General features: G+C 44.9%; 10 non-coding genes and 3 pseudogenes across 10 annotated transcripts; 12 read left to right on the top strand and 1 right to left on the bottom strand.

The window, feature by feature from the left end:
• Nucleotides 1-33,993: 33,993 nt before the first annotated feature.
• LOC142370191 (U2 spliceosomal RNA) lies at nucleotides 33,994-34,184 on the top strand. Its single transcript, XR_012767816.1, has one exon. It is a non-coding gene; the product is annotated as a U2 spliceosomal RNA (small nuclear RNA).
• A 364-nt stretch (nucleotides 34,185-34,548) lies between these two features.
• On the top strand, nucleotides 34,549-34,667 carry LOC142401184 (5S ribosomal RNA). Its single transcript, XR_012773091.1, has one exon. It is a non-coding gene; the product is annotated as a 5S ribosomal RNA (ribosomal RNA).
• A 604-nt stretch (nucleotides 34,668-35,271) lies between these two features.
• Nucleotides 35,272-35,384, top strand: LOC142374171 (U5 spliceosomal RNA). Its single transcript, XR_012768657.1, has one exon. It is a non-coding gene; the product is annotated as a U5 spliceosomal RNA (small nuclear RNA).
• Nucleotides 35,385-35,685: 301 nt separating this feature from the next.
• On the top strand, nucleotides 35,686-35,876 carry LOC142368085 (U2 spliceosomal RNA). Its single transcript, XR_012767250.1, has one exon. It is a non-coding gene; the product is annotated as a U2 spliceosomal RNA (small nuclear RNA).
• Nucleotides 35,877-36,240: 364 nt separating this feature from the next.
• Nucleotides 36,241-36,359, top strand: LOC142375610 (5S ribosomal RNA). Its single transcript, XR_012769007.1, has one exon. It is a non-coding gene; the product is annotated as a 5S ribosomal RNA (ribosomal RNA).
• Nucleotides 36,360-48,982: 12,623 nt separating this feature from the next.
• On the bottom strand, nucleotides 48,983-49,091 carry LOC142401314 (5S ribosomal RNA; annotated as a pseudogene).
• Nucleotides 49,092-49,523: 432 nt separating this feature from the next.
• On the top strand, nucleotides 49,524-49,633 carry LOC142374318 (U5 spliceosomal RNA; annotated as a pseudogene).
• A 7,101-nt stretch (nucleotides 49,634-56,734) lies between these two features.
• On the top strand, nucleotides 56,735-56,898 carry LOC142366010 (U1 spliceosomal RNA). The gene has a single exon (XR_012766695.1). It is a non-coding gene; the product is annotated as a U1 spliceosomal RNA (small nuclear RNA).
• A 9,819-nt stretch (nucleotides 56,899-66,717) lies between these two features.
• Nucleotides 66,718-66,881, top strand: LOC142366095 (U1 spliceosomal RNA). Its single transcript, XR_012766717.1, has one exon. It is a non-coding gene; the product is annotated as a U1 spliceosomal RNA (small nuclear RNA).
• A 548-nt stretch (nucleotides 66,882-67,429) lies between these two features.
• On the top strand, nucleotides 67,430-67,593 carry LOC142402479 (U1 spliceosomal RNA). Its single transcript, XR_012773371.1, has one exon. It is a non-coding gene; the product is annotated as a U1 spliceosomal RNA (small nuclear RNA).
• Nucleotides 67,594-68,141: 548 nt separating this feature from the next.
• LOC142366320 (U1 spliceosomal RNA) lies at nucleotides 68,142-68,305 on the top strand. The gene has a single exon (XR_012766783.1). It is a non-coding gene; the product is annotated as a U1 spliceosomal RNA (small nuclear RNA).
• A 548-nt stretch (nucleotides 68,306-68,853) lies between these two features.
• LOC142366083 (U1 spliceosomal RNA) lies at nucleotides 68,854-69,017 on the top strand. Its single transcript, XR_012766712.1, has one exon. It is a non-coding gene; the product is annotated as a U1 spliceosomal RNA (small nuclear RNA).
• A 550-nt stretch (nucleotides 69,018-69,567) lies between these two features.
• LOC142366572 (U1 spliceosomal RNA) lies at nucleotides 69,568-69,742 on the top strand (annotated as a pseudogene).
• Nucleotides 69,743-71,750: the final 2,008 nt, after the last annotated feature.

Genomic DNA, 71,750 nt, shown 5'->3' with positions numbered 1-71,750 from the left:
AGAAGGGGTCAGTACTGATACAGGAGTCTCAATACTTCAGACACTAGTCCAGCTTTACCTTAGTACAACTTCTGCCCTTTAGACCCAGTCTTGGCATCAAAGTGGTCAAAGGCATCCTGGGAGTATTTGGCGTACGAACTGGAGTCGCGGGCTCGTTGGTAGCCACTGCTGGACTGGACGACGTGGGATGAAGGGTATACAGCGCGCATCTCAGATGTGTCCTTAGGGACCTGGTCGGAGGTCCAGGCAGACTGTGGGAAAGAACGGTCGAGCTTCAAGTTCATTAGGGCAGCAAGGAAACGAGCAAAGTCTGCGTCCTGCGCAGTAAAGCCAGCATTAGACCCAGAGGAGCCGCTGCCGTAGCCAGACCCAGAGGTGCCGCTGCCGTAGCCAGACCCAGAGGAGACGCCGCTGCCGTAGCCAGACCCAGAGGAGACGCCGCTGCCGTAGCCAGACCCAGAGGAGACGCTGCCGTAGCCAGACCCAGAGGAGACGCCGCTGCCGTAGCCAGACCCAGAGGAGACGCCGCTGCCGTAGCCAGACCCAGAGGAGACGCTGCCGTAGCCAGACCCAGACGTGCTACTACCAGAGCCAGAGGATCCACTGTTTTGACCTGAGCCCAGAAATTAGTTGAAGCAAAGTATGACAGCATGGTTAGTCATGCTCTCAGTAGCCTCTGTATCACTGCCAATATGTTTAGTAACAAAAACAAAGCTAAAGGAGCATCTGCAGTTCAAGTGGGTCATTAAACCTGAAGTAAGTAAGTAATTTATTTATACAGCGCCTTTCGCAGACCAGGGTCACAAAGCGCTTTATAGGTACAATAGAAACACACAGTTAAGAAGTACATATAAGTATTAGTTTAAAAAAGGCCAAAGCAACTCAGTCACAATCAAGTCTAATATATTGGAAGATTTGAGGCTGCATGATTAATATAGTTGCAGACCCTCTTCTCTCTAATTCCTAAACAACTTCCCATGTTGGCTGCATTTATGTAAAGTGCACCTAAATGTTGATATACTTGCTTTTCTGAGGGGGATAACATGTTCCAATGCTGAAGAGCAGGACACAAAGCCAGGAAATCCTGTTTGGATTTCAAAAGTAAAGAAAGAAACTTTAGTATATAGGAGAACAAAAACCTAAACCATTAAACATGAAGACTCACCTGAAGAAAACCTTAAACAACATGTTGAACAAGACAAAACAGCAGCAACACAATTCAGATAAAACTGGTCCAAAACAGCAATCTAGTGACTGCTGTTGAGAGAAGATTTGTGCTGTAACTCATCTGAGGCTGCAGCTGACTTTATATTGGTGCTCTACCTGCTCTAATTACACTCATAAACCTCACCTGGGACCCAGTCAGATCGTGCTGCATTCAATTCAGCTCAGAAAATGAACACTTCTGACATCCCATTAAAAAGGTTTGTTGCAACATGTGAGGAATGAACATGGGATGTTTTAAAGAAGGTGAATTCCGCTTGGTCAGATACGGTGTTAAACATCTGGACCAAAGTCCTGCAGATCACTGTGGGCCCCTAATCTCTGGCTGGGGAGTGTGAGGGGAGTGACAGAGATTTGGTCTGAAGGACTCCAGGTTATAACCTCGGTTCTAATACGTCACAAACACGTCACAGTCATGAAATTGGGGTCCAACACATCACATGTCCACTTCACTAGTGGGAGCTGCTAGTTGGGTTTCAAGGGGAAAAAAGTGAGCTCAGCGTGACATAAGACTGGAGTCTTAGTAAGTTAACCTGCTGAGTTCTGGAAATAACTCTAAAATAATGTTGACTCCTTGGCAGGAATAAGGAGCTCTGCAGCTCTCTCATCCAGAGGATCTAGAAGCATGGATGTGTTTGGAACATAGCAGAGGGTGGATTCTTACTAAAGTCACGCTAACTGCCTTATGCACACTCTGAGGTGTTTAAAGCTCAGATTAATATCTGAGCTGAGATGTAGAAACGTGAGACAACATGATGCAGAGCTGCTCTTTTATTAAGTGATATTGAGGAGATCTTAGATTTATTTCAGATGAACTTGATTAAACAGGACATAACGGAGGTTAAATGTTTAAAGCACCTTGTGCCTTCATTTTGTTCATATCTGGAAGTGTTTCTCAAATTTGTCTTGACGATTTCTGTGGATTTCCATCATTCCTCCTAAAAACTTGTTGCCTTGTGAGAACAACCACAGACTCCCACAGACTCCCTGTGACACAGCAAACTTCCAACATGGGAAATGTGACATTTGAGCACTTTATAGTCTGTAGGCAACTGTTTTCTGTTCTTTGTACTGTGGAGGCTTTAGCAGCCATCAGTGAGGTGGAACTGTACTGAAAATACACTGAAGTTAAAGTTACATTTTTAACTCATTTAAAGGGAAAATGCGTCTATTTGAATAATGCTCTTTTTTAATATGGGTCTAAGTTTCTGAGAAAGTCTTTTTTACTGTAAAATGTTGACTGTCACACCTGAACTTCATATTTATTCATGAAAATGAGAATATTTATATCCCCAGGTTGTTTTAATTCTGAAAACTAACATTTGTTACAGTAGTTCACATCATCTGTCCTCAGAATTACTTTCATAAAAATCCAACAAAGACCAGACTTTATCATGTTCATATTTAAACTGCAACCTGCAGGTTGACAATGTGAGTGACTTAAAGTGTGGAAACAAGTCCACAGAAGTTTTTCTTTTAATTATATGTCAATAAATGTCAACTATGTGCAAGTAGTCCCCACAGGCAGTGTCCTTGCTGTAGGAATGACCAGGTAAGACATCTGATTCTCACATATAGATGGACCATTTGCTGTTGCATTATGCCCATTATCAGACATGTTTGTTCATGTTCCAGACAGGATAGTGAATGCTTTTGTGCACAGTCCATTGTGTGGTTGTACAGCTCACGACTTAAGGTGGGGTATGAGATGTTTTCTGGAGCATTTTTTATCATAGACTGAAAACCAACCACTGAAAGCCATTGCACCCACTAAAATAGAATGTATGGGGAAAAGAAAATATTTTAGTCCATTGCAGAGGGTGTAGCAAGAGGAAATGTCTGACCAATAGAAGTAATGATGAGTTACTTCTATTGGATTCTGACATGCCAATCAACCGTCAGCCCCCCCTCACGTTCACGTGTTTTAAAGGCGTGGGCTGAAGGGAGAGGCAAGGTTGTGTATTTTCAAAAATATAGCTTGCAGGAACCGTTTTTCCAAGATCTCATACCCCACCTTTTACTGAATATATTCCAACACCTGGCTCGCCTTCTTGCATCCAAATGTAGAACAAAATAGATCTTTGCCCCACCACCTGATCCAACTTACTTCCAGGGAGTGAGTAAGTGACAACATTGAGCCTATAAATTTTGTTTCCAAGCCACTTCACTAAAAGTAGCTGCCACATCTTTTGATTTTTGTAGCACAAGCTTCATTTCAAGTATTCAGAGTACAAGACCTTTGCAACCGCAGACGATGTTATGAAGCCATCCTCGATCATGGACTTGCAGAAGCTACTGTCCAGGTTTCACATGGCCCCAGCATCTGATGGGTCTGCCCTTACCCAGAGCTGTAGGGTGAGGACTGCTACAGAGTGGAAAGGTTTCCCCCTCAGCACAATATGCAGCAGTGGAATCTTCTGATAGAGCTCAAGGCCACACCTTTACCCACTGCTGTCAGAGAGCTGCAGTTGGCTTTTCAGCCATTTTTAGTTGGGAATGCATTCCAAGCTGAAGCCGTCAAGACCGTCACAAGCTCACCTTTGAGCAGACACTGTCCTTAAGTTAATGCCAACACCTTATTTATAGGATTAAGTCATGTCAACCTGTCAGGCCCTCAACTATCCCCTCCAACCCACAACTGGATGACCCAGAGACAGCGAGGAGCCATTTGATGGTGCAACGAGGTATTCAAGTTAAAGCCATTTATTCAAGCAGTAGCAGCAGCGATGCCTCTAGAATATGCAGATCTGCAAGACAAAGAAAGTCAGTCAACTACCAGCAGCTACAGAGAGCACACATGCAGAGTAAAATGAGCCTCACCAGAAAGATCCTCAGAAGCCGCTCTGAACTTGAACCTTGTGCTGAGATGTTTTGCCGTGGTCTGGCTCAGATTCTGTTGGGCTGTAGCGGAACTGGCTGAACAGCACACGCTTCTTGTTGTAGCGGGACCGAGATTTGTAAGCGTAGACTTGATCCTCGTCGGCCACAGGAGTGAAGACTGGCTCGTCCTCGCCGCTGGTGTCAGATGAAAGGCTCCAGCTCCCATCTTCAAACTGGTAATTGCTGCCAGGAGCTCCAGACTGACCTCCCTGAGCACCATGCTGCTGTGCTCCAGAACCACTGGTTCCAGTTTGTTTCTGATATGTTGGTTTAGATAGATCTTGTCCATAAACTGAATACATGGGTGAGGAAACAGAGAATTAAGATCAGCCTTCCATTTACAACCCGAGTCAATTTAAACTGCTTTTAGTTGCTGAGCTGTGATTGGGATCAGCTTACCGCTTTGTGCAGGAATGCAGGCGATGCTTCCAATCAGCACACAAGAAATCCACAAAACCCTGCAGAAACAGGGACATCTCATATGAAGTTCTGAGTACATTTAGAGACCAGTGGGGTCCAACCACCACCTCCCCTTAACATGCCCAGTCCTGTTGAGCTTAACTGCATATTTATAGTGTAATGCTGCGACCAAATGAGGTTCTGCTTGCCTCAGACATTTAAGGCAGCAGAGGTTCAGTGCCACCACTTAGAAGCACTGGGATAGACTAGAAGTTACTCACCTCATTCTGGTGCAATATAATTAAAGCTTGCCTGGGACCTGCTGCTGCCAAACTGCACTAACAGTTCAGAGCCCTGTGACACTAACCTGAAGCTGCAGGAGCTGCTTTCATATGATCCTCAGTGCAGAGGGAACTGATTGCTCAGCGGTAACAGCTGCTGCTGAAAGGTGCAAGGCTGCAGTTAACTGGCAACAATGGACTCACATATGGAGCATCTCAGTGTTATGTCAATAAATAGATAATAATCAGGACCTCTCGTGAGTATTATGTATTTTATTTACATGTATAAATATTAAATTATAAATATAAATGATCAAATATTCTGAACTGCTGATATACGTGATAATAATAACGATAACAATGGAAGTCGCTCTCAACACGTGAAATGCCTCTCATAGTTCATTAGGCTAATTGATGAATAAACATCCTGCTGCTGAATATGTGTTTAAAAAAAAATAAATCAGAAGGAAACCTGCAGAAGAAAGTCTTCTAGCAGCTGTCTCTCTGTGTTTATTGGCATACAGCACGGTTAGTGAGATCCAGATCCATGTGGGCACTCAGGACGGATTTAAATAGCGACTCTGAATGGACGGTAAACCCGCACTGAAGGCCCAGTGACCCAAAGCACGGCCGCCACTGAAACATATATTTGAAACCTGTCAATATGTTAACTTTGCGTGTTTACCTCTATAACTGGTGTTATATGTAAAACAGAGCACATGATCAGTTAGCTTTTTAAAAATGTTTATTTTAAAGAAAACGATCAAAACAAGAGTTTTTCTGGAAGAGATTTAAATAAGTTCTGAATATGCATAGAAGAGAGGTAACATTTGAGTCTATTTTCTTTGTATGTAATGTACATAGATAATCCATGAGCCTAGTCAAGCGGTGAAGTTGTAAAGCAATGAGATGAAAAAAGTGATCAGAGCTTCATCCTCTGTGGCTGGTTGACTGTTAGAGCTCCCAGCTGCCTCTAACTCCCACACCTCAAAAAACAAATGTCCCTCACAGGGTAGACATCTCAGGTGATGTTCTGACTGGGATGGTTTATATAATCAATATGTAGAAGTGTTTGTGTCCTACACTGTGTACCTGGAACATACAATTATTGATCCATCACCTACTAACACTCTCATGCACTCTCCTTCACAGTGACGGTGCTGCTGTCAACACAACTCATGATTAACTTCCGTCACAGAAATGGATGTTAATGACATGATCTTTATCCACAAGGACAATTCTTTCCGATTCTTAAAAGAATACAGTTATATTTACTTCTGCGCCCCGCATTTCTTTTGTTGAAACATCTGACGATCACCCTGTGACACACACACACACACACACACACACACACACACACACACACACAGACACGAGGAAGTTAACCAGCTTGGGCTGCTGCTGATTGGTTGGCAGACACCTCTGTTTGGTTTTGGCTCTCAGTCTCCATGTTGCTGATCCTGGACCTGCTGAGATGTCCCAGGCCATTGTTGGCTTTGATCCTCATACATTTAACTTTGTCCTGAGAAAGGACAAGTTCCAAAAAGTCAAACAGGGACTGCTTTTGCATTTGACGTAGTCAAACTGCATGCACCTGGAGAAGCCAGAAGGCTTACAGCACCTGGTATTCCCAGGCAGTCTCCCATCCAAGAATTAACCAGGCCCGACTCTGCTCAGCTTCTGAGAAATATTCAAAGTTTGCTTTGTTAGAAGATCCAGAGAGCAAAGATATCAGAATATTTGATGTAGCTATACGCACTATAACTAACAGAAATGTTTCACTATGACACTGGGACCTAACTGCACCATTTTTCAGAGTGTGGTTGAAGATGTGAGGACCTACAGACTCAGTTGGACCATCTCTGAATTCTTCAGACTTTAATTGGAGTTTGGGTTGAAAAACTGCTGGAACTGGGATGGAGAGCCATCTGTCCTTGTTCACAAACTGCTGCAAAGTCTGTTGATCAGTTCACAGTCATCGTCTTAATAATAATCTCGCAGTGCAGAGTCTCTGTATGTTTCAGATTCCTTCCAGGTCACCCAGATAAAGGAAGAAATAAAGTCAGAGTTTCAGCTTGTGCTGCCTCTCAGGTGGAGTTTAGGTGTGAGGACAGAGCACAAAGAGGCTTGAAGTCAGAGAGCTTCTCAGTTTGGGACAGGAGGAGGAGATGCTGGTGAACATGGAGGATGAAGAAGCATCTCTGAGCTCCCGCTGAAATCAATTCCCTCGCTGAGCTGATCGATCAGCAAGTCTGTGAAGTCAGAGAAAACCTCAGAAGGAAACAAAGGAAGTGCTATGCTAAAATACCATCAGTTAAAGTTCTGTTTTAAATGATCCTCCTGCAGTCAGAGGCAGGATTATTCATATTCAGATCAACACCAAAATGTGAAAAATCAGAGGTCTTTCCACTCATTCACATATTTTAATATAATCTGAGATATTCTGATTAGGGCTGTGACTCGATTAAAATTTTTAATCGAGTTAACTACAGGCTTTGAAATTAATTAATCAAAATTAATCGCATTTTAATCGCATATACTTTATCCTTTAGAAAATTAACATTTTCAACAATATTTCAACAAACACAGAACATATCCCTATTTGAAATCTGAATGTAGCATGCATGAAAACACAGTATATAGAATCTTGGATGTTAAGCTGCGTTGGGCCCCCGTTAGCTTCCACGCTAGCTGCTACATGTTTAGCGTTGAGGTGATATTTGAGGCTTGATAAGCTGCGGTGATACGCAAATTCCTTGTTGCATAATCTGCACACAACCACGCTCTTGTCGACGCTTCCATCCGTCTGTATTTAAAAAAAAAATTATAGTGTGCGATTAAAATGCGTTATTTTTTTTAACGCGCTAATATGTGTGTAGTTAATTAATCGAAATTAACACGCTAAAGTCCCAGCCCTAATTCTGATATATAACAGCACTGCTCAGAGCACTAAAAACTGTCAAAATCATCTAAAATTATTAACAATAATTCAACTCCACCAGTCTGGTCGCTTGTTTCTCTCTTCTGATTTTGCTGAAGACGGACACAGGATTTAGAGGATGTTTAAGGAATGTTTGAATCTAATCATTCCTTTTGTTTAAACATATGAATTTGAGCAAAACTGAGAAACTTATAAAATGAATACAAAGTATGTAGTTGTAGTTGAGTATGATCACTGATGAGCTGAAAGAAGAAGACAGGAAACTGTGGGAATTTGGTCAAATAGTTAAGTGTCCTTTATTTTCCCTTAAATATGTTTGGGCATGTGGAAACACATGGCACCCCATTAAACTCATTGGTAAGTGTCCTCTGGAGCAGCTTCTTAGAATGAGTCTGTGAAGCTGCAGTGAGTGATGGTCATTGGTCGTGTTGTCCAGGTGGAGGCGCTGCAGGAGCAAGAAACAGCTGTGCTTTGTAAGGGAAAGAGAAGCCAGAGAAGCAGCGAGGAAGCTGCTAAAAGATGTCAAAGCGTGTCGTTGTAGCGCGCGTGCAGTGTGTTGTGTGTGTGGAAGAGCAGAAAGAGTGTAAAAAGACTGAGTCCCGCTGTATTACTCAGGCTGCACTACAGCATCTATTCACAGGTGCGATCCCACTACTGAGCAGCACGGGGGCTTTGCCCTGCTCCGTTTCCCACCTGGGCCGTTGCCCCCCTCCTTAGACAACCTGGTGTTCCCGGGCTACCCCAGGCGCACCATATCGATACCCAACTTAGTGCGGACACCCGATGGACATAGTCCTCTGCAGCTCAGAACTCCTGAGTTCAAGCGATCCACCAGCCTCAGCCTCCCGGTAGCTTGGATTACAGGCACGCGCCCCCGCTCCCGGCAACAGGTGCTCTCATTCAAGCAGGTTTTGGGCTTTTTGATCCTGACGTCATCAGCGAGCTAATTTGCTGTCGAGGAACGAAATAAAGCATCTTTTAAATGTTAAAGGCTGATCAGTGATGAAACATTTTGACAAAATGTGACTGACTGGTTAAAGGTAGGGTAGGAGATCCTGGATTTTGAGTCCAGCGAAGCTGCATTTTGAAAATACACAGGTCAAAAGTCCCAACCCCTTTTTTCAGACTTCCCCCCGAACCCACGCCTCTAGAGTACATGAACGCACAATGCTTGTTCACGAGCGTTCACACGTTGCCGTATTTAGTATTTAGTATTTAGTATATGCTAACTATACGTTTAATAATGCTAGGTGCTAGCCAAGCCGGCTCTAGTTTAGCTTCCTGCCAAGCTTCTGGACGCGTAATTCGTTCACGGAGCAGGGTACGCGCACAGGGGGAAGGAGGGGGAGGGAGGAGCAGATTGCAGTTTGATAGACGCATCAGAATCCAATCATCGTTAACAGTCCGTTCAGTATGATTGGATAGTGTTATTCCTGGATTGTTCGCTCTAGAGGCCACTAAAACTTTTCATTCTTGTGTCAAAACTTTTAATTAATTGGTTGCAATGGGGGTGTGAAGAGTATTTCAAGCAATATGTAAAAAATGCTCCAGAAAAAGAAGCCCTACCCCACCTTTAAGTTTGACGTTTGATATTGATTAAACATTTTTCTTTGGTGCTCCGTAAAACCTCAATTTCTGATCAACTTCAGAGGAGTTTCTCATTTCTGCTTCTTTAACACCGACAGATCAGCTCACCAAACTCCTCCCGTCGATGCTTTCCACTTCCGTTCTGGCGGGCTCCGGTTTGTTTTGCTAGCTAGCTCCGATATCGATGCAGTGAGAAAAAGGATGGAAAACCTTGAGAGGAAAAGTGGTTCGGGAATGACGTGCAGTAGTTGGCTGCACTTGAACGAGTGGTTAGATAGAGAGTGCTTTGACAAATGTCCGCATACATGTGGAAAGAGCAATCCAGAGACTGAAGATCTTTAAGATTTTATCCCAGACTGTTCCCATCATGGCACGTAAACTGGACAACATCTTGACCATCTGTGCTGGCCTAGTTAACCTGAGAAGTGATGATCACTTCTCACTGATCAGAATGCCTCATGAGGTTTAGAATCTTGCCTGTGTCCCTGTTAGTATATGTTTAACAGTTAATATTGTAAATTATTATTATAGTGATATAATTGTGTGGGGTCGTTTTGTATTTCACTTTTTAATATCTGTTAGGATTAAATACATGATCTTTCTAGTTGAAGCCATTTGTTTAATTTCCTCAAAACAATGAATTAATCCAGTGTTATTAATGTAAAGTATGAGTTTACTATGAATGAACTGTGTTAAAAGAAATTGTAACACTCTAAGGAAGATAGGGCACTCATGATCGTAGTTCAGTGCAATAATGAAATGAAATTACATCAACCTTTATTTTCAATTTTGTACAACAATATATTCCACATTATATTACATTATGTAAACAACAGACATCTGTTGGCACCCTTGGGCACCTACATAGGGCAGTTTACTTTGGTTTTAAAATGCTGAGATATTTACTGCAGAGCTGTAACCTTCCCTCAACAAAATCATCAACGATTTTCGGGAGCATGTGGGAAAAGTAAAATGTACGCAGCCTTGTGATATGCTCCTGAACAAAGCCTTGGTCGTAGGGTACTTCTATTTCTAGGTGCTCAGTTTTGTTTGTTATGTTGGGCCACGTCGTCACGTTATCCTCCCAGTCCTGCACCGAATTCGGGTGGGGGATAGTAACTCCATCTCCAGTTAACGTATTTAAACTCTGTTCCCATTGTAAGGACATTATTAGCCATACGATCTGCGAGTGGGCTGTCAAAGCTAGCATCATCTGTTTACATTGGCAAACGCTGCGCAAACTACTTCCGGCGGAAATGAAGTGCATTTGTGGAGGGTAATGGCGCCGCCCAGGGTTTGTCGCGTAAAGCCGGAGTTATAGTTGACGCGTCTGTCACGGCGGTGGCGGACCGTGACGTCAAAATGACGTTTCAGGCATGGCGCTTCCCTTGAAAAGACGGCGCTGCGCGTTGTCGTGCACCAGTCGATTTTTTGTAACTTGGCTGCGCCGAGAATGACAAATCGGATGGACCGATGTGAGTCCGGCTCAGTGAGGAGGTTTGTACAGGCAGCTGTACGAAACTGCAGTGAAACAGCACAGGGAGCACGTAAACTCCCAAAACTGGTGGACAGAGATTGGCAGAACTTTGGGGAAAGAGGGAGAGTTCTGTAAGAATGTGTGGAAGAAGCTACGGGGCAGATACGTGAAGGCAAAGAAGAGGGCAGAGACTCGGAGTGGTGATGCCGGGGACTTCAGACCTTCACCTTTTAACTGAATTAAAAAATTAAAATGATCCGAATACTGCAGCAGTATAATTAATGTCAGTGTTCCTGCTCTTCATTGTTTTCTTCTCCACTTTCGTGGTTGTAGAGTAGCGGTAACCTTCACGTAGCAGCGCCACCTCTGTGACGGAGAAAATTGCAACTACTGGCGCATCGACTTGCACCACTATATATAGCCGGCACGAACTCGTGACGTCATCAACACCGCTCGCGCGAGCAGACGCAGCAACCATGCTAGAGCCTTAAAGTTGCCTATAGAGTAATACAGAGTTGCGACACGCTTTGATGTCGCCGCAAGGGCTGTCAGATGGTCCATGTGAGCCTCCGTAGTTCCAAACGTCACAGCGCTGTCAGTCAGTTTGAACGGGTCTAAGCGGGACGGAGCACAAAAACTACAACTTTAACTTTTACCATGCAATTTTCGGTAAATATTGACCAATAATGTGCATTGATCACTTCACTGAGGATGTGTTTTATCAACCTTTTTCTTTTTTGGAGCGGCAGAGACACATTTATCAGCGTTTTAAATGGTAGAGGGTGCCCTTACCTCGTCCTCCTTCATACTGAATCATGCCAGTGGTCCAGCTTACCTTCAGATCTACATCCTCCAACAGAGCATGATGTCACTGTCTGTTCCTCCTGTTGTCCCAAACACTCCATCTGTAGAAGATGTCCTTCAGTCTGTCTGTTCTCTCTGGTGTCAGATGGACAATGAGCTGAATGGCAAAGCTGGGCTGAATAAATTATTTTAAAGAAGCTTTAAATGACTTGGAGGGAAATATGTGGCTGTAGATGCTTTGACTGATGAGCCGGGATCAATTCTTCTTTTCTGTAGAAGACCTAATTATTCTGTATATCTCATGTGAACTGAATACATGTGAAACAAACATCTGTAACCCTGTTTATTGGGCTTCAAGCAAGAAAACTATTGTAAAATATGAATTAATTGATTAAAATATGAATTTGATCACTTTTTTCTGGTTAAAACCAAAGTAAATTACAAAATAAATGTGTCAGTTGTGCAAAACAAACAAACAAAAAAAAAACAGATCTAAACCAAACATTTCATTATAAAATGTCATCATGGAAAATGTAAAACAAGCCTTAATAAAGAAGTTCTTTTACTGCTACTTATACTGTTGGGTAGATCAATCTGCAGCACTGAACTGTATTTGATTAAATTTAAGGGTTTGGACATTGTAGAAAAGTTCTGAAGTCCTAATGAAGGTTGATCCATGGCAGCAGCGACCACCACATCTGCTGACCTCCCTGACAACAACAGAGAAATTCCTACATTCAGTTTGATGAACTTGATGAAGCGTCCCCAGCTTCTCAGGCCAGTGGGGGTTGTGTCCATGTTCTGGGTCGCAGTTGGGTGACCAATAAGCCACTAACTAAAGATCGACTGACTTTTACAGCATCTTTCAGGAAGTTTTCTGTGTTCAGAGCTTCTAACTAAGGTCATTCATCTGGACCAGCTTGGCTTTATGACTTCACTGCAGTAACTCACCCAAGTAAGAAGCTAAAGCTGAAGTGGCCTTGCTTGGCCGTTAATCCCACTTTGTGGTACATCCGGCTCAGATCAGCAGAACTCTCATGAAGGCGTGATGGAATGAATAAAGTGGGCTGCTTCAGTGCATGGAACACAGGAGAACTCCTCACTCCTCCTGCTGTAGCTACAGAAAAAGCAGCAGTTAGACATGAACAGTGACTTCCTGCATGATCTGAGCTCTTTAACCTCTCTGCTCTGTGTTGTTTCCTCTCCTGCAGAACACAGAACCATCACAGCTGAACCTGGACAGGATGGGATTCTGCCATGTCGGGTTCCACATTTCAGCATCTCTCAGGAGGTCACACACTGCTTTAGAACGGATCCAGACATATTCTTTGTGTCCGGATATGAAACTTCTGCTCCATGAGAGCCATTAAAGCATCAGGTTTAAAGAAGCGGGTGGATCTGCAGGACAGACAGATGAAGGATGGAGACCTGTCGCTGATTCTGAGAAATGTGACGACTGATGACAGAGGAACATATGAGTGTCCAGTCGTCCAGGAAGGAAGAAACCAGGAGAGTGGAGACGTTGGGCCTCATGCAACAACCGCTCCTACGCACACATTTGTTCTTAACTCGTGCGTGCCAGGGATTTAAGAGAATGTGCGCATTCACCAATCTTTTGGTATTTTACGTTTTCTTTCAGGTACGAACAGAATTTACGAGTGATCCAGACCTGTCGTAGGAGTTTCCTAAAGTAGTCCGCTGTTATTCAGAATCAGAATCAGAATCAGAATAACTTTATTAATCCCTTGCGGGAAATTCTTTTGTTGCAGTGCTCTTATTTACAGGAAAATAAAGATTAATAAGAATAAGATAGGGAATAAAATAAAAATAAAATAAGAATAAAAATATCGATATGTACAAAAATAGAGTAAACAATAAACAGTATTTACAATGCTACTCAGTAGCTAATTATTATTGTTATGACCGGGTTATTGCACATGGTGAAGTGATGTCAGAGACTGGAATTATACAGTTTGATGGCCACAGGCAGGAATGACTTCCTGTGGCGCTCTGTGGTGCAGCGTGGTGCAATCAGTCTCTGGCTGAAGGTGCTTCTGTGGCTGCCCAACACATTATGAAGAGGATGTGCAGGATTGTCCAGCATGGATTTGATCCTGGACAGCATCCTTCTGTCTGACACTGCTGTCAGAGAGTCCAGCTCCTCTCCGACAACGTGGCTGGCTTTGCGGATGAGTTTGTTCAGTCTGTTGGCGTCCTTCACCTTCAGTCTGCTGCCCCAGCATGCAACAGCGTAGAGGATGGCGCTGGCCACCACAGACTCCTAGAACATCCGCAGCATTGTCCGACAGATGTTGAAGGACCTAAGCCGCCTCAGAAAATAGAGACGGCTCTGGCCCTTCCTGTAAAGGGCGTTTGTGTTTTTTGTCCAGTCCAGTTTATGGTCCAAGTGCACCCCTAAGTATTTGTAGTCCTCCACCATGTCCACGTTGACCCCACAGATGGAGACAGGGGTCACTGGGGCCTTACTCCTTCTCAAGTCCACCACCAGTTTCTTGGTCTTTGCCACGTTGAGCTGCAGATGGTTCTGCTCACACCAAGTGGCAAAGTTGTCCACCACACCCCTGTACTCCGTCTCATCACCATTACTGATGCATCCAACTACTGCAGAGTCGTCAGAAAACTTCTGAAGGTGGCAGGTCTCTGTGCCGTAGCTGAAGTCTGTGGTGTACAGGGTGAAGAGGAAGGGAGAGAGGACGGTCCCCTGCGGGGCACCGGTGCTGCAGATCACCTTGTCTGACCCGCAGTGCTGCAGGCGCACGTACTGTGGTCTGCCAGTCAGGAAATCCACAATCCAGGACACTATGGGGGCATCCACCTGCATCGTCGTCAGTTTCTCACCCAGCAGAGCCGGCCTGATGGTGTTGAATGCACTGGAGAAATCAACGAACGTGATTCTCACAGTGCTCGCTGGCTTGTCCAGGTGAGCGTAGACACGGTTGAGCAGGTAGATGATAGCATCCTCAACTCCTAGTCGGGGCTGGTATGCGAAATTCCAATCAAGTTTGCTTGACTAATGGAGTTTATATTTAATTACTTTGAAGATATCATAAATAAATATATACATGATACCCCATAGTGATGCTGACATGATTCTGTTGGACTTAAATGATGCACTAACTGAAGGTTAATCTGACTGATGAAAGTATCTTGGGAACAAAGATGGAACAGGATGTGACCAAGAGGCTTCAGTTGAAGATGGTGTCATAAGTCTCCCACTAAGAATCTCTGGGGAAAACAGTGAGAACAATAAATATGTAGTTCCACCATCCTGTCCTCACACCACACTGCTAAGATCCACATAAATGCCAGTCTGCTGTAGTTCCCCTACAATCCAGCAGAGGGTGCTGTGACTAAGAGGAGCTGAATAAGTGGAATCTGTGAGGTGCAGTTTTATCTAAGAAGCAGATGATGTTCTGGTAGAAGAGACATTTCCATCTTACTAACATGGCTGCGGGTGATAAAGTCAGAGGGTGGGACATGGTGGAAGATGGTTGTTCTGGGAACTACCAAGAAGCTGAAGATGTAAAAATCTACTTTTATGGAGGAGACTAAGAATGACAAAGTTGTGTTCCTGAAACTGAGTTTTCAGTGACTCAAACCTGATCCCACTCACTGGTGATTGATGGAAATTATCAACATGACCATCTAACCCAACTCCAGCAGAGTCTGGGTCCTCTATGACAGTGGTTCTCAAATGGGGGTGCGTGTACCCCTTGGGGTACTTGGAGGCACTCCAGGGGGTACTTGAGGTTTTGAAAAATATATTTAAAAAATAGCATCAATTCAAAAGTCATTATAAATATCAATTAATATAAGTTCATGTATGTTCAGGTATGTTTACAAACACAGCTGGCAGCGGGGCAGGTACCCAAATGGCGGAGTTCTACTGGCTACTAGAGCTACGTAACAGTGACAACACAAACAATGGAGTCCTGGTTAAAGTGCTGCTGAGAACACAGAGGGACAGGTGACAAAGAAGGTAAAGGAACACAGGCTCCCCCAAAATTTTTTATATATTTTCATTTGCAAACAGTTGAGGAGATTATGTTTCACCATCAACACAATTTTGGAAGTGGTAAGATGGCGGCCATCTGCGGACGTTCCACTCCGTTGCCCAGCAACGCGGACGAGACATCTAGCCATTCTATACCTATGAACATAGCAACAGAAAGCTACAAGCAGGTGAGTCCACAAAAAGAATGAATTTAGCGGTCAGACGTTAGCAGAAATGTCTTCAAAGTGCTCTGTGTCATTGGTTTGATTCCTGCTCCTGGACACGGGCAGTCAGAACATGCAGCAGAGAGTAAAAAGTTCAAATACGGTAACCTAGCTGCTATTCACAGTTAGCACGTCCCGCTAATGCTAATGCTAACGATCGTTAACAGTTAACCGCCAAATAAGATGGAGCTTTATCCTTTTAGCTGTGTGTGAAACATACTTCTGGGCCCTTTTCTTCCTCTTTTTTAACCTTTTGGGGCAGTTTTTGACCATGCTGTCACATTTTCCACTAAAGCTGCAGTTTTCTTGACTTCTTTCTGTAGTTTTGCTGAAATCTTTTGTGATTTAAAAAGTTTGATGATCAATGTAAAATGTAGAATGGTTCTTTCCAGACTTATCTGAGTATCATTTGGCTTTTTGATAGAAGTGTGCAGCGATGTGTTTGATGTGTTTAACGTACACAATATGCCATATTTCATGATTAGATCTTAAAATAGGACTTAATTATGGTCAATATAAATACTTTAATTACATGAAGAGTTTAAGTTGTGTGAAGAGGAGTCATAGCATTATTATAAAGACTTGTGGGTGATCCAGGAAAGTATCACAGGAGCAGTAGAAATCCAGTTCTCCTCAGTATCAGTGTGTGATTTCTCAGATTTACACTCAGAAGCCCATTAAAAGACAGTCTGACTGTCCTCTTCAGAAGTGTCTCATGAAAGCTTCATTATTCACTTTCCTTTACATATCCAATATTTTCTTTTATCCACGAATCAACAAGGACTGAGCACATGATAAAAAGGTTCTGGAAATGAGAACAGGTTTAGAAACGGAGAGAATCTGAACCTCAGTCTTTGGGATGATATTGGGACCCTTTCCTCAAACAGGATCATTGTCTTAATGTAGTAAAATGATTTAAGTTGATGGTGTTCCACTGACTCAGATGAGATTTATGGGATATTGCACACAGTGGGTGTCAGTTTACAGAGTATATTATTACATTTTTTTCTGAATTTGATCAAAAAGCTACAAATATTTTGAACTGTGACCTTAGTGGGTCTTTAAAGAAGCATTTTAAAGTTCACAGGGATTTAAATAAAAAGCACAGTAATGAGTTTAATGGAATGTGACTGGATGGTTAAAAACTGTGCAGAAAGGTTATCAAGAGAAGAAGAAAAGTGGGTGTGGTTTAACACGCTGCACGCCACAGCTGGATCTTATCGTATGTGCTGACTGTTGCAGAGTCCATCAGTCGGAGAACCAGAATGGAGCACCAGGAGCTGAACCAGGAGCTGAACCAGGCGCTGAACCAGGAGCTGAACCAGGAGCTGAACCAGGAGCAGAACCAGGCGCTGAACCAGGAGCTGAACCAGGAGCTGAACCAGGAGCAGAACCAGGCGCTGAACCAGGAGCTGAACCAGGAGCTGAACCAGGTGCAGAACCAGGAGCAGTACCAGGAGCTGAAGCAGGAGCTGAAGCAGGAGCAGAACCAGGTGCAGAACCAGGAGCAGTACCAGGAGCTGAAGCAGGAGCAGAACCAGGAGCAGAACCAGGATCAGAACCAGGAGCAGAACCAGGAGCAGTACCAGGAGCTGAAGCAGGAGCAGAACCAGGAGCAGAACCAGGCGCTGAACCAGGAGCTGAACCAGGAGCTGAACCAGGTGCAGAACCAGGAGCAGTACCAGGAGCTGAAGCAGGAGCAGAACCAGGAGCAGAACCAGGAGCAGAACCAGGAGCAGAACCAGGAGCAGTACCAGGAGCTGAAGCAGGAGCTGAAGCAGGAGCAGAACCAGGAGCAGAACCAGGAGCAGAACCAGGAGCAGAAAGAGGAGCAGAACCAGGAGCAGAAACAGGAGCAGAACCAGGAGCTGAAGCAGGAGCTGAAGCAGGAGCAGAACCAGGAGCAGAACCAGGAGCAGAAACAGGAGCAGAACCAGGAGCTGAAGCAGGAGCTGAACCAGGAGCAGAACCAGGAGCAGAAACAGGAGCAGAACCAGGAGCTGAACCAGGAGCAGAACCCCTCCACCAGGAAACGAGCCCGCTCATCCTCTGGGTCCACCGGGCCACAGGTCAGTGTGGAGGACGTTTTTATTTTATTTCTTATTTATTTGGTTAGGACACTCAGTGTTTCCCACAGATGTGAAGGCAATGTGTGGTGGTGGGCCACGGGGGGGTTTAGAAATAAAAATTCTTCAAAATAATTCCTTTGTTAATAATTGGTCACACAGAACTTTATTGTATTAATATTCACATCTTCATTGTAAACAAATGAATAACATAGCTAATTACACTGGTCGGACTGTTCAGCTGTTTCAGACTGATACCTCCGGTTCAGGCTGCTCCTCATCCTCAACACGCACGTCTCTTTTTCAATCGCGGAAAATATTTTTCAATACTCATCTGGATTGAAGCAGCAAACATTCAGTGTAAGAGTTTAAAAAACCTACTTTATTTGATTCACAGCTGCTAGTGTTTTGACCTCGACAACCCAACTACTTTTTTTATTTTTTTACGGCAAACTTGCGACTAGTTAACTTTATAAAGAAGGCGTAATCGCTTGTTTGCTATGGGTCGGGTTGGGACGGGACAACATTGTATTAAAAATATAAAATATTTTTATAGGACTTTTTAATGTGTGATTTTATAAAGGACGGTGCACGTAATACCAACCTTTCGTGAATTTCGCCAGCCGTCTTCTTTCGGTTGAGCTAATCTAACGCGACGCTGAAGCTAGCGATGCTTCCAGGGATGATCTCGCTGATGGAGACACACGCGGTGAGCACGGAGGGGAGGGGCTGTGTGTGTGTGTGTGTAGGCTATGTGAGAGAGACGCATGACTGACAGAGACGGAGGGAGAGCAGGGAAAGGAAATGCAGCTTAACGAATACGAGTATTTTTTAAATAGCATTAAAAAAAATAATAATAACGAAATGCAATATGTGGCGGCCGGTGTTGAATCTGTGGCGCACCGCCACGAATTAGTCTATGTGTGGGAAACACTGACACTGCACATTAATCAACATATCAGCAAGGCATGTAAATATGCCGGAGTTAGCACAGTTGCTAAATTTCATCCGTTATCCTCAGGCAGGTATCATAAAAACATACAGACAATACACCATGACAAAAACTAAAAAACAAACAAACAGAAAATATTTAGAAAGATTCACATCAAAGTTAAGAGTCCGTACACAAAAGAGAAAAGACGCAGAGGTGACCCATGAGAGCAGCTCTGGCTGTTTTCAACCACTGTTTAAGGGTCTTTTTAAAGGTGGTGGAATTGTCCCAGTTTCTAACACGAGTTGGCAGTGTGTTCCAGCACTGTTCCTCTGATGGACTCCACCACTTGGCCAAACTTAGTCCTGCATCATTGCACATCAGTCTCCTCTAGTGCTCTGGGGTTTACTCTAGAGGATTCTGTCTTTATGAAATCCTGTAATAGTGGAGGGGCTAATCCTTTGGAAACCTGAAAGATGAGACAGACATCCAAAAACAGCTGATGGCTATCAAAGTCCAAGATTTTGCACTCTGATGTATGTGACCATGTTGTATAACAGCAGGAAATACGAGGAAGTATCACTGCATGCGTAGAAGTCTTCGCTGACTCCATAGTCAGGAAGGGTCTCGCATGTTTGAAATTTGATAAGTTAAATTTAATTGTATTTGTGACTTTTTTAAAGTGTTGCTTAAAATTAAGATTAGAATCAAAGATTACCCCGAGGTACTTAAAGTGTTGAACCACATTAAGTGGGTTAAGTGTAAAGAATGTCATGTATTACCACCACTGTTACTTTTATTCCTTTAAACCAGCGGCCATCAACCTTTTTCAGCCCAACCTCTACATGGTGTTTAAGTGAACAACTTGGACAAGACTCTGGTTCCTTCCATCATTTAGAAATATTGTAGCTCAAGTTCCTTTTCAGTTTCATCATGACAAAAAGAATTAGTGAAAAAGCAAAAAGCAAGAGTTTACTGCTTAAAAAGCTGAACGTGTGCAGAACACATCAGAGCACAGTGCTGATAGCTGAGGGCACTTATAAACGCACCCTCAGCGTTCACGTTTGATCTGAGATATTGAGACCTGTGTGGCTCGGCCTGTCCAGCTCCAGTTAGAATATGTTGGTTAGCGTAGGTTAGCTTAGATAAATCTTTTGTGTGAACTTCAAAAGGATCTAAGTCTTCTTCCTCTCTGTCATTGCAGAAACATGGAGCCCAAGAGGGATCCAGATGGCACTGCTGTAAGGACTGTGGGAAAGTTATCAAACGATCAAATCTGAGGTATCATCAGAGGCTTCATACTGGAGAGAAGCCATACAGCTGTGACCAGTGTGGGGCAGCTTTCACTGCATTAGCTAATCTAAAGAGACACCAACGTATTCACTCAGGAGAGAAGCCTTTCAGCTGTGGTCAGTGTGGGGCAGCTTTCACTAGATTAGGTAATCTAAAGACACACGAACTTATTCACACAGGAGAGAAACCTTTCAGCTGTGACCAGTGTGGGGCAGCTTTCACTAGATTAGGTAATCTAAAGACACACCAACGTATACACACAGGAGAGAAGCCTTTCAGCTGTGTTCAGTGTGGGGCAGCTTTCACTACATTAGGTAGTCTAAAGACACACCAACTTATTCACACAGGAGAGAAGCCGTTCAGCTGTGGTCAGTGTGGGGCAGCTTTCACTACATTAGGTAGTCTAAAGAAACACCAACGTATTCACTCAGGAGAGAAGCCATACAGCTGTGGTCAGTGTGGGGTAGCTTTCACTCAATTAGGTAGTCTAAAGACACACCAACGTATTCACACAGGAGAGAAGCCTTTCAGCTGTGGTCAGTGTGGGGCAGCTTTCACTAGATTAGGTAGTCTAAAGACGCACCAACTTATTCACACAGGAGAGAAGCCGTTCAGCTGTGGTCAGTGTGGGGCAGCTTTCACTGGATTAGGTAATCTAAAGACACACCAACGTATACACACAGGTGAGAAGCCGTTCAGCTGTGACCAGTGTGGGGCAGCTTTCACTACATTAGGTAATCTAAAGACACACCAACGTATACACACAGGAGAGAAGCCGTTCAGCTGTGACCAGTGTGGGGCAGCTTTCACTAGATTAGGTAATCTAACGACACACCAACATATTCACACAGGAGAGAAACCTTTCATCTGTGGTCAGTGTGGGGCAGCTTTCACTGGATTAGGTCGTCTAAAGAGACACCAACGTAGTCACACTGCAGAGAAATGATTGGCTTAAATCAACAATAATTTTTACGGCAGATAAGCAAACATTCACCTGAGAGCAGCAAGAGGAACTACCAATCAGAAGCCTTGCATTTGTTCAGATTAAAAATCTTATGTATCCTCTGTATTTTATTGTTCTGCATTTCATTAAAGGTCAGATGTTAACTTTTCTCATGCTTTTCCTGTTCTTGCTACACAGATATTTTTGAAGAAAATGTGTGTTTGGTTACGAGGGAAAGTTATCATCTTCCCCAAAGACCCAGAAATCTTTAACGCAGTCTGAAAAAGGTTTGGAGTTGTTCCCTGTACTTCCCAGACAGCTGTATGATGCTCATGACTGAAGCTGAAAGTTAAGGCTGTTCCAACACTAAAAGGGCACGAGGCTCAACTTCAAGCTGTGAAACTCTTTCAAATGTCTGTTGTGTTGGACTCAGATGTGTGAACGGATTTTAGTCCAAACGTCATGGCTGCAGAGGGAAAAGGCAGCTAAGCAGGCTAACGGTACTTTGAATTGAACCGTTTAACACGAGAAAACTGAACTGATCTGTTTGTTGCTTCTACAACTGCTCAGTTACTCACACAATCAGGTACTGAGCAGATTTACCAAACAGACATTCTGCTGTAATCTCAGATGCTCTCAGTCGCGCTGCTCACGTTGTTTTAGTCCACAACTCTTCTTCTTCTTCTTCTTCTTCTGCCCCGACGGCTACACAACTTACCCAGAACACCCGGTGGCAGAGTGTGCACACGACACCCTTATACTTTATTGGATTGTATCTACAAACTCAAACGCTGATGATTTAAACCTGCTTCAGGCTGTTTTTGTTCCCTTTAGTTTTAAGCTGACTGTGTTTGGCGTACCCTGAGCATTTCAGTGGAAAATGTTCAGCACAGACTTGGAGTTGTATTGTGTTCTTGTGGTAACTACGTCCCCACAGCTATTATGTCCTTAAGAGTTTCTTAGAAAACGCTTTCTGCGGCTCACAGTGGGAGAATCTCACTGACAAATCCCACTTTGGCCTAAAGATGTGATCACGGTGACTTTTGTGTGTTAGCGACTGGCGCTACGGTCCTGGCTGAACAGGAAGTAGCCACCAGAAATGCAAGACAGTCGCTGTAGCGACTGAATGTTACGCAGGACTGTCTTCCTGTATGCAGATGGTCATCAGTGAAGTCACCTCCCCCGAATGAACCCCGTCATGTTGTGTATATGTGGCAAAACATGGCGAGCCAGCTGGGGGGCTGTTAGCGGGACAGAGACAGTCCCTCAGTCAGAGACGAACCTCAGAAGTTAAACCCAGTTTGTAACTGAGCTGACTCACAGTGGAAGTCACACGTTAGATCTGGTTCTCAGTGAGTGTTTCCTGTTGAGATCCAGCCGTGTCTGATCAGTGCTGCAGTTTCTTGTTTTGCATTATTCTCTCCTCTTACTCAGACTACACCTGAAACCAATCAAAATCAGGAAGCAGCAAGAAGAATTGTCTCATCAGCCAATTCAAAGAAGTAATAACAAGTGCTTGAAAAAGGCAAATGAATGAAGGGACGTAAAAATGAGGAAAATACCCTCAGTCCCCAGGAGTCTTTCTGGGGTTCCTGCTCCCAAAGCACACTGAGCGCTGCTTCTGTGCTTCAGTGTTTTTCAGTAGTTTGTGTTCACTTTTTCCACCTCCATAATGATCTGTAAAACTGAAGGTTGTTGAAGAACACAGTGCTGGATCCAAACAATAGTGTAATGTTCCAATATGACCTCCTGGTGGCAGTGTCGTTTCACTGGTGGGGATTTCTCATTGATTCTTGAAGCAGGAATCAACGTCAGATATCTGAAGGGGATGAACTCCTGTGCTTCTGCAGAATACCTGAGTTTCCTCCAGTGCGACCATGAAGTAAGTGTTTTTCGCCATATATATTTATATTTACACTAACTTATAGATTTAATCTGCTGTAACTTCTGATTAAATGGAGGTTTTCCTCTTTAGTTAAAAAAATAAAATAATAAACTCATATGTCAGCTTTAGTTATTTATAAATGTAGATTGATGATACAAATTGGATGGAAGCTTTTGGCTCCGGATGAAATGTTTTGGGTTCAGGTGGAACCGAACCAGGTCAGCACCATTATTCCAGAATTCTTTGCATCTTCTTCAGATTTTCTCTGTGAAAACAGAAACTTCTAAAACATGTTTCTGAGCTGGTGTGGATGCTGCTGGAAGGACTTCTGCTGGTCACTCTGGTAGTTTTTCACATCTGTTATGATGCGTAACCGTAGCAACGAGAAAGTTGTTCACCTGTTGGTGCAGGTAACTGAGGCCGTTTCTCAATACCAAGAATGCAAAGAACAGACTTGTGTTCTTGAGGAGAATGTTCTTGTTAGTCAACCTCGGAAGAATGAACTCGGGAGATCACAAGTACACATGCTCCGTTTTCAGTTTTGAGACGATGCGTTCTTCGTGCCCGAGGCAGCCTGCTCTGATTAAACAGCTGGGCTTTTTCATCCAAGCGCTGACAAGTTTGAGGTGCAGAATTCTTCCGAACAAAATTGTAAATAGCTGGTATTAAGACAAATTAACGATAAAATCGGGATCTAAAGGGCTACTTTCTCGCCTCAAAATGTTTTAAACGTGGATAAAGTGATATATTTAAAGAGTTTAGAGCTTAAATGAAATCAGCTTCAGCCTGTTGATTTCGGCTCGGGTATTGTGGGATATTTGCGCTGACAAGTTAGCACAAGTTAGCTACCGATGCATCCTCGGTAAAATGGGCGTGTCGAGAACACATCTGGGAACTTTCACCGTTCTCGGCGAAATGCGAACTTGTGTATTGGGACAGTACTTGGGCTGCGACTGATGACGTTTCACAAGAACACAAGAACACAAGTACGGACAAGAACGTATATTGAGAAACGGCCTGAGCTTCACAAAAGCCCAAGAAATGGCTGGAAAAATACCCCAAATCTGGATGAGCTGAAGAGGAGACGTCTAGGATGCAGAGCAGGAACAACATGGAGGAAAAGGAGGAGGAAGTTTAAAGCATTTCTTACCTCGATCATCAGGGGAAATGTGAGGTCACTGGTGGATAAGACAACTACATGGATCAACTACACACTGAAAGGTTGAATCCTAAACTTTCTATTTTCATTTTCTTTTCATAGGGACTGAGTTCAAGCCTTTTCCAGGTTCCACTCAATTTTTCTCAGTCTTCAAAGTTTGAAACCAACAAGTCGGAGACTTTATTGGGATACAGAGCATGAGACAGAACACCAAGCAGCTGAACAAACCAGAGACAGTTGATGAGCAAAGCTGCTTCACAAGAAACATGTTGGAAGACTAAAAGATGGTGTCTGTGGTCATCAGTCTCAGGTAAAAAGTGCCAAGAAAGCAGCACAAAGCAGCAGAGGCATCGCTCAGAGGGTCAATAAACTGCTTTGGGACTCGGAGATCATATGTTCAAGTCCTGTGAGAGCTGCTTAAAGAGTTTAATGTCTCCAGGTTTTAGAGGCCAAAGCAAAGAGTGAAAAGCTTTAAGGTGGAAAGTTTCATTCTCTGATTTAATGGCTCAAACTGGTACTGAACAGCTTTTAGTTTGTCAGGATGAGGGATGAAAGCTCCTAAAGAAATAAAGTCTGCAGTTCAGCATCCCAACAGAAGAATGGAAGCAGCTCAGAAAGGAGGCTGAAGCTGTGATTGGGCGGTTCAGGCAGATGCAGAGCAGCTTCTGGAAGCAGAGGGAGGGGCTTCAGCTCCTGTGGATGCTGATGGCTGTTAGGAAAGGAAGGGCAGGTTGTTCAGCTCAGAGCAGGCTGGGATTTATCAAGCCAAAATGAAAAGAGAAACTTTAGGATTCAACCCTTGAACAGCTCAGGCTGTCGGCTGAAAGCTCTGAGCCTCAGAGAACGTGGAAACTACGACCAGACGACTTTTAAAGTTCAACAACGCTGCTCACAAGGAGCAGCTCAGGATGATGGGATGCTGCCTGGGGTTGGACTCATCATGGGTTCAGTTCCCTCAGATGCTCTGAGTCACAGCTGTCTTTCAGCTCGCAGCCCAAGCCGTGCGTCCAGATGCTCAGTCATACATCAGTTAAAGGTAGATGATTTATCTGATCTGATTATTTACAACATGTTCATTCAGCTTTGGACATATTTCTGGAATTAATGGTTTATGGCTTGTATCTTTAAAAACTTTGCCCCCTGGTGTATGAAGAGAAGAAGAAACCACAGGGACCCACTCAGGAAGAGGGCGGGCTTTATTTGGGGCTTCAACAACCAGCTCAAACTGGCCAAATGAGTGAGAGACACAACGATGGAAACAAGTGTTCAGCAGCTGCTCTGTAAGTAGAGAAGCTGTGTTTTTCTGCTTCAGCTGAAATCCTTTAACTGTTCCTGCTCTGTGGAGAACTTCTGATAGTGGAGGGGACATTAAAACAGGTCAGGCTGAGGTCGGATGGAAAACACATGATGATGAGCTGCTTCAGGAGGAACTTTACACAACTCAGAGCGGACAGAAACTAAGTGAAAAGAATGCAAAATAAATGCTCAGTTTGATCCAAACTCCTGCAGCTGAGCGTGTAAAGAATAAACGGTGTGAGTGGTCTGTGGGGGGGGCAGCAGGGCTTTACCACTGCTCGCCCCACCTTGTTTCAGCTCAGGTGTTTTCTGCTAAAGTCGACAGCAGGAAATGTTTGAGGAACTCTAAGAGACAGTGGTGTCAGATAGAGATGGGCTTTAGGCCATGCCCACACAGAACCTTATCAGAAAGTAGAAATGGACTGTTCCTGTACAGCACTTTTCTGATCTTAATGAGCACTCAGAGCTTCAACACTACCTGCCACATTCAGCCACACTCACACAGCACGTCTTAGTCTGTAAATCATGCTTTCTACTCGCCCTCATGACGTCACACTCAGCACCTCTCACAGGATCCCTCGGGGGACGTGGTTATACGCCTTCTCTAAGTCAACAAAAACATGTGGACTGTGTGTTCAAACTCCCACGACCCCTTCAGTAACTGCGTTGATGAATATCTGGTCCGTTGTTCCTCTGAACCGCAGGATCAACAGTGGGCTGGAGGCTCCTGGAGTAAACCTTCCTGGGAGGTGAGCTCCTTCTCTAGGCCTGACCTGATTATCCCCCAAAGTGCTGCAACACTTCATTTCAGTCATTTCAGAGGGGGAACATGTCAAGGTTGGCCCGTTCCAGGTGTTGTTTCCAGAGGTGCATCTTTGGGCAGAATCCATTGTCGTGCTTGTGAGCGGGTTTTCATGTCAGTGTTCAGTTCATTCAGATGCTCTAAAACTCCATCATCAATATGTCTGAAACTGTGTTCTCTGACGGAGGAACTTTAGCTGCTTGTTAAGCAGCGTTAGGCCCGAGCATCTCATTACAAAGGCTCTGCAGGCAGGTAGTATTCACGCCTCTGCTCCTGTGTGGCTGCTTTTATTTGCTTTGAGTTCAGCTTCCACGTAGCAAACATTCAGAGAAACCTCAGAGGTTTTTCTCATGAAAGTTGCCTGTTCCTCAGCGTGTTGATGCAGGCAAACCAAATACTTGGTGTTCTTGTTCTGAAGTGACGGATGTTTAGTTTGGAGATGAAGTTTGAGCTGGTTTGGGACCATGTTAGACGGTTTATTTCCACACAACAAGCAAATGCTACTGTATTGCCTAAAGTTGTATTCTGAACTTTGCCAGAATAGTCCTGTGGAGTTAGAAAGTGTGCATGTGAAAGCACAGCTGCAGCTTCCTCCTGCAGATGTCCGTCTGTTCTCTGATGCTGAGACTTCTCACAGCTGCAGTCTACTCTGCAGTCAGGACAGACCACCTCACTTCTGGACAAACAGTCATCAGATCCAACAGGACCAGAGGTACAGCTGCTCTTTATTCCCAACTCTGCACAGAAGCAGCTCAGCTGTTCACCCTGCTTCCAGCCTCTATGCTCAGATAACCCAACCGGACTCCAGCTCTGTTGCAGCTCCACTGCTGGACGTGTCCCACTGCTTTATCCACCATCAGTGCATCATTTTCACACTCACCAGGTTCCCAGGATTTGGGATGGGAAATGTTAGAAATTGACCAATTCCGGTTCCATTATCGATGTCGCTTATCGATTCTCATCCAGTTATATAAAGTGCAAATATAGTACAAATGTCTTTGGCTGCAGAAACACTTTCATTTCAAGTATGCAGCAACATCTGATGTATTTGGCCTCAGGCCTTTGACTTTTCCTGCCTGAATGAAAGGGGGAGCTGCAGGTATGCGGGAGCCTCTGATCCTGAACGTCCCAGAGATAATCAGCTTCAATCCTTTCTCCTGGAGTTGTGTTTCCTGCAGCTGGAACTGTGTGTGTTTGTTTTCAGAGTCTCCAGCAGAGCCAGATGTCCTCTACTCTTCACTGAGGTAGTCCACCAGTCCAACCACTGATGTCCAGCTGCTGGGACCAGTTTGCTGCACCAAACCACCAGTTTAGCTTCATGAATGGATCAGAATCTGACAACAAGCCAAAGCTGTTTAATGTCCTCAGAGACTTTCCTGTTATTCATGTTGTATTAATGAGTTCTGGACTCAGCTGCTGTTATCTCCGCAGCACTCTGCTTTCTTTGTTGTTTCTCTTGTGCAGAAGCAGAAGGCAGAGAGAATATTTGACTTGTTCCGCTTTAGCTATATCCCAGACCATAATTATCCCTACTCAATAATTCCACTTTGCATTCCATATTTTGAAAATACTGGCACCTAAAGGCTTCAAATTTGGGCTAAAAAGTTCAAATTGGCATCTAAAGGGTTCATTTTTTTTAAATAATTGAAAACTTGGTAGTTATGATTAGAACTGAAGTGGAATAAAAGATTTATGAAAACAAAAGTGGAAAAAAATATTAATACATGATGTTTTTAGGTGGTTTTAAAAGTGGACAAAAATGTCCCTTTTCAGAAATTAAGTTGTGTTTTAAATCAGGTATGAGGGTTATATTATAAGTATTATATTAGCTGTCAATAATATTTTATGAGGAGAAACGTCCAATATTGAGAAAAAATACAGTATTTGGAAAAAGTCATTATCCGATTCAGTTAAATATCAATAGCATATTTCAGCTCTTCAGATTTTGTGATAAAACTTTTTTTATACTTTTCTGAAGAAAACATTATCATCTCTTCACCAAAACTACGAACTTCAGGCAGTAATTGTTTACATTTGTCATGATTTTTAAGACTCAGCGACCTCTTCATGGTTCCCTGGTGGACAGGACACAGAACACTGGGTTGTGATAGCTGTAATACGTTCTCATGACACCTGAGTGGAGACATCGCTGTGGCTGGGAAATGAAAATAAGGTCAAGCAGCGTGTTCCTGTCTGTGGTGGCAGAGGTGATCAGCTGTACATATCCCTTAGACTGAAACACATCTAGAACTGGCTTTGTTGACCTGAGTACCTGATTCTCATTGAAGTCTCCACACACAATAACAGGGTGACAGTCCATCCAAAAGGCTTCCCAGGTTCTCCAGGAACGGTGTCAGACTGTAGTCAGGAGGTCTGTACACAGCTGCAATCACTGCACAGACTGGAGCCTCAACCTTCAAAGCCACAAACTCCAGATCAGTCACATTCTGCAAATACTGTCTCTCACGCACCTGAATGTGCTTTCTCACATAGACAGCAACCCCGCCACCTGCTCTGCTGGCCATCTGAGGATACTGAGTGTAGGACGTGTGTCTGTTGCGCTTGAACATGTTGTAGCCGTCCAGATGCAGCCTGTCTGCAACAAAGGAGCCCTGCAGGTGAGTTTCTGTCAGACACAGGACATCTGCCAGGCACAGCTCATGATGTCTCCTGATGTCACCGATGTGAGATGGCAGTCCCTCTGTGTTGTGCTGAACAAGGCTCAGAGTGTCGGGCCTGTGTACTGTACTGTGTTTAGACTTAAATGTTATAAAATGTAATGTCAGCAAGAGACATTATTAAAACTTTAATCAGAGTTCCCCAAAATGACTAATACGGTGCATGATTCTATCATAAGTTCAATGGATACAGTCAAATTTGCATGAGCTATATACTGACCGAGGGATCGGACCTGTCCTGCATAATGTTAATCTCCCCCTTTTGTGTAAATGGCAGAGCAGAGCCTTCCGTTATCAGGCCCCTCTCTGTGGAACCAGCTGCCAGTTTGGCTTCAGGAAGCAGACACCCTCTCTACTTTTAAGATCAGGCTTAAAACTTTCCTTTCTGATGAAGCTTATAGTTAGGGATGGCTCAGCTGAGCCTGAAACATCCCATAGTTCTGCTGCTGTAGGCCCAGCCTGCTGGGGGAGCTCCCATGATGCACCTCTCCTCTCCATGTACATGTGACATTGTTGTCATTAACTTGTTCCTCTCTCAGCAGGTGTCCCTGGCCTGGTGTTACGCTGCTTGTTGTCCCCTCTTTTCTGTCCTCTCAGCCCCAGCTGCTCCAGGCAGATGGCCGCCCTTCCTGGTTCTGGTTCTGATGGAGCTTTCTTCCTGTTAAAACTCAGTTTTTTCTTCCCACACTTCTGTGCGTGCTCGGGATTGAACAGAAGTTACGGTGCATTTTGTAGGATTCCTTAGCTAAGCTGCTTCTTTTAATTGTGTCTGTGTTAATAAAACTGAACTGAAATGACAAATAAATGAACATGTGCATCTGTACTGTTATATGTTACGTTAAAACAGAGTACTGAAATATATCTTTATTGAATAGATGAATAAATCTGAAGTCTGATTCTGTCCAGGGTTTCTTCCAGGTGTCCTCCCTCTGTCACCATCTCACATCTGAAATTCCTCTCAGTAGTATTTCAGAGCTGAGCCTTGGTTGGGAGAGTTTTTATCTTCACTTCATCTTCACAGACTATATTACCACAGCAATACAACTGAGCCAAATGCTGGATTTAAATTCATTTTTATTAGATTTTCAAAGAAACGTCATTAATAAAAATAGAACATAAAACAATATTAACTATGTGTAAACTATATACATATATATGAAATGTATTCTGCCAGAGGGCAGGGTCTTTCCACTGCCTCAATGTTAATGATTTTGTTCCCAATATATTTTATATTTAGAAAGACTTTACCCTTTTCCAGGGCTCCCACAAGTCCTGGGAAATATAAAAGACTTCGGTGCTGGACATGAGGAGCTCCAGCACCCCCCCTGTGCTGCTCTCCATCACGCCCATCACCTCCACTCCAGCTGCCTCATCAGTCACAATCAGCACCTGCCAAAACAAACAGCACTTATGTCCCATAATACCTTGCAGCTAGATATTAAACCCCTTTCTTACTCCTTGTTTATTTCTTTAATCTCTTTCTCAATTGTGTCAGATCACTTGCCATTTTATGTCTGTATAATATACACTAGATTGCCAACAGTATTCACTCACTCATCCAGATAATTAAATTCAGGGGTTCCCATCACTTCCATGGCCACAGGTGTAGAAATGCAAGCCCCTCGGCATGCAGACTGCTTCTACAAACATCTGTGAAAGAATGGCTCGCTCTCAGGAGCTCAGTGGGTTCCAGCGTGGTGCCATGATAGGATGCCACCTGTGCAACAAGCCCAGTGGAGACATTTCCTCGCTCCTAAATGTCCCACAGTCAGCTGTCAGTGGTGTTAGAACAAAGTGGAAGCGACTGGGAACGCCAGCAGCTCAGCCACCAAGTGGTCGGCCACGTAAAATGACAGAGCGGGTTTGGAGGTCTGTAGCAATGGACTCTGCAGAAGGTTGGCGACCTTTCTGCAGAGTCAATTGCTGCAGACCTCCAAACTTCATGTGGCCTTTTACATGTTTAAACCAGAGAAAACAACTCCTTGTATGTGCCTACCGACTTGGCAAATAAAGCTCATTCTGATTCTGATTAGAATGTGTTTTTAGATTAGATGAATTAGAATGCTTTTTACTTCTACATTGCTGTAGGGTGTTGTGTGCAGGAAGTCCCCTCCTGCATCCATGTTGGACTTTAAGTGGGTAATCCTGCACTGGCTGCCGAGGTCCAGCTCCTGGACTGCAGCTTCCCGCCACAGCGTGAGGGAGGCAGAAGCTTTATCCTGTACAGAACACAGTATGAGATGTCAGAACTATAAAGGCACCAGAGATTACTCTGTAATGTGCAGCCTACAAGTGACCACAGTGAACATATAAACAACCAGCGCCGCAGAAAGAGACAGTTAGCACACTCCCATAGACTACTAAGGTAATCACAGAATATGAAAGTTATCTTATTTTATCTTCCCTTATCTAGAAACCACAGAGGTTGTCCCTCCTCTCCAATCCTCCCGTTCTCTGGTCTTACCTGCTGCAGCTTCACCTCACGCAGCGGGACCTCCTCTCTCCCACTGCGGACCTTTTTCACAGCTGAGAGCTAAATAAGAACAAGTTCAATCACTTAGTGATCTAATTAGACCTAAACATGTCATTGCAACAGCTTTTCTGTAATAAAACATTTCAAATACTGGTAGGCATTACTTTGTCTACCTAAAATGTTTGTATCTCTGAATTACAATTAAGCACGGTCATTTATCTGAGTGTATTAGTGTGTTCTTCTGATGAAGACAAATCAACATACCTGAACAACTTTGCCCTCCAGTGTGAGGAGGCCCTTTGTCCCCTTCACATTCTTTATAGTTGTGTGTAGGGACGGGGGACAGTGGAGGGCTTTCCTGAAAAAGGGGTCCATCCTGCAAACCTTGCAGCACCAACCCCGCTCCATGCTGTCAGAGGTGGAGAAGATCATTAGGCTTTCCCTGGCCCTGCCCATATCTGTCACAGCATCTGAGCGCTCTTTCTCAGCCTGAAAACCTGGCTGCGCAGCACCATGACGCAGGAGAGACTAACACGTTTGGCCATTATGAACACTCACAGTGACCTTACGGATAAATTGGCTTAAACAATTTATCAAGAACACATCTTCAATTTGGAACTTCATACCGAATTTAATTTTCTCTAAATTAGGAGGCCTAAATTTCTTTTTACTTTGTAATTATAATGTTGAAAAAATCCCCTCAAAACTATCCTACTTTCATAAACAGATGCTTCTTTCTTGGTCATTGATCTACAAACATAATTTTCCCCCACATAGATACTACATATGGAGCAATATTGGTATGAAGTTCCAAATTTAAAATGGGTTCTTGATAAGTTGTTGCCAATTGCCAATTTATTTTGAAAATATTAATACCACCTCAAACCAACTGGGTTATGTGTCGCACACGGAGCAAGACACCTGAGCTCAGCCACTCTGCTGGGATATAATATGGGCACGGAGCGCAAAAAGAGCGAGATGAGGAGGTAACTGGGCTATATAGTCCATCCCACCAGCAGTCAATGGCTATTTACCCTTATTGCGTGTGCAATTAGGGCCGTCATGACTCATAGGGTGCGAAAGCATCTATGCTACTACACCAGCCTTCACCATTTCCCCAAGGAAAGACAGCGCCAGTGCACTATGAACCTCATTTATCCTCCTCTCTGCATCAAACACATTCATGCTGCCTTAACTGAAAACTGTCATTTCCACCTTGCAAATTTGAAAGTCAGGCCAAAATGCCATCGCTGTCAATTTGGGGAAAACGGAAAACTCATGCTACAACATTTCAAATGTGAGACTTTCAAAGTAATTAGGCTTTGGAACTTTTCGAAGGTTTTAAGATAATCACAGGACTATGGTGGGAAACCACCCAAACTCGCCTTAACCATGGCCTGAACAGGCTAACGTTATGCCTGTTTGGTTCGTTAGCTAGCTAACTAATGCTAACGTTAGCTAGTGAACGCTAACAGTCAGAGCAGTAATTAAAACATATTAACAAACATACCTGCTTGATAACTTACCTTATTTATTCTTCTTCAAAAGAATTAAAAAAACTGGACTCAGCAGGCTGCCCTCAGTGCCCCGGCCTGTGTGCTGGACTGCTGCGTTGCTGACATAGACCTAATATACTTTGCTGAGCGGGAGAGACTGAATGTCCCATGCATGCACACTTCTTCTTCTTTGAATGTGCAGTGGGAGTGAGACTGTGTTGCTACTTATTGTTGAATGAGCTTCACTCTAAATAAAGTCATCTTCACTCTAAACACTAAGTTTTTTGCATTTTTCACCATGCAACTAACTTTTACTTCATAAAAATCAGTCATAAGTGCATATGGTAATTAACCTAGTAAAGTTAACGAATGTATGTATGTCAGGGCAGCTATTGGACTTTACAGTGAAGATGTATTGTATATAGATAATCCATGAGCCTAGTCAAGCGGTGAAGTTGTAAAGCAATGAGATTGCTGAGATTTTCTCATGAGAATGAGAAAAAAGTGATCAGAGCTTCATCCTCTGTGGCTGGTTGACTGTTAGAGCTTCCAGCTGCCTCTAACTCCCACACCTCAAAAAACAAATGTCCCTTACAGGGTAGACATCTCAGGTGATGTTCTGACTGGGGTGGTTTATATAATCTATGTGTATAACTGTTTGTGTTCTACCACCCAGGTATAGACAATAGTTATCCATCAGCTACTATTTATAACACTCTCATGCTCTCTCCTTCACAGTGACGGTGCTGCTGTCAACACAAATAATTATTAACTTCCGTCACAGAAATGGATGTTAATGACATGATTTTTATCCATAAGGACAATTCTTTCCAATTCTTCAAAAAAATACAGTTATATTTACTTCTGCGTCCTGCATGTCTTTTGTTGAAACATCTGACAATCACCCTGTGACACACACACACACAGACACACAGACACGAGGAAGTTAACCAAGCTTGGGCTGCTGCTGATTGGTTGGCAGACACCTCTGTTTCTGTTGGCTCTCAGTCTCCATGTTTCTGATCCTGGACCTGCTGAGATGTCCCAGGCCATTGTTGGCTTTGATCCTCATACGTTTAACTTTGTCCTGAGCGGGCGGGAGTGCAAAGTTGTACCATCTGAAACGGCTGAAGAGTGCAGCGGCTTCTCGGCCTTTTGGCTAAGATCAAGTGTAGTATCTTTTCTTATCAGTTTAATATCTGATACGTCCTCTATATGAGGACTACATATTAAATGGATTTTTAGGCACAGGGGTTGAAAAAGGGGCTTGCTCCGTTCACTCCACGCATCGACCCGGTACTGCAGTGCCGCCGGGAACGGTGCACTCTTCCCAACTCTTGTGAAATAACAAAACCTGCGGTACATGGTGGTAGTTTCAGGGAGCCGTTGTATTCTGACTTCTAAAATAGGACTATAATCTTTAGAAAAGACGCAGTTTATGAGCACGTCGTGGGATTGAGCTTCCCTGGTTTCCCTGTATGACCATGAACACCAAACTACACACAGAGAACAGAGGAGCTTGACAGACACACACTAAGTTATCTGAGAGTCCCATTTTCAGCTGCAGAGAACAATCACATCAGGGAAGTCGACGTGCAGGCTCAACATCAGCCTCTCAAGCCAACTCTCTGGTGAAATAGGGGAAACGTATGGTTCCAGCACCTATGTAACACATATTTTTCACAGGGATTGTGGCTTACGGCCACACCGCCCTGAACACGGCCGATCTCGTCCGAACTCAAAAGCCAAGCAGGGTCGGGCCAGGTTAGTACTTGGATGGGAGACCGCTTGGGAATACCAGGTGCTGTAAGCATTTTTCTCTCTTCTCTCTGCATGTCTTTTGTTGAAACATCTGATGATCACCCTGTGATCCATCTTGCTGATCCTGGATCTGCTAAGGTGTCCCAGGTCATGGTTGCCTTTGATCCTCATACATTTAACTTTGTCCTGACAAAGGAGCAGTTCCAAAAAGTCAAACAGGGACTGCCTTTGCATTTGACGCAGTCAAACTGCATGCGCCTGGAGAAGCCAAAAGGCTTACAGCACCTGGTATTCCCAGGCGGTCTCCCCATCCAAGTACTAACCAGGCCCGACTCTGCTTAGCTTCTGAGATAAAACTCTGGCTTTTAGTCTGCGAAAAGAGAGTGAAAGTGAACTCCACTTTGAGATGGCTCTGGGATTGGGCCGACTGGGAGAATTGCTTGAAAAAAAGCTCTACACCCAATGGGCGGTCAGAACAAAGCCTCAAGACCCCTAGTCTTTTGTACAGAGTAAAAGACAAAGCAGCCATTGAATAGGGCCCGATTGTTCCTACCTGGTCGGCCGAGGAGCCAGCGTCTCAACCAAGCAAAGCTCACCGTGGGGAAGGTGGCTATGCCAACTAGCCTGATGCACTGCTCCCGCAGTGTCAAATACTCGTACTCTGGTTTCTCTTCATAACGTACAAGTCTTTGGCCTTTTACTAAAGACTTCCGTGGAGAGCAACATTAATGAGTTGTTTCTATTTTTGGAAGGCTTTACCTTTGCGGGTGAAGCCCATTCTGTCTGTGCAAAGGAAATCTTCTTGCTGTGCCAAGTGACTTCTCGGAGTAGAGTCACCTTATTTGTTGAGACCGTGCCCATGTTCAAAGCTGGAGCGCTAAATTGTTGTTTGAATGGTTCTCAGTGGAGCGGACGGGAGTGCAAAGTTGTACCATCTGAAACGGCTGAAGAGTGCTCACTGCAGCGGGTGGGCGGAGGTGCAAAGTGACGCTTTGTAGGCAAAAAAAGAGCACCGCCACAAGTGCGCATTGTGCCAGGAAGGGCGCTCGGACGTGAAACAGTGGAGGGTTATCGCTTCTCGGCCTTTTGGCTAAGATCAAGTGTAGTATCTGTTCTTATCAGTTTAATATCTGATACGTCCTCTATATGAGGACTACATATTAAATGGATTTTTAGGCACAGGGGTTGAAAAAGGGGCTTGCTCCGTTCACTCCACGCATCGACCCGGTACTGCAGTGCCGCCGGGAACGGTGCACTCTTCCCAACTCTTGTGAAATAACAAAACCAGCGGTACATGGTGGTAGTTTCAGGGAGCCATTGTATTCTGACTTCTAAAATGGAACTATAATCTTTAGAAAAGACGCAGTTTATGAGCACGTCGTGGGATTGAGCTTCCCTGGTTTCTCTGTATGACCATGAACACCAAACTACACACAGAGAACAGAGGAGCTTGACAGACACACACTAAGTTATCTGAGAGTCCCATTTTCAGCTGCAGAGAACAATCACATCAGGGAAGTCGACGTGCAGGCTCAACATCAGCCTCTCAAGCCAACTCTCTGGTAAAATAGGGGAAACGTATGGTTCCAGCACCTATGTAACACATATTTGTCACGGGGACAGTGGCTTACGGCCACACCGCCCTGAACACGCCCGATCTCGTCCGAACTCGGAAGCCAAGCAGGGTCGGGCCAGGTTAGTACTTGGATGGGAGACCGCTTGGGAATACCAGGTGCTGTAAGCATTTTTCTCTCTGCATGTCTTTTGTTGAAACATCTGTTGATCACCCTGTGATCCATCTTGCTGATCCTGGATCTGCTAAGATGTCCCGTGTCATGGTTGCCTTTGATCCTCATACATTTAACTTTGTCCTGACAAAGGAGTGTTGTGGAGGAAATAGGGCCGAGTACACTGTCGGTTAGCAGTCCATTGGGGAGTTTATTGAACAAACTGTCACAGCAAATATGCATACAGGATATACAAAATGTCCACCGTCTTCATACTGTGAACCAACTTTATACTGGTTTAATCATAACATGCATGCGTCATCCGGTCTCAATCTCTTTCTGCGACGCCAAGTGTCTGCCCTAAATGTAAACAGCCCATACTACCTTTTACCCATATTCGTATGAGCCGAACAACAAAGCACAAGATGTAACTAGGCCAGATGTCATGAGGATGTCATGACATCCTTCTCCCACATAGTCCCCCCTGAAATCACTTTTCAGTGATTTAATAAAGAAATAATCTAAAATGAAAGAAAATCATCCCACATAGTTAATTAAGAATTAATTAACATAATCAACACTAAATCATCCTAATAATTCTACAATGTCAATCAACGGGACCATTTTGAATCAATGAAAAGGAATATATATATATATGTGTACTCGAATCACATTAAATGATTAAATTAAATTAAATGATATTGAATTCAACAACACTACAAGTTTTACATTGCCATCACACTTGTCCACTGTCCGCAGTGCATAGGTGCGAAAAACCCACCGACTGCTACTTCCGTAACTCATGTTCTTATCTTGGGAAAACTCACCTACGGCCCCACCCCACTTGGCGACCGACCACTTTAACAAGGTCGCACTCCAAACAGTCGACCAACACAATTGGCAATGGACATATCCGTGATCAGTTTTGATTGATAATAAACATAGAATGAATACACGACCATCAACCCAATTAATCACAGTTTTGTATCAAGTACAATACATAAAATTATGGATTATCACACAACAAAAGTAATAAAAAGCAATGTAATGCAGCTCCTCCAGTCCCGTCCCATCTCCTGTACTCTGGTGTCGTCTCCTCCTGGCCGAACATCCGTCTGGCTGGGTCTGGAACTGCTAAGCTAACTCTGGGAGGAGAGGTCGCCAGTACATCACTCCCAATCAAAGAGATCTTCAGCATCTCTTCTCCCTATCAGACTAACCTTGGTTCCACCCTCGAGGAAAGAATCATGTGAACCGTCCGTTGGTAACCTTCATTCTTTGGCCCGCTCTAACATGCGTTGGTCCTCAGACCTGGTCTCGCATGGTCATCTGCCTCCTGGTTTGTTCCATACTCCGTTTGAACATCACTTGCAGCAACCACCTTCTCAGAATGGGTATAATGCAACACACCAATAGGGCGACCATTATGAATATTGACAATATAGCTAATCCCGCCTTCACTGCCATCGCTCCCCACTCTCCCAAAATCCCATCCAGACCAGTCCACCACCCTTCACTGCCACCAGCATTACTCTTCAGCTCCTCTTTCAGCTCACTGATCTTCTTCGTGGCCGTTGTAAACGTACCATCAGCTGCAGTGTTCCCGGGTGTAAATGTACAACATTTTTCCCCAACCATCTGGCAAACGCCACCTTTCTCCGCTAATATCCAATCCAAAGCCTGTCTGTTCTGCCAAGCCATCCTACTCGTCTCATGTAGTTGTTCTCCAAAGGCTGCAAGCCCTTCACTCGTGTAGATAAGAATTCTCTGTTGGTTGTAGTATATGTAATTAATCCACTCCACATTTTTGTTAATCGTGATCCACGGCAAAATAGACTCAAATCCAGCTGCAACCTCATTGCGTGCTTTGAACTCAAAAGGAATCCCTCTCGGCTGCCCTATTGCATCCAAGTAAACGTGCTTGTCCATTATGTAGTCACCACTAGATCTTTTAATTCTCCCATTTTCCACATCCAACCCCAGTAACTCGTTTACCTTGTCATACACTAACACAACCGAAGTCTTCATCCTCACAAGTGCACACAGGCCTATCCACCTGTTGGGTAACACGTTTAACAAAACGTCCTCTCCACACATCCAATAACTATCAGCTATTGGGTGTGTCTGATCCCCAAACAGATAGAGAGTCGGAATTGTCATTTCTATATCCTCACATTTTTGATCCAAAGGAACCGGATTTTCATACCACACAGGTGTCCTGATAAATATTGGTTTCATATTTGCGTGTGGAAACCAAGATAAAACCCATGTGACGTTGCATTTAACGGTAGTATTACCTACGTGAGTTCCACTGTCATTAGTAAATCCACCACTCGTGAAGCATTCATACTCACCATCGTAATCTACTCTACAATCAGTCGGAGGCCCATCCTGTGTTGTGCTAAGATTAAATTCCGCACAGGACGACTCCAATTTGTGGCCCCTCCCTTTTTTGAAAAAGTCCTGTAATTTATTTCCCCCAAACATCAATCTGCACTTAATTCCACACATCGGAAGCTCAAACAATAACCATTTATCCTTCTGAGGTGTAAACCTACCTTCTCTGCATTCCCGTTGCTGGCCCACTGCACAGTCCCTGAAGGTGTGTGGCTCTGGAACAACAACAGGCAATGCCCCCGGAGCGTCTGCGCATATGAGGCACTCCGTCGCCGTTAGTTCTCTCGTAGTGTACCATGCCCACCTATACCACATATTCTGTGCTGCCTTCCCCCACAAACCATCTTCCACAGTTACACTGTTTTCCTGTCTCTTCCTGTGCATGTACCCTCCATATGTTCTTGGATTAACATGATTATTCCGTCCTGTAGTGCTAATGGCATCAAGTCCCCCTAGATTTTCACGAGACATCTTCCTATTCTTACCACCGTTATGAACAACTCCTTTCTGGCCCGAGGACACCCTGATCTTCTCAGATTGTCCCTTCGTTGCAGCGTCCGGAGGCGGTGATTTGGTCATCTCCTCCACCGGACCCATGATCCACACTTCCTCACCATCCTTTATTCCAACGTACTTAAATTCAAGCTTAACATCTGCCTTTTCACGACTAGCTCTAGTGTGTATTGCTGGCAAAGTTTGTGGCGTGGCATGGTCTGAGTGGGTTTGTATTGTTGCATCATACTCATCTGACCCAGGCTGGCTACTTCCCCTGTGGGGTGGTATTCTCACGGGACCCCTTCCCGCCTCCCCTGGATGCGGGATGCCGTCCCACATCTCCAGGCCTTGCTCTCCTGAGCCCATGCCGTCGGCCAACACCCACACCTGGATGCTCATCAGTGTCAGAAATCTTAACATCTTCCTTTTGTTCATTCTTCCCCTCGGGCTTAACTCCGTCTGTGCCTTTAGCCCGAACCTTAGTGCAGTGATTCAAATGGTACCATGTGTTGCTACCTTCCACTTGAACTGCCGTCGGCGTTGCTCGCACCACTGCGTACGGACCTTCTCGTCTTGGCTCGTGCCACTTCCTTCGGAATACTTTGATGTACACCTGGTCGCCCGGCACCACTGGTCTCTCAACCGGCTGTACGAGACTCACATCTCTGGACTTTTCCTGTAGATAGATTGTTCTGTGGATTGCAGTCAGTTGCCTCATGTAAGCTTTCAACTCTGTTTGCAGCTGCTCGAGTGGGGGCCCTTTAAATGGACCTCTCAACTGAGGTGCCGGCATGGGTCGACCCGTTAGCATTTCATGCGGTGTTAGGTGCGTGACTCTATGAGTCTGCATACGATAGCTCATTAGTGCAAGCGGCAAAGCATCTACCCAGTTTAGTTTAGTTGAAGCACAGATTTTATTCAATTTCACTTTCAAAGTTCCATTGATTCTCTCAACCATCCCTTGACTTTGTGGGTGATAAACGGCCCCACAGCGCTGCTTGATCCGCAGCTGCTGCAGAATGCCTTTCGCAACCTTCTGAACAAATGCTGAGCCGTTATCTGAGCTAATCTCTGCTGGAATGCCAAACCGAGGAATCACTTCTCTTACCAAAAACTTCACGACCGTCTCTGCTCCCAAATCCTTGGATGGAGTATCTTCGACCCATCGGCTGAAACGATCAATCACCACTAGCATGTACCTTTTCCCTTGTACTGTATTAATCATGTCCACATAGTCTATGACCAATGACTTAAAGGGTCCTTCTGGCACCAGAATGTGTCCCACTGGTGTCTTCACACCCTTTCGCACATTGTTCTGTGCACAGATTTCACATTGACCCAACACTTCATCAACCATTGCATGCATGTATGGTGACCAATAACCTTGTTGTTTTACCTTTTTCACTACCTCTCCCCTGGCACAGTGATACACACTGTGAACATCAGAGATCAGCATTGTCAGCAGAGCCACTGGTGCCACCAGGAGACCATCATGTGATCTCCACAATCCCTTCTCGTTCTTCGTGGCGCCTCTCCGCATCCAGACATTGTGCTCCCCCACCCCTGCTTCCTGTTGCATTAGAATGATGTCCTCTGGCGTAACCTCTGGCTCCAGTGACACCATTGGTGCCAAAACAGCCACCTGGCATCCTGATGCTACTTTCGCTGCTTCATCAGCCGCGTTATTACCTTTACTGACAATTTCGTTACCTTTCCGATGTGCCTGGCACTTTATCACTGCCAGTTTCGAGGGGAGCATCATGGCTGCAATCAGCTCCCTCACTTGGACCTTGTGTCGCACTGGACTCCCGTCTGCCCTTCTGAACCCTCTCTGCTTCCAAACTGCTCCAAACAAATAGCAAACACCATGAGCATATGCAGAATCTGTGTACACATTTGCAACCTTACCCTTCGCCAGTCGACATGCTTCCGTTAATGCCTTCAGTTCAGCCAACTGTGCCGAACATGGCTGTTCACACTTCTCAGCCTTCACCGTCACAAAGTCTCCGCCTTCCTGCTTCACAACTGCAAACCCTGCATGATTACCCAAATGATCTCTGAAACATGAACCATCCACAAATTAGGTGACATCATCAGCCCGCCCAAGCGGAGTTGCTTCTAGATCAGGTCTCAATTTGGTATATCTCATAGTTTCTGCTACACACTCATGTGGTTCTCCTTCAAACTCGAGTGGAATGACATCCGCCGGATTCAATGTAGTACACTTCTGTATTCTCACATCCGGATATGTCAACAGATGCATAAACTGCAAACACCTTGCCTGAGTCACAACATACTTTCCCTGATTTATTAGTTCTGAGATGTTATGGTGTGTCATGATGTTGACTGGATACCCCATTGTTATTGTGGATGCTTTCTCATAAGCATACTGCACTGCGGCCAACCCTTGATAACACGGTGGCCAGCCTTGTACAACATTATCCAATTTTGTACTGTAATAAGCAATGGCTTGTTTTCTTCGACCACTACACATTTCCTGCATCAGCACTGCAGAAGCGTACATGTTGTGTCTGTTCGAGACATATAAGAAAAATGGCTTCTCATAGTCTGGTATTGCCAGTGTTGGTGCTTTTTGCAAATCCTGTTTCAAACTTTCGAAGGCTAACTTAGCCTCGCTGGTCCACTCCAGTGGTGCTTTCAACCTTTGGTCTTTGGAATGTTTCATGATCCCTCTCAAGGGAGCGCATTTAATTGCATAATCTTCTATCCAATCTGCACTGAAACCTGTCATCCCCAAAAAGATCATCATTTCCTCGATTGTTTTTGGACATGGTGCTTTACTTACTCCCTCCAAGTGTGTTGGGGAAATAGCAATCGTTCCCTGCGAGATTACCCTCCCCAGATAATCTACTTTAGGTTGACAATACTGCAGTTTCGATTTAGAAACTTTGTACCCTCCCTCTGCCAGCCTCTCAAGGATCTTCATAGAGTCCTGATGACACGCCTCAAGTGTTGGTGAGCATAGCAAGAGATCATCAACATAGCGTAGTAGGGTACCGTTCAATGCGAGGCCCTCTAGGTCCTGTCCAAGGACCTGGTTAAACACATGAGGGCTGTGTTTAAACCCTTGAGGAAGTCTGGTGTAAGTGTACTTCTTACCTCTGTATGTGAATGCGAAGAAATACTGGGATTCCTCGGCTAGAGGAATGCTGAAAAATGCAGAACATAAATCGATTACTGTGAAAAACTGTGCATCAGGAGGCACGTTGGTGAGGAGTGTGTATGGATTTGGCACTTCTGCTGGCCAATCTTCCACAATCGCGTTTATCATGCGCAAGTCATGTGCTAACCTGTATTTAGATTTGTCTGCCTTCAGGACTGGAAATATTGGAGTATTACACACACTGACTGTCTCAACCAACACTCCTTTTCCTACAAAACCTTCTACTGTCCCACTTACCCCCTCTTCTGCTTCTGGCTTGAGTGGATACTGAGGACGATTAGGAAGTTTAACATTAGGTCTCAATTCTACTCTCACTGGATTAGCAGATTTCACCAAACCAACATCGGCCTCATTCTTAGACCACACTTGGTTTGGGACATGAGCTATCATTTCTTTCAACAGATCACTCTCAACCCTTTCTGTCTCACTTTGCTTTGCTGTCTGGACTGATTGGTTCGCCAATGCCATAACAGCCTGCGGTTTCGCCAATGCTGATACGCTGCATAGGATTTTAATCATTGTGGCATCCTGTGATTGGAAAATTAACGGATTCTCTGTTCACTCCCACTTTACACCTAACGCTGTTTTCATCATGGGCCCCACATCCTTTGCTTTGAAATTCTCATTCACCAACAAAGTAACATGTGGAGCAGATTCTGGCCCATTGTACCATTTTGAAATAAATGCATTTGATTCCACATTCATGGCTGCCCCTTGTTCTCCAATGATAATGTATTGAGTTGTCAAATTTATCTCCAAGTGTTCCGTTTGTTTGTCCCATGGCTCTTCGAACTCTCCACTTTTTGAAACATCATAATACATTGTACAATGATAATCGAGCGTGGGTTTCCTTGCTTTAGGGCACTGGACTTGAACGTATTTTTCCCATTTGTTCCAAGCCACTGTTACTGGCTCAGAAATGTCTCCCAACCAATAGATTCTTGCTGTGTCTGCCTGTGTTTACTCTGGAAACTCCAGACCTCTTTTATCCAAGATTATGCCTTGCGGTGAACACCAAATCTTAATTTTTAGTTTGCATAGGGCATCCCTCCCCAACAAGTTAAGGGGAGTCTGATGAGATACCCCGATTGGCATCCTGATTTCATTTTCCCCTGTGTAGATGCGCACGGGGGCGGTCATTTGTACTAGCTGCTTAATTCCCGAGAATCCTATTGTCTCAATAAATTTATTTGACATGGGGAGGTGTGTGGCATAATGTTGACTCACACAAGTGTAGGTGGCTCCAGTGTCCACCAACATTGGAGTTGGCTCATCCTCAATTAGAACCTGCAGCATCGGTTCTTCATCAGCTCCCACCATTACGACTGGAAACTGACCCTCCCCTCTAGGACTCTGTGGGCACCCCTAATAACCAAAGTTTGGACTCACCCATGGGCCTGCCGGGCCACTTGATCCACCCCGCGGGGACTGGCCACGGTCCTGCCGCACATTCTGATTTCCTGGTGCTTGCATACATCTGTCAGCAAAGTGTCCCAACTCGCCACAGGCCCAACATGCCCCCGAGGATCTTCGTCTTACGGCTGTGCCTCTCCTGTACCCTCGGTAAGGTCGAGGCTGGCCTTGTCCTCCTGCACGTGGTGTGTATGGTGGTTGCGGGTAGGCCTGAGGTGTGACGGGTTGAAAGGGTGCAGAGAGTGCAGAGGGTGCAGAGGGTGCAGAAGGTGTAGAAGGTGTAGAGGGTGCAAAGGGTGGAGGTACCTGTTCAGTGGTCCCCGGTGTCATCAGGGCCTGGCCTCCTACCTTTGGTCCTTCCAACTGCATCTGTGTGAGTTTCCTCTGCAAGTTCTTATCCTGCTCTTTCCGTTTCCGTTCACTTTGCCTGTATTTGTCAATAGCATGCACAACATTATCCCGGAATGCCGCATGTGTCATTGATTTCAACTCTACCACATCCTCCAGCCTCGCTCGAACTGAGTCGAGCATGGCCTCTAGGATAGAGTCTCTGAACACAGAGTTGAGCACTGTGTTAGGTTCAATGTCTTGTTCCAGTTCTTGTTTCCATTTTTCCAACTGGCGTGCAACGTACGCCGCTGGATTATCTGTATCCAACAGTGTGTCGCTCTTTAATGCTTTTGGATCCGTTTTCGTAGGATACTCAGCTCGCAGAGCTCCCCACAATGCAGGTCGATGTGCATCGAACCCAATTCCATCTGCTCGATGGCCCACCATCCAGCCATTCATACTGTTTCTCAAAATGCCCTCCATGGTAGTAGTTCCAAAACACCTTGCCCACACTGCCTTAATGTCTCCCACAGCCAACAGTTTACCCACAGTTTCTTGTTCAAAAGCTCTTATCCATTTGCTTGCACCCGTGTGAATGTCCGGCAGTCTGGCAACCAGCCCCGCTAAGTCGAGCATCTGCCACGGCACATACTGTCCCTGCATCCCATTCACCAAAATCGGATAATTACCTGCAGTATATTTCTGTGGTGCATGAATATTTGGTCGGTATCTTAAATCATAATCCCTGTCCCTGCCTTTTCCCTGCTGGCCGGGTGGATTCTGTTCCTGAACCTGCTTTTCTGCTTGGTTTATCTCTTGCTGTAAATCAACCATGGAATGATTATGCTCTATCCAATATGAATCTTCTGCAAGTTTCCCCTCATATTCTGCATAACAGTCTAAAACCTGTGGTGTCTTCCTGGCCGTACTACAATGTTTGGGAGGCATTTCATGCGGTATGGATTTTTCTTGTAAAGTCCTATCGTGTCGTACAGATTTTTCTACTAGGGGAGAGATGGTACGATCTAGGTGTAGTGCTTTTTGGTGATCTGAGGCCTGTGCCGTTGCTGAAGCTGAGGCTGTTGGACTCCTAAACTCTACAACAGATGGTGGTTTCGGATAACCTGAGGCCTGTGCTGATCTTGAAGCTGTTGGACTGCTGTGTTCAGTACAAGATGAAAATTGATCACATGATGGATTTTGATCTGACGCTGCCTGATATTGTGGGGGGTTTCCCCTTGCAACCTGATCTGAACCACCGACAGCGCCTGGCTCAGGAGCTCCCTGACTGCTCAAAGCCGCTGTTTGTGGTTCAGGGCGTACATAAGGTACTTCCTGATTTTTCATTTCAAAATCTCCTTTTATGTTCATCACCCCTGACAGTGTTGGATATAGTCCTGCAGACTCATGCCGCTTGACCTTCTCCACTACCGGCTGTTCCCCCCTCAGTATGGCTACGCCCTCCTTCAAATTCCTTCTGTAACGACGACCTTCAGTTTCAAAGAAGTGCAAAATTTCTAATTCAAGCTCCCTCTTTTTCTGTCTCTTTTTGCTTTTGTTTTTTGATTTGTGATCGTTGATTCTTTGTTCCATAACTTCACAGACAGCTACATCGAAAGTGCCATCCTTTGGCCAGGGTGGGAACATATTTTTGGTTCTTTTTTACCATTTTTGAGATAATTTTTGAATGTCTTTGTAACGTCCTGGATGCCTGGCGCTAACGATTATTGTTGGTGTTACATCCATCGTTTCACCTAGTTAGTTCCCCAGAACCGGGAATACTAATTATTATTATCCCCCTCCTTTATTTTTTTTTTTTTCCAAACAACTTTTGAAGAATGCTATTGTTTGCTATCCAATGTCAATTGATGTTGGCTTCCTAGCCGTTGTAAATGAATGCTAACTTATTGCCAATTAAGATTTAAACCAATATTTGCCTTATTGCTATTGCTAATTCATGCTAATTGTATTTCTGATCAATGCTAATTATGGCCAACGAAATGCTAACCAATGCTAACAAATGCTAGTAATGCTAACCAATGCTACTTTTTGCTAATCAACGCTAGCTTCCTTGTTGACCAATGCTAATTGAATGCTAATTATGCTATTTAATGCTAATTATTGCTAATCAATGCTAATCAATGCCGAGTTATGCTAGATAATGCTAGTTATTGCTAATCAATGCTATTGGTTGCTAACCAATGCTAATCAATGCTAATTTATGCTAGACGATGCTAGTTGTTGCTAATTAATACTATTGATTGCTAACCAATGCTAATCAATGCTAATTTATTGCTAATCGAAAGCTCAGTTAATGCTTACTCTGTTTAAAGTGACTCAAGCTTGGCGCTGCCCCAACCTTTGCTCACACCCGGATGTTTCTGATCCAATCCACCCACAATGTCTCCACCAATCCCGATGATACAATGCACGTCACAGCTACGTCAATTCTGACCAATGAGATCTGAACACACCTCTAAATCTACCTCCAATGAAACACGTCTAAGACACGTAACTTTTGAAGCAGCAGAAAAATGTCAAGGACAGACCACGCGCCTACACACCAACCGCGTGAGCGTGCAGCACTCTCTGTCTCCCCCTGAAATCCAAACACCTTCAACAAGTCCGTTGAAAATAGAACTTTAGAAACTTAACATCAATCACAGCAGTATTCAATAATTCAATAATAACAAGGTGCACTCAACCAACATACACAATCTTAAAGAAATCAACATTCAGCGTTTAAAAATCACAGCACATTACTGCAACAACTCCTTATCTCCCCAAGTTATTAATGTGGCAACTATAACAATTAAGCAAATTATAACAATGAAGCAAATTATAACAATGAAGCAAATCTGAGTTTAACTTAAAATACTACGAATACTCAAAAGTCAAGGGATGATATCAGATATCAGAACCTTTTTTCTTTTCTTCTTTTTTTTTAGATTCACATAAAACAGCAGGATTGACAGACAAACAGAGACCGGTCCCACACACTCACACCAAGTCAGTCGATCAAAGTTTTGTGTCAGTCACCGTTCAAATCTTCACAGTTTTAAATTATCAATTTCTTTCATTTAGACTTTTAATTTTTCAGGAGATGTTGGTGTCGGCAATATATGGAATACAAAATGTGTTTTCCCTACAAGCCTTGTGATATGGTTTCCTGACCAATGCAACAAATACTGACGTGTATTTATCAGCTTCGCTGTGACCTCTTAATAATGATCTCCTGTGGTCAATACATAAATGAATTTGAATTTTCTTCTCAAAATGTCTTTATACTGAGGTCTCGGATAACTCCAAAGAGTTCTAAGCAGATATATAAAATGATATAAACATATATACTTAAAATGTGCTCCTCATAGAACTGGATTTTTTCATTTCAGAGTTTTTTTTGAAAGCCTGATTGATTCAATCGTTGAACTTTAATGTTCGCCAGTCAATCAATTATCAGTATTCGTTTTACTCCTTGACTAGTGAAAATAATTTTCACGTATGTTTAATGAGTCTAGTGTACCCCGTACTCCCGTCAGTATTCCTCCCCCCAATGCATTGAAGGATGGCTGATAGACGCAAGAAGTACTATTGGCGATTGCTCAACAACCTGCCCGCTTCTTCAAAGCTATTAATTAATCCAGTTTGAATTCACCCGATTCACCATTTGCCGGAGCTCAGCGACTAGCCTTTCTTAATTACCACAAAAAATAAAACCACACAAGCCAGACCAACTGACCAAAGCTGTCTGCTTTACAACTCACATAAGCTGCTGTTTACACAATTTTTATCCCAATTCACACATATGGCTCCTCTTGGCCCAAAATTTCCCAAACAATTTCATCAGCCCCCCTGCGCAGAGGTAACAATGAGATGCTTACCGAATATACTCGTCCTTCTCCCGTGTTCTTTTAAATTTGTGGAGCTGTCGGAGGCCCGTCACCTGTACGCCACCAACAGACACCGCCGCTTTCAGAAAAAAAAGCAAAAAATATGTCGTACCTGCAGGCTTAACGACTGATCTCGGCTGTCGGCGCACAGAGGACGCGTCCCGTCGGGCTCCAGCTGCCAAAATCTCACGCACTCGGGGTCACCATTATGTTGTGGAGGAAATAGGGCCAAGTACACTGTCGGCCAGCAGTCCATTGGGGAGTTTATTGAACAAACTGTCAAAGCAAATATGCATACAGGGTGTACAAAATGTCCACCGTCTTCATACTGTGAACCAACTTTATACTGGTTTAATCATAACATGCATGCGTCATCCGGTCTCAATCTCTTTCTGCGACGCCGAGCGTCTGCCCTAAATGTAAACAGCCCATACTACCTTTTACCCATATTCATATGAGCCGAACAACAAGGCACAAGATGTGACTAGGCCAGATGTCATGAGGATGTCATGACATCCTTCTCCCAAAGGAGCAGTTCCAAAAAGTCAAACAGGGACTGCCTCTGCATTTGACGCAGTCAAACTGCATGCGCCTGGAGAAGCCAAAAGGCTTACAGCACCTGGTATTCCCAGGCGGTCTCCCCATCCAAGTACTAACCAGGCCCAACTCTGCTTAGCTTCTGAGATAAAACTCTGGCTTTTAGTCTGCGAAAAGAGAGTGAAAGTGAACTCCACTTTGAGATGGCTCTGGGATTGGGCCGACTGGGAGAATTGCTTGAAAAAAACCTCTACACCCAATGAGCGGTCAGAACAAAGCCTCAAGACCCCTAGTCTTTTGCACAGAGTAAAAGACAAAGCAGCCATTGAATAGGGCCCGATTGTTCCTACCTGGTCGGCCGAGGAGCATGCAGGGAGAAGAGAAGAGAGGAAAATGCTTACAGCACCTGGTATTCCCAAGCGGTCTCCCATCCAAGTACTAACCAGGCCCGACCCTGATTGGCTTCCGAGATCGGGCGTGTTCAGGGCGGTGTGGCCGTAAGCCACAGTCCCGGTGACAAATATGTGTTACATAGGTGCTGGAACCATACGTTTCCCCTATTTTACTAGAGAGTTGGCTTGAGAGGCTGATGTTGAGCCTGCACGTCGACTTCCCTGATGTGATTGTTCTCTGCAGCTGAAAATGGGACTCTCAGATAACTTAGTGTGTGTCTGTCAAGCTCCTCTGTTCTCTGGGATTGGGCCGACTGGGAGAATTGCTTGAAAAAAACCTCTACACCCAATGAGCGGTCAGAACAAAGCCTCAAGACCCCTAGTCTTTTGCACAGAGTAAAAGACAAAGCAGCCATTGAATAGGGCCCGATTGTTCCTACCTGGTCGGCCGAGGAGCGAGCGTCTCAACCAAGCAAAGCTCACCGTGGGGAAGGTGGCTATGCCAACTAGCCTGATGCACTGCTCCCGCAGTGTCAAATACTCGTACTCTGGTTTCTCTTAACGTACAAGTCTTTCGCCTTTTACTAAAGACTTCCGTGGAGAGCAACATTAATGAGTTGTTTCTATTTTTGGAAGGCTTTACCTTTGCGGGTGAAGCCCATTCTGTCTGTGCAAAGGAAATCTTCTTGCTGTGCCAAGTGACTTCTCGGAGTAGAGTCACCTTATTTGTTGAGACCGTGCCCATGTTCAAAGCTGGAGCGCTAAATTGTTGTTGTTTGAATGGTGCTCAGTGGAGCGGGCGGGAGTGCAAAGTTGTACCATCTGAAACGGCTGAAGAGTGCTCACTGCAGCGGGTGGGCGGAGGTGCAAAGTGACGCTTTGTAGGCAAAAAAAGAGCACCGCCACAAGTGCGCATTGTGCCAGGAAGGGCGCTCGGATGTGAAACAGTGGAGGGTTATCGCTTCTCGGCCTTTTGGCTAAGACTGCGATCGCCTCCTTTGGGTGGATTATTTTATGCTTTTTCCGCATTAAATTTTCTCGCTTTGGAGGTTCCTTTTTGTATTCGATCAAAGTATTCCAAGTCTTTTGTAGTTGGAGTTCTTTGTATTTAAATTTTCCTGTATTACCCTCTTTTTTCAGGTTTTTGTTTTTTGAACGAGTTTCAGCTGAAACAGGGTCGGTGTCGGTGTTCCGTTTTTTTAGAGGAAGGTAAGTATCACTTTTAGTACCTTTTTATCCACTTTTTACTCCTTTATTGGGTTTTTAGTGTGAGATTTATTATTGTTCTTTTAAGCATTTTATTTAAAAACTGTTTGTGGTGCCTCCATCATGTCGGCTAACTATGCTGGCATGAGGAGGCACCACAGCGCTAGATTTTTATTTAAAGAAAAAGAAGGAAAGCTTATAGAGATGTCCAGATTGGACTTCTCTCAGAAGCTAATTCAAAATATATTGAACTTTAAGCCAGACGATTTGAATTGCATCCTGTCATTGCCTTTTAACAAAGGTTTCGATGTAAGTTTTCGCACTGCAGCTTCGCTGCAGGAGTTTTGGACGAGATTTGTTAATGTGCAAGCCCAGTTTTCTGCGTTTACTGTTGAGAAACTTACTGACAATACTCTGAAGACAGTAATTGTCAGAATGTTCAATGAAATGGTGAACGCAGAAGATATCTGTATATGGTTGGGAAGATTCTGCACTGTTAAAGGCCAGGCAATGAAGGTGACGGATGTCGACGGCATCTGGAACTGCGCCTGGAGGGTCCCCATCCAACAATGGCAAGACCCCCAGGGCTTCCAGGGCCTGAAACATCTCCCATCAATGATTGTCTTGGGAGAAAACAGAGGCTACATCCACTACCAGGGACAGCACAAACTCTGATGCAAATATGGGGAGCACGGGCACCTGGTGGAGGCCTACACGAAGGTGTTTTGTGGCAAATGTAGAGGAATCGGTCACACCTTCGAAGAGTGTACTAATGGCAGAAAGTGCAATCTCTGTGGAGAATTAAACGACCTCTTCAGAGATTGCCCAAAATCCTTTGCCAACAAATTGAAATCCTTAAAAACGCGGAAGGAAATGGAGGGCAGACCGAGGCAGTTAACGAGCTACTTGAAACAGCTGGGCTGGAAAATTCAAACTTCCCGCCAAAACCCCTGAATGGTGGACAGCCGTCAGGTGAGGCAGAGGAGGGGGAGAGGCCTGCTACACCCCCACCAATGGAGAGTTCTGGCGAGGAGGAGGAGGTGGTGCAGGCAGAAGGCGGAGCTAGTTCAGAATGTGAAGAAGTCCAATCACAGGATGATAGCGAGGATGCCTCCCTCCCAGATGCCCAGCAAACAAAGAGGCTTGCATCAGAATTGTCCTCTGATTCTCCTATAGCTTATGTGTCAAACTCAAGGCCCGCGGGCCAAATGTGGCACGCCTCGTCATTTTATGTGGCCCGCGAGAGCTTAAAAGGTCTGATTGTCTAAAAATAAAATCAAAATAAAGTCAAATATGTGCAGGGACCAAAAGCTACATTTCCCATAATGCATGCTGATTATGTTACGCGCGAACTGGACTGCAATGTTTCTAAATCGATGCGATTTTCCCAACAAGTGGAATTGAGAAATACAAATAATGATCCCAAAATGTCCAGGAAGAGAAAAAATTATGGAGTGGCCATTTTAATCAAAAACCCTCAGGTTCTGGTGAAGGGCACTGTGGTGAGAGACGGACGGGCACTTTTAGCACATTTGACTTTTATGGGACAAGATTTTAACCTCTTAAATATTTATGGCTTTAACGAAAAAAAATGACCGGTATGACCTTTTAGAAGACCTGCAGTCCCACATGCTAGGTAGGGCACCACTAGTTTTAGGGGGTGATTTTAACTGTATTTTAAGTAGGAGTGACAGAAAAAGAGCAGGGGAATTTTTTAAAGTTGACAAAACATCGGTTTTATTACAGGGCATATGCAAGGATTTTAAACTTCAGGACTGTTTTAAAACCATGCATCCCAGAGAGGAGGGCTTCACCTGGTTCAGTGGTGATGGCACCAGAGCCTCTCGTATAGATTACCTTTTTACACGGGACTGCCCACCAACCGATGCTAGATTGACCCCCGTTTTCTTTTCTGATCACCTTATTCTTTCCTGCACCCTATCACTATCTTCGGGTGTGACTTCCGGAAGTGGTCTGTGGAAACTAAACTGCTCCCTTTTAGAAGAAAATGAAATAGTTAGTCAGTACCGGGAGCAGTACCACGAGTGGCAGACCCTTCAAGACTTTTACGATACACGTGCACACTGGTGGGAAATGGTGAAGGAAAAGACCCAGACTTTCTTTAGACAGGCAGGTAGGAGAAAAAAGAATAGGGAAAACAGACGCATGATGGGACTGCAAAAGCGACTACAGCGCTACAAAGAAAATTGTAAATAAAGGGGGGGCCATTTCAAAGCTAACAAAAGAGAACGGGTGCACAGTTGATACAATGGAAGAAATTAAACAAGCTGTTGACCAATTTTATCTTCACAAAAAAAAGACAAGACTGACTTGAAGAATTGGAGACCGATTACACTTTTGACCCCCCGAAAATCTCGGCATAGTTTGAACACTGGGCAAAACTAAACAGAGACAAGACCCGAGCCTGATTTTATGGGCCATGGACAGCGACCGAGACAACAGGACTCCCCGTGACTATAACCCAGACCAAACAGAAAATACTGGGGATTAAATTTGACAGGGAAGGAGGAGGGTCATCAAACTGGCCAGACGTGGTAGGGAAAGTCAAGCAAAGACTAGGATACTGGGGACTTAGAGGACTGACCATTGAAGGAAAGGTTTTAATCATCAAAGCTGTGATTTTACCTTTGCTTTTACTAATGACACGACCTGGCTCAAAAGCCGTATCAAAAAGGAGGAAGCACACGGTTTGTAAGTTATAAGGAAATCAAATTTATTTAAACAATTCGAACTTAAGCTACGAATTCAACAAAAGTAAAACAATGGGATGTGGCAATCAGTCATCAGTAGTGTAGTGGTGTTATGGAGCATAAATGTGCGGCAAAGGTGTTGTATGGTGCGAAACATATCAAAAGGATAAAGCAAACAATCCCAAAACACAATGCTGTTCTCACAAACCCAGCCAGGAACCAAAAGGGAAGAATTAACAAAATAAGGGGGCTTAAAACCACTCCCACAGACGGCCAGGTGTACGAGCTGCCGCAATCACTGCTGCACACTCCAACCAGCTTCCTAGTCTGAGGGAGGAGACAAAGGCTGTGTTCGAAACCACCTACTTCTCCTACTATTCCTACTAGTCATACTTTTTTAAGTTCCCGGATGTACACTAGATACATACTAGATTCGCCGAAATGTTGAGTATTCATCATGAGGTTACTCGTCACACTCAAAATACCCAAGATGCAACGTAATTTGACGTCGCCCATCGCCATTTGAACGGTCAAATTCCGTTAACGGGACGAGAGCAGTCAAAATGGCATAACCGGAAGTGCGTTGCTCACTGCGGCTAGCTTTAGTAGCGCCGAATTCGTGAGAACAAATTATAAATAGCCGGTATCTTGTCAGATTTTCAACACCTTGGGGGTCTAAATGACTACTTTCTCGCCTGAAAATGTTTCAAATGTTGCTAAAGTTATATATTTACAGAGTTTATAGCTTAAGCGAAATCAGCTTTTCAGGCCGGCTGATTTCGGCTCGGGCAGGAGTGAAGTGCACTGTGTGTAAACGCTCTGCATACGGTCAGATCGATGAGTATGCCGTTTTCAAGTATGTAGTAGGCGGTTTCGAACACAGCCAAAGAAAGAGGGAGGAGAGAGACATGCCCAGCACAAGCCCCAGGGGCTGTGACACCCTCCCCCTAAAAAGAGGTTCAATATAGGGAACCGAAATATGTTTAAAACCTAGTAGGTACAACACACAACCAGCACTATTAAATGCTCAATGAAAAGTTATCAAAAAAAACAAATCAGAAAAAAAACACTTGCCCCATTAGGAGCTTAAAGTCCAACCACTGCCATCTGCCCCCAGCACACCAAACTCTTGCTCCTCAGCAACAGAGATTTGCCTAGGATTTCTGTGAGCATTTAAGAGGAGAAAGACAGGAGGCAGGAACAGACACCGCAAGCGGAACTGGAAGGGGACATCAACCGATCAAAGTTGTCCTAACACACCAGGTCCCTCGCCAACCCATACTTCTAATGGGCCCGAGAGAGGGCATCCGCCACCACATTCTCTGATCCTTTTATGTATCGGATGTCCAACCCATAAGACTGCAACATCAGAGACCATCGTATCAGTCTCTGGTTTGGACACTGCAAGGAGTTCAAAAAGGTTAGTGGATTGTGATCCGTGTAGACCACCACGGGTGCAGTGCCTGAAACTACATACACGTCAAAATGTTTCAAAGCCCATATCAAAGCTAGTGCCTCCTTTTCGATGATTGAATAATTTAGTTGGTAGGAGTTAAACTTTTTGGGAAAAAAAACTCACTGGCTTATCAACACCCAGATCATCAGCTTGCAATAGAACAGCACCTGCACCCACATGACTCGCATCTACCTGCAGTGAAAAAGGGCGGTCAAACCGTGGTGCCTCAAGAACAGGAGCTGTACATAACAAGGCTTTAATGTTCTCAAAAGCCTGTTGACATTCAGGGGTCCATATATACACTGCCTTTGCCTTCAAAAGTTTAGTGAGTGGCGATGCAACAGTGGAAAAATTGCGACAAAAACACCTGTAGTAACCCACTAATCCAAGACAACGCAACAGTTCCTTTTTCGTGGTTGGTACCGGATAATTTTCAACCGGGCTCACTTTAGCAGCCACAGGACGGACGCACCCCTGACCCACAACTCGGCCAAGATAAGTCACTGTCGCCTTGGCAAACTCAAATTTTGAGAGGTTCACGGTGAGACAGGCCTCAGCCAAGCGACCGAACAGCGCCCTGATGCGCTCGACATGCTGACGCCAAGAGTCAGAAAACACCACCACGTCATCCAAATAGACAGCGCAACCCTCCAGGTCCCCCAGAACACGAGTCATAAGGCGTTGAAATGTCGCTGGCGCATTTCTCAAGCCAAAAGGCATAACCTTGTAAGAAAACAAACTGTGCGGTGTCACAAATGCAGAAATTTCATGGGCCCGCTGAGTTAAAGGGACCTGTCAGTACCCTTTCAATATATCAAACTTACTTACAAACTTAGCATGACCAACCTCATCTACACAATCTTCCATACGAGGAAGTGGGAACGAGTCAGGTCTGGTGACAGCATTAACTTTCCTGAAGTCAGTGCAAAACCTTGGTGTGCCGTCTGCTTTGGGTACCGTGATGCAAGGCGATGCCCAGCTTGAGGAGGATGGCTCAGCTATTCCATTCTCCAACATATACTTAATTTCGGCATCCAGATACCTGCGTTTTTCAGCATTGAGACGAAAAAAACGTTGACGAATAGGCTGAACATCTCCCACCTCAATATCGTGTTCAATAAGGAGGGTCTGAGTAGGCGTATCACCAAACAAACATGGAAAAGACCTAATCAACTCTGCCAACTCTGCCCTTTCTAACTCTGGCAGATGTTGCAACAATGCCTCAAGGTTACAGAGAGCCTCAGAGTTTTTCAGCCGCCCATGTGTTAATGCTTGATCAACAGCTGGTAACCCATCCGCCTCCACCTCACTCACCAACAAAGGTGTAGTGACCGCTGATGCTCTAGTTGCTAAACATGCTGGATGAGAATTCGCCGCGATAACCTGTGCACCATACCCAGGTGATTTTGACGCACGCTCATAATATGGTTTTAACAGGTTCACATGACACAATTGGGTGGTTTTCCTGCGCTCTGGAGTCGAAATCAAATAATTTAAATCAGAAAGCTTCCTTAAAACTGTGTGTGGGCCATTAAATTTGGCTTGAAATGGCGAGCCTATGATGGGCAACAGCGCCAGTACTCGATCACCAGGACTGAAAACCCACCGTTCCGTACGTCTATCATAGAGCTTTTTCATTTTTCCCTGCACATGCTCCATTTTCTCCCTGGCCAGTTCGCCAGCTGCATAAAGTCTACGCCGAAAACCATTCACATAGTCTAACAGGTTCCGGGGAGGGTCCTCCCCCATCCACTGGTCCCTCAAAATGGCTAACGGACCTCGTACAGTATGGCCGAACACCAAGTCATTTGGGCTAAACCCTGTACTCTCTTGAACTACTTCCCTAGCCGCAAGCATTAACCAGGGCAAACCCTCCTCCCAGTCACCTTCCATTTGAATGCAATAAGAACGTAGCAACGACTTCAACGTTTGATGGAAACGTTCTAATGCTCCGTGACTTTGTGCATGATACGCAGATGCTTTGTTATGCTTGATGTTAAGCTGCTTCAACACTTGAGAGAAAAGGTGTGAGGAGAAATTCGAACCCTGGTCACTTTGAATGATTTTTGGAATGCCAAATATAGAGATGAATTGTGACAACGCTCTCACCACCGACCTAGCAGTGATGGTACGCAACGGGTATGCTGCTGGATAGCGAGTGGCTTGGCACATTACAGTGAGAAGATAGATAGTACCGGATTTCGAGCGAGGGAGGGGGCCCAAACAGTCCACGATCACATGCTCAAAAGGTTGATTGACTGCTGGAATTGGTAATAGAGGAGCAGGTTTTAGAGTCTGATTGGGCTTACTTGTTAGTTGGCATGTGTCCGGCCGAGTGAGGCACCTGGAAAAGAGGTGTCAGCCTCTGACAGTTCCAACTCATACTTACCTGGCAGGGGAGATACCATGATCAAGAAGGTGGTTCACCCAGGACGAGGCTCAGCCATTGCATACCGGCTGTACTGACCCTTACGAATTCCCCAAATGTGGGAATCTCGACTGCATAATTTCTGGTAGTGGGGGACTGCGTTCGCGCTCTCCCCTGATTTGACTGTTTAAAGTGAATATCCCAGGGCAACTCTACCTTGGTTTTTGTCCTGGCGTTGCTGCTTTAATAACGCCTTTCTATCTTTAAAACCCATGTTTTGCAAGGTTTGCTGAATGCTGCGGCAGGTCTGCACAGCTGATATGCAGCTGCGCAGTTGTCAGGTGATGTCATACAGTGCAGTCACCCCAGGCAGGTGGGCATTGCCTTAGTGATGGCAACAACGGCAGCATTTCTACACTGGAGATATTAAGCCGTGAGGGTTTGCTTCAACTAAGTGTAGCCCTTCCTATTACCGTTCAGATAAATAAGTGGACAAAAGTGGGTTCGTGCTGAGCTATAGTAAGTATGTGTACCTGGTAATGCAGTTACCCTAAAGTGAGTAGAGTCTGACAAGTTATACAATGAATTTCCAAAAGAAAATATTTGTTTAAGCACCATTTATATGTTCAATAGAAAAAATAAAACTATGTAATAGTTCAAACAAAAAATGCACAAATGGGTAATCTCCCACTCTCAACTACTATGTTGCCCCCGTATAAGCTCACAAAATGAAAAAACAATAAATCAAAGGTACTCAATAGTACACTTCAAACTATATGTCACTATATTCACTGCTTTTACCGACCACACCTCTAAACCGTGGCCACACTCTGCATAATTATAAGCCCTTCAGTACCTAAATTTAAGTACCAGCCCCTTCAACTTCAAAAGAGCATGGAAGAGTAGGCTCCTCCTCCTCTAACCCAGCACAACGTTGTCCCTGTAACTCAACATAAACATTGACAAAAAACCTCTCCCCCTTAATCAAAGACAAAACAAAAACAGTTGGCCAATACTTCCCTTAGACTAGGCTACTATTGCAGACAGTAGCCCCACAGTATAAAACCAAATGTTACCCACACTCCCGAAAGTAGAGCGTGAGGCTTACGTCACCCTTCTAGTCACAACACTCATACAAAAATGCACCGGTGCACCAAATAAAAGAAACAAAAAGCTGGCTATGAAAACAACAAACGTTGCATGCCTGTTAATTCTCTCAAGTTTGTTCCCGTCAAAGTCTGTCTTTACTCACGACCCCAGAGAGCTGCAGTGGGTTGTCTGTGGTGTCACACGTCTCCCATGCAAACGTGGAGACACGAAGCGCGAGCCTCCCTCGGTGCCCGGAGGAACCACTGACTTTATCCTGGTCGCCAGTGGTGCTATCCGGGGCGCGTTGATCCCTCGGTGCCCGGAGGAACCACTGACTTTATCCTGGTTGCCAGTGGCGCTCTCCGGGGCGCGTTGATCCCTCGATGGTTAACCTGGTGGAACCTCAGACGTCCCTGGTAGTCTGAGGCGCTAACCAAGCAACATTCACTGCTTTGTCCTGCTATCAAAATAACCAGCAACAATCGGCGCGCTGGTGTACACTTCTTTTACTTTAGCTAGCTATCATGCACCACTCGGTCATGTGCGTTGCCTTATCGCGGTGTCTACACTCGTAGTACTTCACCAATAGTAAAAACAATGTAATAAATCAAATTCACAAATCCGGATTGAGCTTGCGCCATAAAACACTAAGTGTCACAATAAATGATAAGTGACGACTTAACAGAGGAAACTAATCGTGTAACTCTCAAACACTTCTCCTAGCAAACCTGCCTGGAGCTTCTTCCTCCCGTTCTCTCCCTCTCTTTTTCCCCAATTCCCGTGATACCCACCTGAACTCGCATATATTTCACAGTTATGTTCAAATTCAATATTTCACTTTATATCCCATATGGTGTGTTTTTGCCATGTTTTTACAAGTACAAATATACAAAAAAAACGTAAAAATAAACTATTTATCATAAGTGTAACTATTTATTTATTACTGAGAATAAATTGACATACTGAACTGACTTACACCCTCCCCCTTCAAATGGTCTGTATGTCCCCATCAGACCATGGGAACGATACGAATCATCAAACATGCAGTATTGGGGCTGACCCTGTCTTTGCTGACTGATACCCGTATGCCCTTGTGTTGAATAACTACCGGGCAATCTGAAGGTTTCCCCAATTCATCATAGTTGAACCGCAGCACTGGCTTTGGCTGTCGCCTCCCTCTAGGGGCATACTGTCCTATACCTTCACAGTCAATAGACACAATGACACTGTCCGTGTTATTTGCAGAACCTTCTGTCGGTTCTACGTGAGCTGGTTGCATATCCACATCACCATTATCTAATGCCAACCCTGCATCTGTCTCTATGATAGGAGGATTCTCTTCGCCGCTATTATCAGCCCCACCACTCTCTGCAGTAAGCTGTGCTGACGGTGGGGAAATTGCTTCCAACACATCTTGACCTCTATTCTCCATACTTGCAGCCACTTCCATGGATGGTGGGATATCAGGATCTAAACTTACAGTGACTCTAGGAGAATAATAGTCCCTATCCTCATCAGAGGAACTGGATTCATGATCAGTATGTTGGGTATGGTGACTGTTTCGTGTTCCCCGGTGTTTGCGCCGTGTAGCCACCCCCTTTGTGTGTGGCTCTGGCTCCTCTTTGTCATTATTCTTGGAATAGGGCAATCTTACCACTTCGCCAATGGGTAATAAATGATCCCTATGTAAGGTTTTCACTACCCCTGCTCCCATTTCAGGTTGTACCCGATAAACAGGTAAGTTCGGCAACTTTTCAAGAACTACACAGGGCAGTGAACTCCATTTGTCTTTCAGCTTCTGTTAACCAGTTCCCCCTAATGCCCGCACAAGTACTCTGTCCCCCTTTTCAAGAGCCTGTTGGCGTACAGTTCGGTCATAAGCCCGTTTGTTCTTTTGATGGTTTTTAGTAGAGGCTTCCATGGCCAACTGGTATGCGTTCTTGAGGTCACCTCTCAAGTTGTCAACATACTTCTGGTGAGTGACTGCCTCCTCACTGTCAAACACTGCCCGAAAACACACATCTATGGGAAGGCGGGCCTCCCTCCCAAACATTAAGAAATAGGGGGAGTAACCAGTGGCATCATTTTGTGTGCAATTGTACGCATTAACAAGAGTGGATATTTGCTGACTCCCCCTTTGTTTCTTTCCAGAATCTAGAGTACCCAACATGGAGAGCAAAGTACGGTTAAACCTCTCAGGCTGAGGGTCTCCCTGAGGATGGTAAGGGGTCGTTCTAGACTTCCGTATACCCAACACTTTGAGCATCTCTTTGATTAGTCGGCTTTCAAAATCCCTCCCCTGATCGGAATGGAGCCGAGCAGGCAACCCACAGTTGACAAAAAACTTCTCAACCAGTACTTTTGCAACCGTAGGGGCCTTCTGATCCCGAGTGGGATAGGCTTGGGCGTATCTTGTGAAGTGGTCTGTCACTACTAAAACATTCGTGACTCCGTGGGAATCTGGCTCTATTGATAAAAAGTCAATGCAAACCAGCTCGAGTGGTCCACTACTGGTAAGCTGGTTTAATGGAGCGGCACGTCCAGGGAGAGTCTTCCTAACTACACATCTGCCACAGTTCTTTATGTAGTTGGCTATGTCATTTGCCATCTTGGGCCAGAAGAATCTCTCCCTCATCAGTTCAATGACACGTTCAATGCCCAAGTGCCCTCCCTCATCATGTAGTGACTGTAGGGCAGGGACTCTCAACTGCTTGGGTAGCACGAACTGGGAAATCTGTTTCCCTAATTTCCTGACAGTGTTTCGATATAGCATTTCCCTTCTTGATAATAAGACGTGGCCACTCCCTTTGTAGGGCACTGAGTTCTGGGGAATCTCGTGGGGAGGCAATTGGTCTACCAGCTAGTAGGGCTTGTTTCATTTTACTATTGGTGTCATCGGCATCCTGTGCCACACGCAGCTCACCTAAACTAAAAGGCTCCAAATTCCCTTCGCTGATTTGTATGAAGTGAAAGTACGCCTGCGGGACGCACTGGGGTGGGGCACCCAACTGATCAACGCATCTAGTTGCAGGGTCACTGAGCACAGGGGTGTGAATGGGCTCACAGATGGCTTTGACCCCATCAGGGGTAATACACCCGACCTGCTCAACTACATTTCGGGACAAAAGGTCAGCGTCTACATTTTTGCGCCCTGGTCTGTATTTTATGCAGAAATCATACACAGACAAGGCCGCCAACCACCTATGGCCACAGGAATTCAGCTTAGCACTAGTCAGGACGTAGGTTAATGGATTATTGTCTGTGCGTACAGTAAAGCGAAGGCCATAAAGGTAGTCATGAAATTTATCCACTACGGCCCATTTTAGGGCTAGAAATTCAAGTTGATGAACTGGGTAGTTGCGTTCTGAAACACTGAGCTTTCTGCTTGCAAATGCTACCGGTCGCAGGCCGTCTGGGTATTCTTGGTTGAGCACAGCTCCCAGGCCATCGAAACTGGCATCCACATGCAGTATGTAAGGGCGGGTTGGATCAGCGAATGCTAACACTGGGGCCTGAATCAAGCAAGTCTTAATTTTTTGGAATGACTCGGTACAGGCGGGAGTCCATCGTTCCCCAAATGGCTCAGCCTTGCTCAAGTAGTGTTTTCCCTGTTCGTTTTGTTTTGGTCATCCCCGTCTGGGGGGCTCATAACCTCTTGTTAGGTCAGTCAGGGGGCGCACAATTGCAGAGTAGTTGGCGATAAATTGTCTGTAATAACCACAAAACCCTAAAAATGACTGCAATGACTTCAGGTTTGTGGGTTGTGGCCACTGGGCCACCGCCTTAATCTTGTCTGCGTCTGTGGAGACCCCATCTTCAGATACAATGTGCCCTACATACTTAACACAAGTTCGAAAGAACTGACACTTGTCAATGGATACTTTCAGCCCAAATTCCTCCAGGCGGTCCAAGACTTTAAGCAACCGCTCTTCGTGCTCTTCGATTGTGTGGCTGAACACAATTATGTCATCCAGGTACACTAAGCACCGCAACAAGTGCATATCTCCCACTGCTTTCTCCATCAAACGTTGGAACGTCGCAGGAGCGCCCATGATGCCCTGCGGCATTCGTTCGAATTGATCGAAACCCAGTGGACAGATAAAAGCGGTCTTCTCCATGTCCTCGTCACACATAGGAATTTGGTAATAACCGCTTCTTAAATCCAAAACAGAAAACCACTTGCTCCCAGATAGACAGTCAAGGGCATCATCTATCCTAGGTACTGTGTACTGATCTGGGATAGTGTGTGTGTTTAGGGTTCTGTAATCGATACACATGCGAATTTTGCCACTCTTTTTCCTTGCTATGACAATGGGCGATGCGTACGGGCTGCGTGATTCCTTGATTATTCCGGCGGCCAACAACTCCTGTAGATGTCGCCGTACATCATCGATATCTCCAGGAGCAATGCGTCTGGATCGTTCTCTAAAAGGTCGGGAGTCTGAAAGCCTAATGCGGTGCTCCACATCTTTAGCCAATCCTACATCCCATTCCTCCACAGAGAACACTTTAGTCCTTTCTGCTAACTTCTGAGCTAGTCTGTCCCGCCACTTCTGAGGTAACAGGGAGTCTCCGAAATCAAACAAAGCTGGATCAATGGCATCCTGGACGGATGGGGCCTGTGCAAGACCAGTCACCACGTCGGCTCTATGGATCTGCGCTATGACCGTCCCTTTGGGGATGGATTTTGTTTTCAGGGAGACATTCTGTAGGAGAACTTTACAACGGTCTTTATTCATGTCAGCTGGTAACAACACACAGGGAGGCAAGGCCACCCCTTGTGGTAAGGCACTTGAGCTATCCACAACCAGTATCCCAGGATTCCCTGCCCCGTCAAGGGTAGCTTTGCCGACAGCTACACAGGATTCCCCTGGCGTCAAAGTAAGTGGCCCTGGGCCCACCCACTTAACCTGCCCCACATGATCTGAAGTAAGACTCTTCAGTGTTTCAGGGTTTGGTGTCGGGAGACCAGCAGTCACTCTCCAGGCCATCGCAGAGTGGTGTCCCGCTGCTCTGCTATTTGTCACCAGTTCATGGTGAAATGCCCTTGCATTAGTACCTATAATCACTGAAACTTGGTCTGGTCCTTGGGGGTCAGGGCATACCAACGCCAGGACTGTCTGGGTAAGGAAACGGCCTTCACCATCTTGGATCTGCATGGAGACTGCCACGTAACCCAGGTAAGGGTAGCTACTGTCACTTAGGCCCCAGATGCATAACCTTGAAATAGGCTGGATGGTGAGATGAGACAAATGCTCACGGTACCTCTTCTCGAAAATAATGGTAACAGTAGACCCGCTATCCATCAAGGCAGTACATGCATGTCCCTCGATCTTCACAGGGCTCAGAGACGGTTTTCCCACTAACCCGTCAGGAAGGAGGGAGGCTACTGGGGTTTCCACTTGGCTTTTCTTCACCGGGCAATTTGTATCAGCTGAGTCAGGGTTGTTCTGAGAGGAGTCTTCCCCTTTTTGTTTACGCAAGCTACGAATTAGTCGAGTGATGACTTTACCCGAATCTTCTTCAGCAGTGCACCGAGTGGCTATATGTCCATCCTGCCCACAACGATAGCAGAAATACTCCCCTAATCCACTAGAAAGCTGAGCCATCCTGCTGTTAGCAGACACTGGTTTGGGATAAGTGTCACCCCCACCCTGAGGCTTCCATGCTGGGGATGCACTGTAAGGCACACTGCGGTGGTTCACAGTCATAATCTGCAGTTGTTGCTGAAGGTCAGCTACCTGTCTCTGTAGGGCCCTGACCTCACTGTCGTTGTCCATAGGATGACTGTGTGGGGCTACGGTAGTCTCAGTCTCCCTGCTAGGTGCTGTGTGTCGTGCTTCATTGGCTGTCAATTTAGCAACTACCACTCTGAGCTTGTCCAATTCTGCCCGTAGCTTAGCTGCATCAGTGGAACTCAGCGGCTCATCCTCAGTTGTTTTAACTTGCCGTACGGTAGCTTTAGCATTCAGTGTTGTTGACTTCTGTCTCACTGACTGCTGGTCTTCCTCTTCACGTATCTCAGTTAGAAGTTGTAAGAATGAAGGGGGGTTGACTTTGCGTTCACGGAGACGTAGTTGTACTAACACAAGGTCTGACTCAATCGCGCCCCGTAGAAGTTGTTCAATACGCACCTGTCTCTTTGGGTAGCTGTCACCCCACCCCTAAGAACGACCTTAGTTAATGCATGTTCAATGCGACGCAAGAAATCCGACAACCTCTCTCCTTGATTTTGGCGCAGCGATCTGAATGCATAATACAAGTCTTCTCCTGATACAGAAGACCCAAAGGCACACTCTAAGGCCTCGAGATAATCCTTGGGTGTGGCGTTGGGGTCACTAGACCTAACTGCTTGTGCGATCTCTAATGCAGGGCCTTTTAAGCTCTCAATGATGCGCTTGCGTTTTTCCCCATAGAGCACTCACATTCGTCCACCATCAAGTGGGCCTGCATCAACCATGTGTCTATTGTTTTGGGACGTTTCCAGAAAAAGCTCGTAGCCTCCGGAAAGCAGTGTTCTCTGGTGCACCTGCTCGCTGGGTTTTCTCTAGGATGTCCCCTATGGACTTTAAGAACTGCTCTGTGGTGAGAGTTGAGGGCTCAGTTTGAAGCACAGGTGCTGAGGTCACCCTTTCTTCTTCTTCTGACTCGGGCACACTGAGTGTCCATGGCTCCCCTCCCGTCCTAGGTATCACATCAAGAGGAATTGCTTTTATATTCACTACCTGACTGCAAGCACAAAGCACCATCAATCCATTACTTTGAGGATCGAACATCCTTCCCTTCACTTTAACTCGACCAAGACGTTTAAGGGAATTGAGTGTTTCTTCTAATGTGTCCATGCTGACATCAGCTGGAACTTGGCGGACAACTAAGGCATGTTTGAGGTCTAGCCCCTCACGCTTCCACCAATTAATTAACACTGACATGTCTACTGATAAGTTATTATGTTAAACTTAGACTACTCCACTCACTTAAACATAAACATAAATAATACACCCACTGCTAAACAAATCCCATCCTCGTCGCCATTTTATGTAGCCCTTCCTAATACCGTTCAGATAAATAAGTGGACAAAAGTGGGTTCGTGCTGAGCTATAGTAAGTATGTGTACCTGGTAATGCAGTTACCCTAAAGTGAGTGGAGTCTGACAAGTTATACAATGAATTTCCAAAAGAAAATATTTATTCAAGCACCATTTATGTAATAGTTCAAACAAAAAATGCACAAATGGGTAATCTCCCACTCTCAACTACTATGTTGCCCCCGTATAAGCTCACAAAATGAAAAAACAATAAATCAAAGGTACTCAATAGTACACTTCAAACTATATGTCACTATATTCACTGCTTTTACCGACCACACCTCTAAACCGTGGCCACACTCTGCATAATTATAAGCCCTTCAGTACCTAAATTTAAGTACCAGCCCCTTCAACTTCAAAAGAGCATGGAAGAGTAGGCTCCTCCTCCTCTAACCCAGCACAACGTTGTCCCTGTAACTCAACATAAACATTGACAAAAAACCTCTCCCCCTTAATCAAAGACAAAACAAAAACAGTTGGCCAATACTTCCCTTAGACTAGGCTACTATTGCAGACAGTAGCCCCACAGTATAAAACCAAATGTTACCCACACTCCCGAAAGTAGAGCGTGAGGCTTACGTCACCCTTTTAGTCACAACACTCATACAAAAATGCACCGGTGCACCAAATAAAAGAAACAAAAAGCCGGCTATGAAAACAACAAACGTTGCAGGCCTGTTAATTCTCTCAAGTTTATTCCCGTCAAAGTCTGTCTTTACTCACGACCCCAGCGAGCTGCAGTGGGTTGTCTGTGGTGTCACACGTCTCCCATGCAAACGTGGAGACACGAAGCTCGAGCCTCCCTCTGTGCCCGGAGGAACCACTGACTTTATCCTGGTCGCCAGTGGTGCTATCCGGGGCGCGTTGATCCCTCGGTGCCCGGAGGAACCACTGACTTTATCCTGGTCGCCAGTGGCGCTATCCAGGGCGCGTTGATCCCTCGATGGTTAACCTGGTGGAACCTCAGACGTCCCTGGTAGTCTGAGGCGCTAACCAAGCAACATTCACGACTTTGTCCTGCTATCAAAATAACCAGCAACAATCGGCGCGCTGGTGTACACTTCTTTTACTTTAGCTAGCTATCATGCACCACTCGGTCATGTGCGTTGCCTTATCGCGGTGTCTACACTCGTAGTACTTCACCAATAGTAAAAACAATGTTATAAATCAAATTCAAAAACCCGGATTGAGCTTGCGCCATAAAAAACAAAGTGTCACAATAAATGATAAATGACGACTTAACAGAGGAAATTAATCGTGTAACTCTCAAACACTTCTCCTAGCAAACCTGCCTGGAGCTTCTTCCTCCCGTTCTCTCCCTCTCTTTTCCCCAATTCCTGCGATACCCTCCTGAACTCGCATATATTTCACAGTTATGTTCAAATTCAATATTTCACATTATATCCTATATAGTGTGTTTTTACCATGTTTTTACAAGTACAAATAAACAAAAAAACGTAAAAATAAACTATTTATCATAAGTGTAACTATTTATTTATTACTGAGAATAAATTGACATACTGAACTGAAATCACGTGACTCAGGGATACCTCCGGGTTACATAAGAATTTTCCCACTGTATGTGGGTGTGGCTCTAGAGATGGGGAGAGTGGAAAAACTAAATAAATTTGTGCTCCAAGTTCCTTGGTTGTTGAAACAAGAACTGATCAGAAAGATGAAGAAAAGCCGGACTGTTTTAATCTGCAAGCTTTTCAGATTCAGGTTAGCTGCTGGCATGGCACTGCAGACAGTTGAATTTGCTGCACCGTCCGGCCGAGTGAGGCACCTGGAAAAGAGGTGTCAGCCTCTGACAGTTCCAACTCATACTTACCTGGCAGGGGAGATACAATGATCAAGAAGGTGGTTCACCCAGGACGAGGCTCAGCCATTGCACACCGGCTGTACTGACCCTTGCGAATTCCCCAAATGTGGGAATCTCGACTGCATAATTTCTGGTAGTGGGGGACTGCGTTCGCGCTCTCCCCTGATTTGACTGTATAACGTGAATATCCCTGGGCAACTCTACCTTGGTTTTTGTCCTGGCGTTGCTGCTTTAAGGACACCTCTCCATCTTTAAAACCCATGTTTTGCAAGGTTTGCTGAATGCTGCGGCAGGTCTGCACAGCTGATATGCAGCTGCGCAGTTGTCAGGTGAGGTCATACAGTGCAGTCACCCCAGGCAGGTGGGCGTTGCCTTAGTGATGGCAACAACAAGATGAGAATACGGCGGCATTTCTGCACTGGAGATATTAAGCCGTGAGGTTTTGCCTCAACTAAGAATTTTCCCAGTGTGGGTGGGTGTGGCTCTAGAGATGGGGAGAGTGGAAAAACTAAATCAATTTGTGCTCCAAGTTCCTTGGTTGTTGAAACAAGAACTGATCATAAAGATGAAGAAAAGCCGGACTGTTTTAATCTGCAAGCTTTTCAGATTCAGGTTAGCTGCTGGCATGGCACTGCAGACAGTTGAATTTGCTGCACCGTCCGGCTGAGTGAGGCACCTGGAAAAGAGGTGTCAGCCTCTGACAGTTCCAACTCATACTTACCTGGCAGGGGAGATACCATGATCAAGAAGGTGGTTCACCCAGGACGAGGCTCAGCCATTGCACACCGGCTGTACTGACCCTTGCGAATTCCCCAAATGTGGGAATCTCGACTGCATAATTTCTGGTAGAGGGGGACTGCGTTCGCGCTCTCCCCTGATTTGACTGTATAATGTGAATATCCCTGGGCAACTCTACCTTGGTTTTTGTCCTGGCGTTGCTGCTTTAAGGACACCTTTCCATCTTTAAAACCCATGTTTTGCAAGGTTTGCTGAATGCTGCGGCAGGTCTGCACAGCTGATATGCAGCTGCGCAGTTGTCAGCTGAGGTCATACAGTGCAGTCACCCCAGGCAGGTGGGCGTTGCCTTAGTGATGGCAACAACGAGATGAGAATACGGCAGCATTTCTGCACTGGAGATATTAAGCCATGAGGTTTTGCCTCAACTAAGAATTTTCCCAGTGTGGGTGGGTGTGGCTCTAGAGATGGGAAGAGTGGAAAAACTAAATAAATTTGTGCTCCAAGTTCCTTGGTTGTTGAAACAAGGACTGATCAGAAAGATGAAGAAAAGCCGGACTGTTTTAATCTGCAAGCTTTTCAGATGCAGGTTAGCTGCTGGCATGGCACTGTAGACAGTTGAATTTGCTGCACCGTCCGGCCGAGTGAGGCACCTGGAAAAGAGGTGTCAGCCTCTGACAGTTCCAACTCATACTTACCTGGCAGGGGAGATACAATGATCAAGAAGGTGGTTCACCCAGGACGAGGCTCAGCCATTGCACACCGGCTGTACTGACCCTTGCGAATTCCCCAAATGTGGGAATCTCGACTGCATAATTTCTGGTAGTGGGGGACTGCGGTCGCGCTCTCCCCTGATTTGACTGTATAACGTAAATATCCTTGGGCAACTCTACCTTGGTTTTTGTCCTGGCGTTGCTGCTTTAAGGACACCTTTCCATCTTTAAAACCCATGTTTTGCAAGGTTTGCTGAATGCTGCGGCAGGTCTGCACAGCTGATATGCAGCTGCGCAGTTGTCAGGTGAGGTCATACAGTGCAGTCACCCCAGGCAGGAGGGCGTTGCCTTAGTGATGGCAACAACGAGATGAGAATACGGCAGCATTTCTGCACTGGAGATATTAAGCCGTGAGGTTTTGACTCAACTAAGAATTTTCCCAGTGTGGGTGGGTGTGGCTCTAGATATGGGGAGAGTGGAAAAACTAAATCAATTTGTGCTCCAAGTTCCTTGGTTGTTGAAACAAGAACTGATCAGAAAGATGAAGAAAAGCCGGACTGTTTTAATCTGCAAGCTTTTCAGATTCAGGTTAGCTGCTGGCATGGCACTGCAGACAGTTGAATTTGCTGCACCGTCCGGCCGAGTGAGGCACCTGGAAAAGAGGTGTCAGCCTCTGACAGTTCCAACTCATACTTACCTGGCAGGGGAGATACAATGATCAAGAAGGTGGTTCACCCAGGACGAGGCTCAGCCATTGCACACCGGCTGTACTGACCCTTGCGAATTCCCCAAATGTGGGAATCTCGACTGCATAATTTCTGGTAGTGGGGGACTGCGTTCGCGCTCTCCCCTGGTTTGATTGTATAACGTGAATATCCCTGGTCAACTCTACCTTGGTTTTTGTCCTGGCGTTGCTGCTTTAACGACACCTTTCCATCTTTAAAACCCATGTTTTGCAAGGTTTGCTGAATGCTGCGGCAGGTCTGCACAGCTGATATGCAGCTGCGCAGTTGTCAGCTGAGGTCATACAGTGCAGTCACCCCAGGCAGGTGGGCGTTGCCTTAGTGATGGCAACAACGAGATGAGAATACGGCAGCATTTCTGCACTGGACATATTAAGCCGTGAGGGTTTTGCCTCAACTAAGAATTTTCCCAGTGTGGGTTGGGTGTGGCTCTAGAGATGGGGAGAGTGGAAAAACTAAATCAATATGTGCTCCAAGTTCCTTGGTTGTTGAAACAAGAACTGATCAGAAAGATGAAGAAAAGCCGGACTGTTTTAATCTGCAAGCTTTTCAGATTCAGGTTAGCTGCTGGCATGGCACTGCAGACAGTTGAATTTACTGCACCGTCCGGCCGAGTGAGGCACCTGGAAAAGAGGTGTCAGCCTCTGACAGTTCCAACTCATACTTACCTGGCAGGGGAGATACCATGATCAAGAAGGTGGTTCACCCAGGACGAGGCTCAGCCATTGCACACCGGCTGTACTGACCCTTGCGAATGGCCCTCAGCGCGTACAAAGTGCAAAATCGGATGTAGACTCTAGGACAGATAAGGCATATTATTGGGTAAAAGATTTGTCAATCAAATCCATGGAGAGGGAGGGATGGGAAATCATAGGCATGCTGTACTATTGGTCAATTAGCTGTCAAAAGCTGCCAGGCCATGTGGTGAAGTTTTGTGGCATGGTGAATCTAGGGAAATGTGCAAAATACGACTTAAATGATCGTTTTATACAAGTGTTTTGTCTAATTGGGAGTGTTGGACATTGAATCGTGTTTTAATGCTTGCATTGCTGTCTATTGATCACTTCATTCAGGCATGAAAATGGGTCAGGGGTTAAAAAGGTGAGAAGAGCGCGCGCGTGCGGCCCAGGGGGCGGGGTATGACAAGCTTTGTTCACCAACACTGTTTCACTGATCTGCAGGCGCCAAACACACACACACATTTTCTGGAAAACATCCCCTATGTTGAAGGACACCTCCTGCCCCTTCACGCAAACCTTTCCCTCAAGTTTGACCCAAGCCCATCTCCAGCTGCACCTTGATCCCTGAGTCTATCTGCTTCACAGCTGCAGCATCCTCCTCTGTTACTACACTCATCCTGCAAGAATATTTTGTGTTAGTTCAAATGAAACATCAGTATTAACTGTAAACAGGGCTCGAAATTAACTTTTTTCACCACGACCCAAAATGACAAGAAGATATTAATGTTACTAGCCAAACACAAAATGGCTAGTACGTTTTCTTTTCTACCAGCCACACTAAGCTTAAATTTACCACCATTGGGCCAGTGTTAAAAAAAGAGCTGGTTTCTGTAACATGGTTACCCAGTTGTCAGAACAGTAATTGGTCATAAGTAAATGTCACTCTTAATTTAGATTAGTTGTGTGGTGTCATAACACTAGCACTTTTGAGAGCAAATAGAATGGCCAATCACTGTTTCTCACATTTGGGTAGAACTAACCACTGGACTACCAGATATCATTTCACCCTGGTGTTTAATTTAGAGCGAGACGGGCGGCGTTCGCTATTTTTAGGCGGCTTGAAACCATTACATTTCAATGAATCAATAAATAACATTACTGGCAACCAGTGTTTCTGTTACGTAGCTTTAAAAACAAGCTTGACACTAACTGTATTAACAATATCGAGCGAACAGGAGCTAAGCATTTCTACTGGAGCTTTAGCTAGCTCTCATGGTGTTCAAGACAAGTTGTAGCGAACAGTGACTAGTTCTTAACCCATGTCAAGAGAGCTCCTCAGTTGAAAAAAAACAATCTCGGCTTTCTAACAATCAAAAAACGCCCAAATGAAGTCTGCTGTTTTTTAAAACCATCCAGTGATAACAAGAAATTTCTCCATTCAACACCACTGAGCTTAGTTTCCATATCACTCGTCTCGCAAAAGCAGGCTAGCAGGTAACAACTAGTATTTATCATCTGCAGCCGTCATGAGCTAGATAACGTGTTATGCCCTAAACATGATTTTCAGCACGCATGTTAGAATAACATTTATGTACACAAGTTTGCCACAGTAAGCGACTTACCTTCCATTAGTCAGTTTAGATCCAGCGGGAAATGAGGTTGCCATGTCAATCAATAAAAATGTGACTTTGCTGTCTGAATCAGTGGAATATTCGTAAGCGAGGACTGGCAACCAGGAGTGGGTTGTACCAGCTGATCAGAACACCAATAGAAAAGAAGCGCTAGTTATTAATAGCTATTAATCTCGATTGGCTGTAACCATTTGTATGCGTCAGTGGATGTACCCCCCCCCCCCCCCCCCCCCAAAAGAAAAAAAAACTCTTCGGATCTACACGATTCACACAAGTCACCTATTTTGGGACTAAAACGGCGAATTTTGCCGAAAGGTGAGGGATGATCATGCCTGTTCATTTGAGTGATTTATTTATTTTCAACCACCAGCTGGTACTTGGTATTGTATGAAAAAAAGAAAAAGGTGGTTAAAAAAAGACATGAGACTAATTGGTGTGGCTATTTTTAGAAACATGTGAATGTAAACAAAAACTCTAAAGCTCTTATTTTTGTCTTTCCATAGGTCGACCCGCTGGTTTGAGGCCTACATGG

Source organism: Odontesthes bonariensis, chromosome 2 (genome assembly GCF_027942865.1).
Source record: "Odontesthes bonariensis isolate fOdoBon6 chromosome 2, fOdoBon6.hap1, whole genome shotgun sequence".
NCBI classification, from domain to species: Eukaryota; Metazoa; Chordata; class Actinopteri; order Atheriniformes; family Atherinopsidae; genus Odontesthes; species Odontesthes bonariensis.
Note: the sequence above shows the minus strand (reverse complement) of the source record. Positions and strands in the feature narration are given on the sequence as shown.